Raw genomic sequence first — 72,089 nt, forward strand, 5'->3', positions numbered from 1 at the left:
ATGTGACTGTGTTGTCACTGTCAACAGATGTTTGAATTCTTTATCCGTCGGGTTCATGATCATCCATCGAGTTAATGATCATCCGTCGGGTTGTTAATCATCCATTGAGTGCATTGTTGTTTATGCGTCAGGCAGCAATCAGGCACTTGACTTCATTTCACTTATGCAGAATTACAAGACATCATCTATGTACAATTAATCAACCTATTCTGCATATCTAGTTAAAGTCAATCATGACTCAAATACTACTAGAGATTCTAAACAATGTTTATGCGGAAATGTGCTACAGACTTATTGTTACACAAGCTACTCACTCGACGAATGTTAAGTCATCATCCGTCGGGACTATAATGAGTCATCCGTGTCATCCGTCGGGACTAAAAGTCTTATCCGTCGAGTGCTACATTATTTTACTAAGTAAAATCTACCAAGGTGTTTTGTTCATGAAATCATCAAGTACACAACATATACACAATAACTTGTAGTCATGGAAATAATGGAATACACCAAATAATTTCTACAGAAGTAAAGAGTAATACTGAGAATGAAGGTAAGATACTTGCAAGAAGAAGTAACTGAAAACAACTACTTGGTATGAGCTAACGTAAATTTCAAGGATGTTCAGGCAATGTACAGTTAAGTTAGGATACAAGTATGAGGAATCTTGAACCAGTAACCTTAACTTATTTCCCTAAAACCATAATAAGTAGTTAATCAATTCTAAACAATTCTATAAATAAAATAATTAGGTTCTAAGAAGCAAACATCACCGTAACACCACAGTTACAGGTCCTGGAAGTAATTTATCAAGCAAGCGGTGAGGCAGATGGTCACTTACTGCAAACTTCCCAATATCATGTACATCCCCAACATAGATTACAAGTGGACTTGTGTATTGACGCCCTTTAATCTCATATATCCTATTTAATGCATGCAAAGAGCTGCAATATGCATCACAGTTATATCAAATATAAGACAAATAAATGTTATGGAAATCAAATTTTTAAAAGATGACTATGTGTGCCAAATAATATGCATACCAAGCATCACAAGCAAATCCATAGAGAGTGTCAGTAGGAACAGCTAAGACCTTGCCCACTCTAAGGGATGTAATTGCTTCTTTTGTAAATTTTTCCGTAGAGGGACGCACCAAACTCGACCCAAGTGGTCCTGCCATTGCTCCACATTTCCAAGCCATCATCTTCTTTCACTATCCACCCTTCCCTCAATCCTCAATCAGCTCACCACGTTTTCAGTAATGCAAACCTTGGCCCCCTATAATACATGCAGTACACATATACATTAGATTAGGAAATAATTAGGTTTAACATTTCATACTTGGTTTGCACCTATTAAAAAAATATCATCTATTCACCATCAACTTAAATGGGACTTTTTAGATTTTCTTTCGATCAAGTAAAAAAAAGTCATTTATTAACCATATGAATCCAACCAAAACTTTAAATTTTGACCTTAAACTCAAACATAGTTAGACAATGCAGTAAATATATGAATCAATTTATAAACTATGCAGAAATCAATTTTACATAAATAGACAAATAATAGTAACCGACACTAACAAAAATCTTGCCAGCAAGGTGTGATTTTGTATTTTTATTTTTTCTAATACGAAGTTTCTGACACTAAAAATAAAAATAATCAATAGCACTTAACATTATCGTAGTATTGAATACAAAATATCAGCCATTAAATTTTCTCAAAAGCACCAAACAAAAGCCTCCAATTTCTAACACTGCATGACAACATTTATACAATACACTCCTCACGCGCATCTAATCGACCACAAAGGTTGTGACTCTGCACTGCCGTAAATCAAGACCGTCTCTAAAATTTGGTACTACTTCAATAAATTTTTCAATAACAGTTAGATTCATTAACAACATCCAAAACCTTGAACCAACAAAAAAAATTCTCAGGGGCTTTCATCAAACACTTAACATCCGAAACTCAAAAACATTCTCATAATTCCTTACATATTCAACAAAATTTGAATAAATATACAATTTCATTATGTGGGCATCACTAATTTAGATTCCCATAATCAAATAAGCAAGAAATTCATGCAGAGAATAAATTCAAAAACAAGATCATTTACGAGTCTAATATTCAAGAAAAAGATAAATAAATGAAAATACAGTATATAGAATAATATTTCAGGTAATATAAAGGATGAAATTAGAAGAATACTTGAGGAGACCCAGTTGACACATGTTTCCTCCAAAACCGTGGAAGTGGCGGCTGATACAAGTGAACATTAACATGTGGCGGCTGATATAAGTGAACATTAACGTAGAGTGATTTTGTTAGATTTGTATGTATTTGTGAGTATTTTAATATAATAAACTACTAATACGAAATTAAAGATATTAACAATTAAAAATGTGTATTGGTAAAGTGTATCACAACGAGGAAACGTTTTTAGGGACGGAGGGAGTACTATTACCAAACTAATATTCCCACAATAATTAAATCACAGTTGTCAGTTTCTTCTTACACCCACCGTATTTTCTAAAAAAAAATTCAAAACTTGTAAAATCCCAACAAACCTTGAATTTTTTTTTTTTGATAATTTCTTAAACTAATCTATACTTACTATAATATATTTATACTAATCTATACAAATATAATAACCGGATCAGAATGTATTATAATTTGATTCCACCGTTATCCGCGTATTTTGATTATTAAAAATAAAATAAATAATATTATACACCCACTAAACTACTAAATTTATTAACTACCAGACAAAGTTTTCTTATTATTCTTATTACGCTAAACTACGATCACACTTCTTCCTAATTATTTTATTATTTTTATTATAAATTAATTATTATTAAATATTTATATAAATATATTAAAGTTATTATATGATTGGATGAATAAAATTTTAAACATATTTAAATATTAAGGTGAACCACTGTATTGCACGAGACTATAAAAAAGGTATAATTATTCGTCGTTTTGTTCAATCATTAAAAGAATATCAACTGTTATATTTTCGTTACAAGAATAAAAGTCGTTGAATTCATAGTAACATTCTCCTCTGAAAAATATTCATAGTAACGAATATTCTCTATTTAATATGTTTTATCAACACAAATTTGAATTCTCACAACAATAACATTAAAAATAATTAATATTAAGATTATCCACCAAAAGTTCAAGGTTTGAATCCTCACAATAACAATATTAAAAAATTTGAATTTGTACTATTGTTCTTAGTTCTAAACAATACATGCAATCAATTAAATGAACATTATAATTATTATTATTAACGACATTACATTATTAATATTATAAAAAATATTTTTATCAATATAAATTACTAATATCAGTCTATTATAAAAATTAACCAACATGAACATGATCTAATTTACTATTAAAAAACTATATAAAAATGATTTAATATTAAAAATTAAGTAATAAAAATATTTATTTATTTAATAGTAAAATATATATACTACATATCTCTCTATTTAGATTATATTATAATAGACAAAACCGGTATGGTCCTTTGTTGAATTTACTTAATTATCCTTATTCATTATTTCATAATTTTACTTAATTATCATTACTTAATTAGTTCATAAATCAATTACCTTGTTTACCTTATTCAACTAAAACATATATTTTTCCAAAAATAATTACGGACAATTTCTATTTAACATCCAAAAATATTGCAGGCAATTCTATTTAATAAAATTTTATAATTAGTAATAACTAATCAATTACCTTTTTTTTTCAAAAAACTTGCTATTCTTCCAAAAAATAACATGAGAATTTTATTTAATAAAATAAAATATTAAAATTACTAATAACTAACAAATTACCATTTTTATCTCAAACACATTAGTTTTTATATTTTCTAACTAAAATACCTTTATTTTAAAAAAAAACATCACGAACGTATCCATCTATTTATCTATACTAGATTATATATGATAGAGTAAATATTAAAAATTTGATAAGTACGATATTTGTTGTTTTAACAATATTAATATTACTTAGTTACTTTTATAACCTATTATTTTAAGCCTATTTTAATCATAATTAGTATATAATTTTATTATCTTTTCTTAACTTAAATGCATTACTAAACTAGACATAAAGTAAATTTGGTAGAAATTTATTGTAAATTGTGCAAGCAACAAATTGAAGAAAGAATACTCTTGAAGTCAATAATTTGCAGGAATTTCTCTAAGTTCGATATAAAGTCTAAAAGAGTTATGTCGTGAAGTTCATCAAAACTATATATTGAAGTTCAGTTCATTGTCATATTGCAAAATTCAAATTTGGTCTATGTCGTGAAGTCCAAATTTGTTCCAAATCGTAATGTCCAATTCTGTACTGGATCGTGAAGTCTAATTTTGTGTTATAACGTGAAATCAAGAAAGATGACATATCGTGAATTCCAGAGTTACAGTACATCGTGAATTTCAAAATTGTACAATATCAAGAACTTCAAAATGAACTGCATCATGAAGTCAAGCAAATTAGAGTTCATGACAAATTACCAGAAATGACACAGCATATTGTACATGAAAATTGTTCATGAACATGTTTCAAGATTATAGTCGAACTTGTAGAGAAACAAAACAAAATACACAACAAAAAGTGAGAAGTGTATAAAATAATAAAGTGGTTCTAAAAAAACTGTAACATATTGCCTTGCAAAATTGGATACCTTATTGTAAATGGGTGTGCACATTTTGTAGTACGTTGTCTTTAGTTGAGTGTGAAACAAAGAGCATAACTCAAACTAAAGAAATATAAAGTTTAACATAGAAATATTAATAATCCCACTCTGTATTATGAACAAACAATCGTTGCGATCCCAGATTCTAAAATTTTAGCCAACAGTTGTAAGACTTTAAGCTACAATCAAAAGACATAATACAAGTCTAAATATTTTCTTGAAGAAAAATGACTACACAAGATAAATTAATCATCAATTATACTATTATATAATCACTACATCGATAGGACTTCGTGTTCCTTGAATTTGTTTTGTAAGCAGCTCTATTTTTCCTCCTCGCCTTCGCCATTTGATCCCAATAATTATGAGGGTTACAAATTGCACACTTTTGCTCTCTTATTAAGAAGGCTTGGCAAGTATGAAAAATATACCTTTGAAGCAGAGGAGCACGCCGAGTGAGACAAAGTGCAAGCTTGGAAACATACACACGTCCATTATATCCAACATACTCTATGGCCTTAAGATGCTGATGAGAACGTATTCCAATTACCTGAGCAGCGCTTGAAGATAAATTTTTCCACGGTGCTCCCGTATATTTCTTACACCACATCAGTTGTAAACCAACAAAAACTCGTGTCAATATTGCCTGTCACGCCCAGGTAGATTTAAATATTAGTTCATCAGTAGATATAACTAACTACAGAGGTATGATTGGCTTACTCATATATTTGACTGCTAGTAGACCTGATATCATGTATGCTACTTGTCTTTGTGCAAGGTGACATCATCAATTAGTTGTGAAATGAATTTTTAAATATCTCAAAGGCACCATAAATCTTGAATTATGGTATCCTAGAGATTCAGATTTTAAACTAATTGGATATTCATATGTTGATTTTGCAGGATGCAAAATAGACAGGAAAAACACTTCTAGAAGTTGCCAATTTCTTGGTGGCAGATTGGTTTCTTGGTTTAGCAAGAAACAAAAGTCAATTTCCACATCAACTGCAGAAGCTGAGTATATTACTGCAGGAAGCTGTTGTGCTCAAATTTTATGGATGAAGAATCAGTTACTTAATTATGGGTTAGAGTATTCTGCTATTCCTATATATTATGATAATCAAAGTGTTATTGCAATGACGGGAAATCCAGTACAACATTCGATGACTAAACACATCAGCATAAGGTACCATTTCATAAGGGAACATGTGGAAGCGGGTACAGTGGAATTGGTCCTTGTTCCAATAGATCAACAATTAGCAGATATATTCACCAAGGGAACATGTGGAAGCAAGTACAGTGGAATTGGTCTTTGTTCCAACAAATCAGCAATTAGCAGATATATTCACCAAGCCTCTCTGTGAAGCTACCTTCACAAGATTGGTGAATAAATTGGGAATGATATCAGGACATTTCTCAAACTCTGATAATTAAGGGATAACTACTGATAGTTAGAGTATGATATCTTATTATTATGTATCAATACTTGTTAGATACTGATTATTATGTTAAATTCTAATGCCATGAAAACATGCAATTAAATTCTATTAATCACAGATAGTAACTGCATGTTAAACTCTAATTATGTGTATAAACTCTGATATTGGTCAAACTCGTTTTGATTGATAGATCCTGACAGTAGTTGTTAAATTCTGATATTGGTCAAACTTGTGTTGACTGATAAATCCTGATAATTATTGATTAAATACTGATAATATTCAAACTCTGATTGACTATTATATTCTGATGTTAATTTTTGAATTTGTTCAAATAATGTTTTAATCAGTATTTTGAGTCAAAGTTTTGAAGTTATTTGCAAGTGGGTAAGTAATTATTATTTGCTTGCTTACAGTAACTAATGACGTGCATATCGGTAAAAACGATTGAGTATCTGTCTTATATTGGGAATAGGAGATTAGAAAAAAGACTTTACTTTTGTATGTCTAGATACGCGTAATATCTTGCATGCGGTAGTAATTATTGCCATGTTATCCAAGCGTCTCTTCTGTTTCTTCTCCTTCTCCTATATAAACATGCTAGTCATCTCAAAAAGAACCCACTTTTTGCTAAACACAACTCTTCATCTTCAACTTCATATCTTGTCATCTTCATCAAACCTAAAACATGAATCTAGACCAATTTTTCACTTGCTCTTGTGGAGGGGTTTACTACCTTGCTCACGTCCAGGTTGAGGATCTTATTTACCAATGACCTGTTTGGACTTCGAGTTCAAATCAACCAACATATCTATCATCCTCAAGACATTCCGATGTCAGTTTATGATAGTCTTTCGTTTGAGCAACAGACAGATCTATAGTTTTTCCAACTGGAGACCATATTGGAAGAAGAACGCCGAGCTGATTTGGCAGAGCGACAACGTCTGGCTGCTCTAGAGTTGTAAGAGAATATTATTTCTCTTGCAGGTTCTATGTCTCGCATCTTCCATCGTCAGGCGGTGTAGAAGGAGCAGGCTGAAAAGAAGATGAAGACTGAATAGTTCTAGCTTTTAGGAGTTGGGATTATTTAATAAATTATATCTTATACTCATCTTCAATCATAAATAAGAATGTGTTGCTCAATTTCTATTAAAAGTGTTATGCATGTTAATTGTTGTTTTGCTCTTAAGTTTCATACAACTCGTGACTGTTCATATTCCAATTAGTACTACATGTTTAATTACAACAAATTTTCAATAGTGCATGTGTACAACTAATCTTTGTTTAAGTCACATATGTTCACTTCAGTACAGATTGAGCACAACATTACAGGAAGTAACTGATATCACAGAAGAAATTGATGAAAGGTTTATTTCTAATCTCATGAGAATTATGATCTTTGAGTGTTCTTCTCTATCAAAATGTATAAACATATCTATGTTTCAAAAGTCTGATACTATGGAACAGGACATATTCTTTGAAACTTTCTTTTTCTCTTAAGGGAAGTTGTCAACACTCAATCAAGATATCACAAATCTTATATCTCAAATTTGGAGGCCACTGAGAAAATCATTCAGAATTCTGATATAATCTGTTAGCCCCTTAACAATATGACAAGAATTATGGAGGGGGGGGGTTGAATGGAATTCTTGAAACTTTTTCTTGAAATAAAATGTTCTAACTCAAATATAAATATAAGTGTATTGATTAGCACATTGCGGAATAAAAACTTAAGTGAATCAAAATAAAAATAATTAAAAATAAGAGTCTTTAAAAACTTTCTGGTGGATTTGAATGATTCCACCAGAGATATATATTATATATCGAGAGAACCCTGTGTGCAGAAATGCTCACAGCTGCTTACAACAATTGAACTTCTAAGACTACAGAGAAATACTAAGAATCCTGCTTACAAATGTTTCTCTTCTTTCTTGCTTAGATCGATAGTGTCTTAGTTGTTACTACTTGGTATATATATCACCAAAATTACAAAGTAATAAGACAAGATAACAAAAAAAAACTATCTAGTCTATTACAATGCTACTTCATTACTCTATTCCAGCATCTTTGAATATCTTCATAATAACATGGAAATGGCAGTGCTTCTTTGTTCTCGAAAACCCAGTTGAATAGGCTACCACATTCCATTTGCATCCACTCGATGCATGTGAGTGTGTTATCACTGTCAACAGATATTTGAATTCTTTATCCGTCGGGTTCATGATCATCCGTCGAGTTATTGATCATCCGTCGGGTTGTCTATTTGATCATCCGTCGACTTCATTGTAGGTTATCCATCGGGTAGCAAACTGGCACTTGACTTCATTTCATTTATGCAGAATTACAAGACATCATATATGTACAATTAATCAACCTATTCTGCATATCTAGTTAAAGTCAACATGACTTGAATACTACTTACAGAATCTATACAATGGTGAATGCAGAAATGTGCTACAGACTTATTATTACATGAGCTACTCACTCGATGGATAATAAGTCATCATTCGTCGGGACTATAATGAGTCATCCGTCGGGACTATAAATCTTATTCGTCGAGTGCTACATTATTTCACTAAGTAAAATCTACTAAGGTGTTTTGTTCATGAAATTATCAAGTACACAATATATATACACAACATAATCAGTCATCTGAAAGCATCTACTCTATTGGTCAGATCTTTGCATACTGCTCAGAAAGCCACCACTTCTCAAATCAATCAAATCAAAGAATTTTTCTTGGCTGTAAAGTTTAATACTCATCGGGAGATACAAAAACATATTGGACCAATTCTTGAAAGACATACTCAGATTGAAGCCAATCAGGCTAGATTGGAAGCTAATCAAGCACAAATTTCTGGAAAACTTGATGAGGTTCAAAATTTAATGGAGCTGATTCTTTCTCTGCTGCTTGGTGATGTTGCCAAAAAGGAGGAGAAGATTGCTAAATCTAAATGCAAACAGCTGATTTTGAAAGATGTTGATGACACAAATCCTGATGGAGGAGATAAAGGGGGAAGGAAGGAGATTGTGAAAAGAAAATAAGAAGATCTAGTTGGAACTAGTGGTTCATCAAAAGCTACTAGAACTCAATCTAGACAAGTTGGAAGAGGTAGGAAAAGTGAGAGGAAAATTCAACATTCAAAGGAACTAACCGTGACTATAACAAATCAACAAGCTCTGAAAGTCACAATTGTTGATGATGACCAAGGCATTCTGGAGATAGCGGCTGGTGCATAAGCAAGTCAGTATCTTCAAATTTTGGAAGTAAAAGGCAGAAAGACAATTTTAATCTACAAGAACCCAAAGATTCAAACATTTGACTCTGAGGTTAGTAGAAGAATATTTGAGAAAGAAAATCCAGAAGTTGATCTTGAACAACTAAGGCAGATGGAGGAAGAGTTCAACAACTCTATGAAGACAATAAATACTGATGTTGTTATCTCTCAAGATCCTTATAAAGATGATTCTTCCAACAGACCAACAAAAGGAATAATCATAAGGGAGGTAAGTCAAGCAGATGCTGAAAGATCAATCATGTCTCAAGAAATCTTGACTACTGACAGGAGGTATAAGGGGAAAGAGAAGATAGGAGAAAATCCAAGCCATCTAAGCCTAAAGCTAAAGTTGTTGTTAAGAAGAAATTAGTATCTAAGGCATCTAAATCTCAATTACTGACAGATACAGTCTATACAGTTACTCAAGCTTTTGATACCGAAGAGAGAGAAGAAAAAGAAAAAGTTAGTCAAGCTCAGAAAAGAAGAAAGATTCATGGAGCTGATTGGGCTGATAAGCTGAAATTAACCTTTGACACTGCTCAAGTTAATAAAGAAGCAGATCTTGATGTTCAACCAGTTACAACCTCTGTACTACTCAAGTTGTTGATTCTCTAAACCCAATTCAAGCTAAAACAATAAATCCTGATTCTGACAACATAAACTCTGATGTGTCAAAACTTACTTTTGAAGAAAAGAGGAAGTTGTTATGGGGAAGCAAAAATCCTGTACCTAGAAGAGATTCCTCTGAAATATTAAAGAAAATTTATAGTGGAAGTTCTCACGCTAGAAGACATGTGATCACAAGTGGTCTAGGAAGGTTAAATGTTGATCCATCTGTTGGTGATGTTTTGATTCTAAGGAAGTATGCAATTCTGATAGAAATTGGAGATAATATGAAGTTTGAAGAATTAAAGAAGATCATATCAATACAAATTGTTATTGATCTTGTTGAGAGAATTGATTTATTTTCTGAAGTCTGGGAAAAGGTTGAGGCTAAAACAAGAACAGATAAAAGACAAACCATTGAAGGAGTTGGAATTTGTTGCAACAATTCTCAAGGTAAACAACTCGGTAACAACTAGATGGTCTACATTTTTGAAGAACTTAATACAGTTGAAGCATAAAGGATTAACTTACAAGTCAAATTACATTCCAAAGTACATTGATGAAACGGAATATGTTGTTGATATGCCCATTGGAGGAGCCAAGGTGATTATGTCTCTTGATTATTTGATTTTTGGAACTGGACGATCTATCACTTGGAAATTCAAAGCTACATGATCTCAGGGCAGCCATCAATCAAAATGATGAATCTACATATAAGCTAAAAGATATCAAACAGAGGATGCAATGGTATTTGGATGTAATGGAAGAAAATTTGTTGAAGAAGCTACTGAATGTGTTAGAGTTCTGGAATGAAGTCTGATAATCACTATCTGTAAGATTGTATATGGTTATTTGATTTCTGCATTTTTTGACATCATCAATTAGAATTTGTACATAATTCCATAATGCACAAGTTAGGTGAGATTGTTAGATATAATTGATGATATCAGAAGATATTCTACCGGGAGTTAATATTAGGATTTACTGAAGATGGCGTCATCGGTACTTGTCTATCAGTACTTGATGATCAATAGTTGATATCATCATATTTGATCACTTCAGTAGATATTCTACAAGGAAAAGGAATGCAGGATTCAAGGTGGTTAAGGACTTTATTCAGAAGAAATCATACATGGATATGTATTAGGTTTCCTTATTGTAATAGAATAGGATTCCTTATTGATTGTGTAATTGTGCACTACATAAGCACAGATTAGGTTTACTCTATATGAGTCTTGTTAACAGATTGATATATCTCTCGTGTAACCTAGCAGCTCTCAAGGATAATTGTTCATCCTTTGAGAGAGTACTTGTGTAACGGTTTTTATCAGATTAATATAAAAACTGATTTATTATGTTAAACCTTTGTCGAATTGATTGAATAAACTGTATTCACCCCCCCCCCCCACAGCTGATTACGGACCTTATTTTATATTCACAATGTAGTGTCATATTTTGTAACGTAATTATTTTAAAATGCACATTTCGTAGTTAATCTGGACTGATTCCCGTTGATCAGATTAAGTTTTAGATTATTAGTTTTTATGCACGTAAGTACTTAGTGTGTGATAAGTGTGCTAGTCTCTATAATTGTTAACTATATGTTTAAGGTATATGTGATTGTACATATGTGTTATAGTACATATTATGCGACCTTAGTTAATGTTGGTCTTATATTAATAATATAATGATACAATTAGTTGATACATACAAATATGTTAAGTGCTACATGGTATATGCTATATTATATTATATATATGCCGATAGGGTATAGTTGGGATGATATGTTTCAAATACAAACTAAATTAGTATATTTTTACTTATGATATGATTGATCGTTGAGGAAGGTAGCTCAAGCAAAGGGAAAGCAAAAATCGAATGGTGGTACTGTAGATTAAGTTATATTCAAGCTTATTTTGAGGCAAGTGTATAACACCCTTGTTTCATTTACATCTTTATTCTTGCAAGTCTTATAACCACTTGATCATGTAAATATTTTGATTTTGAAATCATACGACCCGATACTATATTACTATCATGCTTAGCCATAATTCTTGTATATTTAACTTGATACCAATAAATCAGTATTAGATGTACTTGTCTTTATACTTGTTCTCTCTTCTATCTAATATTACCAACAACCTTTATACTTAAACTTTGATACCTCAACCAAATTCTACAAAACAAAATCCTTCTAAAATATAACCTAAACCTTTAGAAATAAACTTTAGAAGTATTTTCTTCACTATGTATCTATAATTGCATAAAAGACTGGATATTTCACATGTTGTTGCTTCATCTTACCACCAACACTTGAAACAAACAAAATTATATTCATGTTTTGATTATAATCTTCATGTAAATGGAATTGGATGGAAATTGTTTTGGCCGAGGCGCCGGTCCATTTATATTATTTTATTAAAGGTCAAGGTGTGCCTAAGGATCCTTTTATATTTGAGAATCACATTGAATATGTGGTTCGGAGCTATGTCGTGGTCTGATCACCCAGCTTAGCTCATATCATCTTATCATGTTTCCAGTTCCAATCAACCTGATTCATGTTTACCATGTTGTATTGACTCTCTTTTACATATTTCTATATCATGCCTTAATTTTTGCTGCAATCTGATTTATATTGTTTATAGTTACACACTTGCTGGGCTTTTAACTCAATTATTACTTTTTTTTCTAATCGTACAATTAAGATCGAAGATGGTAAGGACCATCCAGACCGCGTAAGACATGTAGGTGTTCAGGTCGTGCATATCGCAGAATGTTGGAACAGGTAGGGAACTAATAGTTCCCTAATATTTAGAAATCTTTTGGGATAAAACTGGTAGATGTAAATAAATTCAGATAATATGAATTTGTATAACTTTAGTTGTTTAGATGTTATTCAAACTCTTTCCTGTGGATTCTGGGATTCTAGTTGTGGCTTTGTAGCTTTAATTATGTAATATAAGACTTTTCTAGCTTTACTTTCATTATTATTTCTAGTTAGTAACTTGGGTCCGTCAGAGGTTGGTATTAGAGCCACAGGTTTGAGTCAATGAAAAGCATAAGACAATCGGATATAAGATAAGAGTTAGTAAGTTAAAAGTTAGGATGAACTGTAGATGACTTCGTTTAATGGAATGTGAGAATTAGATAAGTTTTTCTAACCCCTTTTTATTCACGATATATTTATATATATACACTATTTAACAGGCATGATCTCCATCCGCTTTCGGATTTCCTGATACCGTGTCAATTTTCGTATATGAGGAGATGGTAAGGTTAGTTGACAGAGTGCAAGGAGAAAACCTTGCACTTTGCCAGAGGATTGATCAGTTGTACGGGGAGGATAGGGGCAATGAGCGCCGCCTACCTACTTTGATATCTAGGCTTGAGGAGATAATTAGGATGGCTGAGGACAGGTTGGAGTTGGTGGTCCCGCACCGAGAGCGCGAGAGTGAGATCGCCCTTAGGGCCATTACCGATAAGCTTCATCGTGTGATTACCCAACTTCGCATACTTATTTCCACCATGCAATAACTCAATCCTTCACTGGATAGAACCCTATTGTTCAAATATGTTGACCTATTAGAATCTAACCATGCTTGATCATTCCCTTGAAAAAAATGTTATAATTTGACTCGTATATTCCTTCTGCTAATATATCTATGAGCTTATAGTTGTGTTGCCTTGTACCAGGGATAAATAACCTAACATATCACCATGAAAATAATAAACTTTGATATTGTTAAATAAACCATGAATAATGATATGATCCCTATTATTTAGATTATGTTTACCCCTGTAATAACTTGTGTTACCCAAATATTGAACTATGAATAAACTTTTCTTGCTTGAATTCAGAATTATGCCTCTTTGACGAGTTCGCAACACCAATACTGAGGATCGTGAAGATTCAACACCTAATCTAGCTCAACTTATGCAACTTCTTCACCAACAATCAATTACTCTTGCTTAACAACAATAACTCCTTCAGCAACAACTTCAGCAACAACAACAACAACAACAACAACAACAACAACAACAACAACAACAACCTCCACCTCCACCAACCCCTACAACTTTTAAATCATTTCAAACTGTGAAACCACCCGAATTTTGAGAAACGCAAGACCCGGTAGAAGCTCATGCTTGGCTCAAGGAGATTGAAAAAGCCTTTTTCTTGGTAAACGTGGGTGAAGAGCAGAAGGTAGAATTTGCTTCATATTTTCTAAAGGGTGAGTTTAATTATTGGTGGGAATCAGTCTGAATCTTAGATACAACCGAAGTTATAACATGGGACAGGTTTAAGAAGTCATTTCTAGATAAATACTTCCAAAAATATATGCAGACACAAATGGAGTAAAATTCTTTGAGTTGAAGCAAGAGAATTTAACTGTTGACGAGTATGAAAAGAAATTCACAGAATTGGCAAGGTTCGTCGGTGATCGTGGATACCGATGAAAAGAGAGCAAAAAAGTTTTCAAGAGGATTTAAAACCATGGTTAAGGAGCAGAGTAGCAGCCTTTGAGTTGACCATGTATGTAGAGGTGGTCCAAAAGGATATGGTAATTGAGGGGGAAAGTGAGCAGAGTCTAAAGGAGAAGAATAAAAGAAAAGAAAGTTTAGTGTAGCAGAAGAAGGGTCGGGACAAGGAAGTCAGAATCTGAGGAATGTTCAGAGGCTAGGGTTTCAACCCCGTGGTGGGCCCGAAAACTTTAAGAAGAAGGAATCTGGAAATAAAGATTAAGGAAATCGACTCCAAGGGCCAAATGGATAGAAAACCCCACAATCATCAGTTTCGGAATGCAAAATCTTCATGAAGAGGCACATTGGAATTTTCAATAAGGCGAATGTCATTTGATTTAAGTGTAATACTAAAGGGCATTATGCGAATGAGTGTCAAAACGCAAAAGCTAATATCACCTGTTACAAGTGCGGACAAGCAGGGCATGTTTCTCGAGAATGCAAGGCTACAGGAAATAACAAGTTGATGCAGTTAACCGCAGCTCCTCACTCTGTAAACCAGGTTCCGGTTATGCCACTATCAATGTTTCAGTTGCCCCCGAGTCAACTCATGATATCTCCCACTCCAGTCTACTATCATACAACCTATCCAGCTCAAGCTAGGACCTTCAATATGAATTTAAAGGATGTTGTTCAAAGTTTAGATGTGGTGGCAGGTACGTTCTCTATCAATGCCATTAATGCAAATGTGTTAATTGATTCTGGTGCAACGAGATCTTTTATATCTAGGGATTTTGCTGATAAGTTGGGATGTGAAACTAAACCATTGCATGAATCTGTAACCATTATATTAGAATCTTTAACCATCATCTTAGCTAATCAAGATAGATTGTCAGTAAGTCATGTTTGTCCTCAGTGTGAAATAGGGATATCCAGACACCTTTTTCCTGTCACCCTTATACCCTTTCAACTTGTTGAATTTGATATTATACTAGGAATGGATTAGTTGACTGAGTATAATACGCAAATAGATTGTAAGGGTAAGAAAATAATTCTAAATTATCCTCTTGGAAAGAGAGTAGTGTTTAAAGGGCAGAAACAAGTTAAGATTTTTCTAACCATGATTCAATCAAAGAGATTGTTAAGGAAGGGATGTGAAGCGTATCTAGCTCATGTAATTGGTAGGAGTAAGGATTCACTGAATATAGAAGATATCCCAGTAGTTAATGAGTTTCCCAATGAACTTCCAGGATTACCACCAGACCGTCAGATAAAATTCACTAAAGATCTAGTTCCCGACGAAGAACCCGTGTCAAAATCCCCTTGTAGGATGGCGCCAACCGAAATGAAAGAGTTAGCTAAGCAATTGCAGGAATTACTTGACAAAAGAGTGATAAGACCGAGTGTATCTCCCTGGGATGCTACAGTACTGTCTGTAAAGAAGAATGATGGTAGTATGAGGCTCTGTATAGATTATCGAGAATTAAATAAATTGACAATCAAGAATCAAGACCCTTTATCGCGAATTGACAATTTATTTGACCAATTTAAAGGAGCCGCCTACTTCTCTAAGATTGAATTGCGATCGGGATATCACCAATTAAAAATCAAGGCGGAAGATGTACCAAAGACCGCATTCAGAACAAGATATGGGCATTATGAGTTTTTAGTAATGGCATTTGGATTGACAAACGCACCAGCCACTTTCATGGATTTGATGGATCGATTTTTTAAGAAGTATTTGGATAAGTTTGTTATAGTATTTATAGATGATATTTTGATATATTCGAAGACGGAAGCCGACCATGTAGAACATCTAAGAATGGATTTATAAGTGTTACGGAAGGAGTAGTTATATGCAAATTTTTCGAAATGCGAGTTTTGGATGAGAGATATTCAGTTCTTAGGGTACATTGTCAGTAATGAAGGGATTCGAGTGGATCCAGCAAAAGTAGAAGCAGTGATGAATTGGGAGAGGCCAAAGACACCAACTGAAGTGTGAAGTTTTATGGCATTGGCCGGATAATATCAAAAATTTGTTAAATATTTTTCTAAAATTGCGATGCCATTGACCAAGCTGACCCGGAAGAATGAGAAGTTTGAGTGGATTGAAAAATGTGAAAGAAGTTTTCAAGAATTGAAATAGAGGTTAGTTACAGCTCCAATTTTAGCTTTTCCTAATGACCAAGGAGAGTTTGTGATATATAGTAATGTTGGTCTTATATTAATAATATAATGATATAATTAGTCGATACATACAAACGTGTTAAGTGCTACATGGTATATGCTATATTATATTGTATATATGCCGATGGGGCAGAGTTAGGATGATATATTTCGAATAAAAACTAAATTAATATCTTTTTACTTATGATATGATTGATCGTTGAGGAAGGTAGCTCAAGCAAATGGAAAGCAAAAGTCGAATAGTGATGTAGTAGATTCAGTTATATTCAAGCTTATTTTGACGCAAGTGTATAACCCCCTTGTTTCATTTACATATTTATTCTTGCAAGTCTTCTAGCACTTGGTCATGTAAATATTTTGCTTTTGAAATCATGTGACCCGATACCATATTAATACCATGCTTAGCCATAATTCTTGTATATTTAACTTGATACCAATAACAAGTATTAAATGTACTTGTCTTTATACTTGTTCCCTTTACTATCATATATTACCAACAACCTTATACTTACACCTTGATACCTCAACCACATTCTACAAAACAAAATCCTAACTTCTAAAATATAACCTAAACCTTTAGAAATAAACTTCAAAAGTATTATATTCACCATGCATAAAGGACTGGATATTTCACATGTTGTTAATTCACCTTACCATTAACACTTGAAACAAAAAAAAATATTCATATTTTGATTATAATCTTCATGTAAATAGAATTGGATGGAAATTATTTTGGCCGAGGCGTCGGTCCATTTATCTTATTTTATTAAAGGCCAGGGTGTGCCTAAGGATCCTTTTTTTATATTTGAGAATCACATTGGATATGTGGTTCGGAGCTATGTCATGGGCTGATCACTCAGCTTAGCTCATAGCGACTTATCATGTTTCCAATTCCAATCAACATGATTCATGTTTACTATGTTATATTGACTCACTTTTACAGATTTATATATCATGCCTTAATTTTTGCTACCATCCGACTTATATTGTTTATAGTTTCGCATTTTCTAGGCTTTTAGCTCAATTATTACTTCTTTTCTAACCTTACAGTTAAGATCGAAGATGGTAAGGACTATCCAGACCATGCGTAAGACATGTGGGGGTTCAGGTCGTGCCTATCGCATCGCAGGATGTTGGAACAGGTAGGGAACTAGTAATGCTTAGGAATCTTTGGGATAAAACTGGTAGATGTAACTAAATTCAGATAATTTGAATTTGTATAACTTTAGTTCTTTAGATGTTGTTCAAACTCTTTCCTGTGGATTCCGGGATTCTCTCTGTAGCTTTAATTATGTTATATAAGACTTTTCCTACTTAACTTTCACTATTATTTCTAGTTAGTAACTTGGGTCCATCATAGTAACTCAACATTTTGATTTAATACATAGTGATGTGTGGGGTATGTCACCGATTGTTTCACATGCTAAGTATAAGTACTTTGTCACATTTATTGACAATTATAGTCGTTTTACTTGGATATATTTGCTTCATTCTAAATCTGAAGTGCTTTCATCCTTCAAGAACTTTCATGCATATATTCAAACTCAATTCGATACAAAAATCAAAAAAAAAATCGCTCAGATAATGGGGGTGAATATATGTCTTATTTGTTTTAAGAGTATTTACAATCCAATGGTATAATCTCTCAAAGGTCTTGTCCTTCAACTCCCCAACAAAATGGGATAGCTGAAAGAAAAAATTGTCATGTTCTCGATGTTTTACGTACCCTTTTGTTGGAATCATTTGTCCCTCTAGGTTCTGGTGTGAAGTTCTCTCCACTGGAGTGTACCTCATAAATTGATTACCATCACCATCATTAAATCACATTTCACCTTTCACTCGATTATTTGGTCGCACTCCAGACTATTCAAGTATTCGTAATTTTGGATGTGTATATTATGTTCACCTTCCTCCACATGAACGCACAAAACTCATAGCACAGTCAACAAAATGTGATTTCTTAGGATATGCTCTACACCAGAAAGGATTTTTCTGTTATGATCCTAATTTACGACGTACTCGAATTTCAAGAAATGTAATTTTTCTGGAGAAACAACTTTTTTTCTCTACGTACAATGATCATCATTCTCCGTTATCTTCAGTTGTACCTCTATTTACTAACTCTTCTGCAGATTCTTTATCCATTCCAGTGTCATTTGAATCTGAACATCCATCTCCTAAACCACTTTTGGTGTATCAACGACGCACTAAAGTCATGCCAAATCAGAATACTATATCCAACTTCAGATCCAATTCAATCTAATCCACCTCCTCAAACTGATTCCTTTGTTGCTGATCATATTTAGGCTTCTCCACCCCCTCAAAATGATTCCCTTGCTGCTGATCCTGTTCAAGTTGTTGCACCTGCCACTCGTAGACATAACGCTCGAGTGAGCCAGCCCCCAGATAGGTATGGTTTTACTGATCCTGTATCATTGACAGTTGTTGTATCAACCATTCTTATTCCCAAATCATATAAACAGGCAATGAAGCATGAATGTTGGAGGGAAGCTATTGAAACTGAGCTTCTTGCACTTGAAAAAACCAATGTTGTAGCGCGTCCCAAATCTGTGAAACCTTTGCGCAATAAGTTTGCGTTCTCAACAAAACTTCATCCAGATGGTTCCGTTGAGAGGTATAAGGTCGACTAGTAGTTCTTGGAAATAGACAAGAATACGACATAGATTATGAAGAGACGTTTGCACCGGTAGCTAAAATGACCACCGTGCGAACCATACTTACCCTTGGTGCGTCTCTATCATGGAAATTATCTCAAATGGATGTGAAGAACGTTTTCTTACACAGTGACCTCAAGGAAGAAGTTAATATAACACTTCCCAATGGTATGCCTATCTCACCTAATCATGTTTGCAAACTGAAGCGCTCTTTATATGGTTCAAAGCAGGCATCTAGAATCTGGTTTGAAAAGTTCAAATCCACTTTACTTAGTTTTTCATATACGCAAAGTAAATATGACTCTTCCCTTCATCTGAAAAAGACAAGTGCGGGTATAGTTATGCTTCTTGTCTACGTGGATGATATCTTTGTCACTGGTCCTGATATACAAGCCATAGATTGTCTTAAAAATCTGTTTCATTCCACTTTCCAAATGAAAGATTTTGGTCAGCTCCATTATTTCTTGGGATTAAAGGTACATTATCGACCACGATGTATCTTTTTAAATCAACACAAGTATGTTCAAGATTTGGTTGAATTAGCCAGACTCAGGGGATCTAATTATGTTGAAACCCTAATTGAAATTAATGTCAAATAAAGCAGAGAAGAAGGTGAGCTACTTTATGATCCTACTTTATAACGGAAGCTAGTTGGCAACCTTATATATCTTACCATCATTCGACCAGATATCTTTTACGTTGTACATATTATAAGTAAGTTCATGCAATGAATTCGGCACTTTCACCTATCAGCTGTCAAACGAATCATTCGGTACATCCTTGGAACTCCTAGTCGTGGCTTGTTCTTCCTCGCTGGTTCTCCACTCAAGCTTCAAGCGTACAGTGATACAGATTGGGCTAGATGGCCGATATTAAAGAGTTTATTATTGGTTGGTGTACGTTTCTTGGAGATGCTCTTATTTCATGTAAATGCAAAAAGTAGAATCGTGTATCGAAGTCGTTTACAAAGTAAAATATCGTGCCATGTCTGCCACTTGTTCTGAAATTATTTGGCTATATGGGCTCCTCATAGAACTTGGATTATCTCCCGCCCAACCAACTCCGTTACATGTTGATAACACTAGCGCTATTCATATTGCAGCCAACCCTATTACCATGAATGTACAAAACACATCGAGGTTGTCATTCTATTCGTGAGGCTTACAACCACCTCGTTATTACTCTCCCACATATCTCCACCAATCTACAGATTGCTGGTATTTTTACCAAATTGATGCCACATCAGCGCCACAACTTTCTTGTTGACAAATTGATGTTTGAAAATTTAGCAACCACATCAACTTTCAACTTGAGGGAGGGTGTCAAATGTATTAGTTGTATGTTAGTTGTATTAGTTGTTCCTAACTGAAGATATATTAGTTGTATTAACAGATTTGATTACCTTCCATATTTAGGGTACAGAACTTTTGTAAAGGCTGAAATCTGCAAATTAGCTGAATTTTAGGATAAAATTCAGCTCGTATTATTGTTATATAACGAGGACTCTCCAGCAATGGGAGAGACTTTTTCCCTACTCACAGTTAAGTCAGGATACAAGTACGATGATTCTCGAACCGGCAACCTTAAGTTATTTCCTTATTAGAACCATAATAGGTAGTTAATCAATTATTTAAATAAAAAAATTAGGTTGCTAAGAGGCAAACCTTGCCTTAACACCAAAGTTACAGGTCCTGGAAGTAAATAATCAAGTAAGCGATAAGCGGTGAGGCAGATGATCAGTTACTGCAAATTTCCCAATGTCCTGTACATCTCCAACACAGATTGCAAGTGGACTTGTATATTAACACCCTTTAATCTCATATATCCTATTTACTGCTCCCAAAGAGCTGCAACATGCCACACAGTTATATCAAACATGAGACAAATAAATGTTATGAATTTTTTTTTAGAGATAGCATATGTACAAATAATATGCATACCAAGCATCACGAGCAAATCCATAGAGAGTATCAGTAGGAACTTGCCCGCTCTAAGGGCTATCATTGCTTGTTTTGAAAGTTCTTCGGTAGCGGGACGCACCAAATTCGGGCCAAGTGTTCCTGCCATTGCTCCACATTTCCAAACCATCTTGTTCCTTCACTAATCCCCCTCCCTCAATCCTCAATCAACTCACCACGCTTTCAGAAATGCAAACCTTGGCCAACCTATAACACATGCAGTACATGTATACATTAGAATAGTCAATAATTTGGTTTAACTTTTCTTACTTGATTTTGCACCCATTCAAAAAAGAACATCTATTTACCATTAACTTTAATGGAACTTTTATATTTTCTTTCGATCCAGTGAAAAAGCAAACCGTCTAACCACCATATGAATCCAACCAAAATTTTTGACTTCCGATCTTAAATTTAAACATAGCTAGACAATGCATTAAATATATAAATCAATTTAGAAACTAGGCAAAATTCAATTATACATTAATAGACAAATTACTAATATATAACTAACCAAGACTAACACCCATTTTACCAGCAAATTGTGACTTTGCATCAAACCAATATAAGATTCTGACGTCTACTATAAAATTATCAAACAGCATATTAACATCATTGTACTTTTAAATACAAAATATAAGGCATTATATTATATAAAAAAACATAAAAAAAAACTATCTAATTCCTAACACTAGCTTGACAACATCTATACATTCCGTTCTTCACGCGATGCATCTAACAGGCGAAAAAGGCTGTAACTCTGAACTGATGTAAATTGAGACGCTATTCTCTAAAATTTGGTACAATTTCAGCAAATTTTCACCAACATCCTATTCCCATTAACTCCATCTAAATACCTTGAACCAACCAACTCCACATATCAACTTACAAAAAAATAATTCTCAGGGGGTTTCATCAAACACATAACATTCCAAACTCAAAAACTTCCTGATAATCCCTTACATATTCATCAGAACTTCAATAAATATACAATTTCATCATGTGGGCATCACTAATTTAGATAACCAAAATTATGTAAGCAAGTAATTGATGCAAACAATAACTTCAAACTAAGTGAATTGATGAGGCTGATATTCAAGAAAAGAGATAAATAAATATAAATATACAGTATATAGAATAATAGGCAGTAAAAGGTGTAATAAAGAATACCTGATTGTTGAGGAGACCCAGTTGACAGATGTTTTCTCCAAGACAGTGGCAGTGGCAGCTAATACAACGGAACATTAACTCGTGTCTTGCTTGTTATTACAGAACTACATTTTATAGAGTTATCCTAAAATAAATTTAATTACATTTTCCAGTTTCTTTTTACACATGGATGTAATAAAAAATAACTATGAACACAAGTGCATTTCACATAAACGTATTACACCCGCCTGACATGGTCAATTACAATAAAGCACAATACAGTATATTTAAAGTACACTCGAACTATCATTGTAGCTATGTACACGATACAAATTAACTGGAATTAGGATTTAGGAGCGAAAAAATATTGCCAGGATCCTCTTAAAGATGCCTTAAAAACTTGGTATGTCACAACTTACAACCTACATGTGTAACTGAATATCAATAGTCGCTATCTAACAATGCTGAAACCTCAAGCTTTAACACACGTATTTCCTAGTGGTTGAAATTAACCAGGGAAAGAGCACGTGACGGCTTCTATACAAGGAGGATCTAACAAGTTGGTGTATATCTGTCATAAACTTTGTATTGCTCAAGCGAGAACTTGGGTTCTGCTCTCATGGCATCATTTCCCTTTGTATCCTATTTCGTTCACACCAACATAGGTACGGAGGGATGGGTCCCTCTTCTGCAACAACCCAAGGATGCTCTGCAACATTTGCTAGTGAAATCCGCTGTTCTGGATCTGCAAAATTAATTATCAAGTGAAAAGAAATAAAATTATAAAACAATCTCATGTAAGAGAGAATTAGTGAAACTACTAGTTGTGGAAAAATTAATGCACAACAAATCAAGCCTTGATGATCAAGGTAACACAAAATGAGAATCACAATGGAAAGACGGACCTTTGCAAAGAAGCCCCTCTATCAAATTTTTGAGCAAAGGGTTCATATTGTCCGGGAGGAACAGTTCATTGGAAACAATCTGGATAGAAATAAAAAAGATGCCTTAGATTTGATTTGACTAGGCCACAAAATCTGAGTGCAGTAATAATGTAATTTTTTCATAATAGTCGCAAACACGTTACGGATATATCGACACTCACTTTGTCATATGTATCATGCAGATTATCTCCAAGAAATGGATAATTACCCAAAACCATACAGTACAAGGTTGCTCCAGCTGCCCAAGTGTCAGCAGCTTTCCCATGATAGGTTAAACCTGGAATATTAAAAAGGAAGAAGACAACATTATTTTGTAATAATTATGAAGCTCCTATACATCTTCATTTTTACTATTTGATCACTTTTTATTTTCACGCAAGGAGTACTTTCCAACCTAAGCAACACTCTGGAGCAGTAAAAACAGGAGTCCCAGGTGAGCGACGAAGCACATCATTATCACCCTGCATATAAACAAGCATTATTAGAAGAGGGTAACGAGGCCTATTAGTTCAGTTTAGCTATTCTAGCAAATATAACATTTCAACAACTGGAAATACAATAAAACTGAAAATTTTGCTACATTTATAATATATTCTAATACCAAAAGGAGAGCCCCTCTTTTTATTCTACTCTCTTTATGCATTCCTGCTTTTTTCATCTCAAAACATGATGCTGAAGTTTCCCGGTTCGCAAGGTATAGAATGACACTCAACAAAACATAACGTAATACCAAAGTAATATGCAGTTCAAAAGATTCAAAGTTTAGCATACGACTGCAATGAAACTTTGTAGATCCCCTGTTTAATTCCCAGGGTAGAGAAGTTTTTTCCAGAAACAATACCTATTTTGTTTTGAAGGTGTGCATATATTAAAACTCCAATTCTCTAAAAAAAGTTGTTGAACTCATCACAAACTCAATTAATTTAGAAATCCAGTCAATAATGTATTCTACACTTACTAGTTATTCGAAAAAAAGTAGAAAAAGTATGCCTATGCTTTTTAAGTAATCAACCATTCTAAGAGAAACATAACTTAGTATAATGTTATTAACTGGTAATACTAACATTTTGCACCTTCAAACAAATCATGCCTACCTGAAGTAGATAACATACTTGGTGATTATGCTTAGAAAATTATAGCGAAAAACAGAATATAGCTCGGTACCTCAAAAACCTGGCTGACACCGAAATCAATAATCTTTACGGTACCAGAGCTAGTAATCAATAGATTCTCAGGTTTAATATCCCCGTGCACAATACTCTGTAGTTCAAAGAGAAAAACCATATTTATTTAATGCTAAATGAGGCATTATGATAGATCAAAATAGTGGCAGTATGAATCTTCAGAAACCGACCAGGCATGGTGGGAACAAGATCAGCAGTTAACGGGTCACTTTTCAAAAATCAACATGCATACCAGAATTATCATATAACAAAATTTAATTTAATTTTTGGTGGCGTTATCTCAAGGTTTATATTTAAAAGGGGTATTTTTGTCGTCTATTTTTTGGATATATTCGAGGAGAGACACAGGCAGAACAACAGGCCTTGCACAGCCCCAACCTTGACAACTGATAAAAGTATATTTCCTTAAAGAAGCCGCGGGCAGAATATAAAAGGTAGTCTTGAAGGCATTTCTGGATTTATACTTTTGTTAAATGGAATATCGAATGTAAAAAATAGAACTTAAACCATGTACCTTTGCAAGTAAAGGTAATTTGAAATTATATACGATACGCATATAGAGATGTAGAGATTTCGAGGTATAAAATGCCCATATAGTTGATACACGTCTAACCATAGTTATGCTGATTAAACTACAACCCTTGGAATTGATGACAAATAGTACAGTACATATCCGTATGGTGCTAGAATCTAATACTTTAAAACTATTGTAGAAAAAAGAAGATAATTTTTAAACTAAACTTCATAGTATCCCGGTACATAAAATTTACTGTTAACTATTGTAATTAGTTGATTTTATATCTCAAATTACTACATGTCTAGAAAGTGATAAATCTTCGTAAAAATTATGCAAAAGAAAAGATGTGTATGTGCCACTAAGCAAACTGGTTAAGTAAAAATGTCATTCTGTGTTAAAATATAGGATACTTAATCTGCTGGTAATCAAACAGAAAAAATAAAAGATACAGTTAAACTACCCCGTCATACATGAGCATGAAGATACATCAAGCCAGAAACTACATCACGGAAATACTTCCGGGCAGCAATTTCTCCACAACTACCTGGTGGACTAGTACCCTCCCAGTCCCATTTGCCATCAATGTATTCGAGAACTGAACAAAAAACAAAAGAGAAGACTTCACTCAGGATGATGTGTTTGTGTGTGTGTGTGCAGTTGGGGAGAGGGGTGTGTGTGTGTGTGTGAGAGAGAGAGAGAGAGAGAGTACCCATGTAGAAGTGATCTGTCGTTGGATCATCAATTACCTCCACAAGATTTGCAATATTTGGATGCTCTACTATTTTCATGATTAGAACCTGAGAAGAAATTTTAATTCTCAGACATAAAATAAAATTTAAATCAAAAAAAATATTAACCGGATACCAAGTATATACAAGTAATCTGACCACAAATAAGCAAGAGTTAATAAGTTACATCACAAGGAAATGTTTGGAAACAGAGCAAGTAGTAAAAATAAACATACAACGAGGCAACTCAAGTCAACAAAATGGTCAATATAGCTTTGAGTAAAGAAAACATATGCATTTAGACAAATATCCCCAATAAAATAATATGATGCAAACGTGCCAGGGAGCAAGTGAGGTAGGTTGCAATACACCGAGATGACAAATAATGAGATATATAGCTACGGTTATACCTCGCGAAGAACATCTGTCATTGCCGTCTCTGATGGTGCTACTCGCAGCTTCAGCAAATGAGACTTGTGAAAAGCCTACAATTGTAAAGCAAAAACTAAAAACATGTATTTATTACCAAACAAATTCCCTTAAGCTATTAAGATTTCCTTTCCAGTGTGCAATAATGTTCCGAGTAGTTAGACAGAAACAGTAGCTGCTACAATTTATAAATCAAGTCTCAAACACTTTTTTATGAATGTTTCTAACCATGCAAATAGTTTCCGACTTAAAACTGCTATGTCCTTAATTTAGTTAATCAATCTTCAATACATAACCAAGATAAAACAAACACAAAATTCAAACTTTAATAGACAGTCAAAACCAAGCTCAAGAGAGATGAAAAGTAGAAAAATAAATGATTTACACATTTGGATAGCAAGAAATAGAAGGAAAAACAACATGTGCAATATAAGCAAGCTTTAGATCAAAAAATGGTAATCAAATTACAAATATTTATATATATATATTTGAAAATAGAATACCATATTCTAAAAAAAATGAACACTCTCTTTGGTGAAGAGAGCTACCTTAATTGCATAGTGCTTCCCATCGATGCTGTTGCGATACAGAACCTGTTACATATACGACAATTGTGAAATATTCTCTTTTACACGGAGATGAAAACATCTCAGCAATGAGCTTACCACTTTGCCATAGCCACCAGCAGCAATCTTGCGTACATATACATACTCATTAACCATCTTGTTCCCATCATCATCCTACCGATTAATCAGAAAATGTAAAGAAATGATAGTCATCATTACTGCTTTAAAATCATATATGGGCATCCAGTAGAGGTATTGATCTTATATTGGAAGAGGTATGTCATTACTATCTGGCATTGCAAACCTTAAAACTATCTCGTAGGAGAAACAATGCAAAACACATGTTAATGCCTAATATGTACAATGAGTCGCACTCGCACAGAAATAGCTTCAGCCTTTAAGTTTTAAGCTAAAAAATGATGTGAAGAGCAGAGAAGAACCTAATGAAAGGCTGCAAAAGCTTTGTTTATCCATACTTTGCAGGATGAGAGGACACCAATTATTCGACTCTGGTGATTTGGTTTTAGAATATTACACATTACAAGCTCAAGGAGATGATCCAAATTAAATCACAAGCTCAAACTAACAAAAAACAGAGACTCTAGCTGCAGTTTTACAGCAGTCAAGTGGTTTAGTGTAAAGCCCTTGGGCTTGAATGCTTCATGGTTTTGGGGCACCATGGAGCCAAGTAAAAACCAAGACCAAATGTCACCAAGTCTGGCAGTGACACAGACCATACATAACCTTCACAAAAAATTTAACATTGAACACTTCAGCAAAAACATTGATTCTACTGTAAAATCATATTTGGCGATTCTAAATTTGATTATGAAAGAGTTAATATGATTTTAATGTTGAATACTACCTGTACATAACCTTTACAAAAAAAAGACTTAACCAAGTGTTTAGCAAAAAATTTGATCCTAGTGTAGAATAATTTTGGACTATTTCTTCACTATAGGAGTAAATTCCTAAAACGTAACCACCAAGTAATATCGTTATAACAAAGGAAACAAATCCTTTTATTATTCTACTCCTATAATTGAGAATATTCATAATAATTCATTCATCTAATATATAATTCAAATGATCGAATTTATTCTTATCTAATAACATAAAATAAGTACGAATTAATATTAATTCATCATTCCGCATTAAAAAATACGGCTTAAAATATGTCCCTGTGGATATTCTTAACATTGTTGACAAATCAAACATAGAATTACTGAATAGCAACATGGAAGATGTGGGGTCCGGAATTAAGATGTATGACCCAACATATAGCAGGGAGAGTATATACAATACTTAGTTCTGCAACATGAAACTTTTAACTACTTATATTTAAAGAAGCATATAGCAGGCAAAGTATATACAATACTTAGTTCTGCAACATGAAACTTTTAACTATCTATTTTTAAAGATGTCAGCTTGATAGCTATGCGACTCTCATAAGTTTGATGTATAATCTCGGTTATTATTTTCAAATTTATGGCCAATAGTAATACAACTCCCCGCAAGAGGATATTGAATATAAGACAACATGTAAAATGCAAGCTATCTATAAATTTATGGAAAACAAAGTAGCCTCTTATTTTAAAAACAGCCTATCATAATCCGAATACATGTACATAATTTATTTCAAGTTAGACATTTTACCTCTGAACGGATCAAGCTGTAAGTGTCCTTGACAGGAAACTCCCTGCAATGTAATCCCTTATGAATTCTGTAATGTAAAATCTCTTCAGCTCGTTTTACCATACTGTAAAAATCATCATCATTCCCGATATCTGTTACATCGCCATTGGGAGTATAATCACCTTCGTCTTCCTCAACCTCCTCTTCTACATCTTCATCCAACAGCAACTGCTGTGAAGCTTGATCGTGGTAGCAATTACTGGGCCTCAGTACTGTCTTAGACTTTCTTCTAAATGAGAACCCAAAGCAATTGCAACAACCCATTTGGAAGTATACCCCTGATCCCACATAAAACCTCGGCTCTTGAAATATAAACATATAAACTACAATTCTAAAGGCTTGATTCCCAAACCTAAAAAAAGGAAACAGAGAAATTAACCTTGTTCCTCTACAGTTATCAAATTATATCACAAAACAAAGAAAAGTAGCTACAATGGGCAAAATTACAAAACTTTACAACAATTACCAACTTTCCACAAATTCCATCCATGAAAAACACTTTTAAAAATTACATCACAAAACTAAAAAATGCAATACAATTCAACTAGTATTAAAATTTCACAATATTTGGCCATAAAACCAATTTAAGAGCAAACGAGAAATCAAAATCATACCCACTTAACTACGAAGGAATTACGAGCTTCACCCTGCAATCAACTTTACACCTCCAAAGGATGCCACTCAGACACGAAAAAGAAACAATCAATCAAACTACTGCCATTACAATTCAACACCACCATCTCGAAAACTCCAGCTCAATTCCAAATTAAGACAAAACACGCCACTCTTTAACTCAAAAGACAGCAACAACCTTTGACCTAACCCAACATAAACAAAACACATTAACAATACAAAATTACAACAGGCATAAAATAAAAGGACAGATCATCAACATTTAACAATCATTAAAAAGTTGTTATGTAAGTTTGTAAATACATCCAACACAGCTGACATATGACAGCAAGTATACATACATGACATGTGTATATGCACAGCTAACGAATTGTAATAAAAAAAAAACATCACGAGATACACGCACCTGGACATGTACATACAATTCAAAAGCCTGTATTGTATGATCATCAAACGACAATTGGAATTATGATTGAATTAATATAAATATTAATAAATAATAATGAATTATAAATGTAAAAGGAACCCTAATTCGATTGAAATAGTATTACACAGGAACAGTATATACTTTTCCGATATTCTGAAATTTCCGAACTTTTATTATTTTACTAGCTTTATCACCTTCTTCATTAATATTTATATATTATTTAAAATTATAATAAAAAAATATCATTACCTTATTAGTATATTAATAATTAATAAATATAAATATTTGTTGTTGACTGCATTCAAAACTGAATCTTCAATACAGTATAAATAATAATATAAATATTTGATGATGGTGGGATTCGAACATGTGAGTTTTAGTACTGTATAAATAATAAATAATAATATAAATATTTGTTATTACAGGGGTTCGACCTCTCAACCTGAGAGTTTGGATATTGTATATTCTATCAATATTTGAATCTAACGATCATGATGACGTGATTAAAAAGATCTGATGGTCATAAATGGATATAACCAAACCAACCAAAAAAATGCATAACAAATTATACCTCATTTCGGTTATTAGTATAATATAATATAGATTAGAGCATCTTCAGAATAATTTAAAATAGAGACTATTTAAAAGTTTACCGAATCTTTAAAATTATTTACTATGTTGAATTTACTATAATTATGGGCTATATTTTAAAATAGTATGTTATTATTATTTTAAGTTTTATAAATAAAATATATTATTTTAATATGATAACAGATTATATGTAATTTAGGGACGGTTTGGGATCAATAATTTTTGAAAACTTTTGACTTATAAGAGCAATTATACTAGTGATGCTTGTTTGGGAAACCATTCACAAAATGGTTATTGCCCAATTTATTGTTACAAATTTGAATGTTGAGGAGACGTACTTGAGCTTGCAAATCGTAATGTGTGTTTAACTGCTATTTTTTTCAAATTATTATATTTTAAATAAATTTATATTTATATTTTTGATTTAAAATTATATTATTAAATAATTATCTCTACTTCCATTATATAAGAGATTTGATTTTTTTCAAGTATTTTCAAAAGATTTGAAAATATAATAAAATTGATAATTTCCAATTTCTTATATATTATATTTATATATATATATATATAATTTCAAGAAAAGAAAAAAGAAAATTTAATTATTTTCTACCCGCAGGGTTGGCTCAGTTGGTTAAAGAGGGGATAACTATCCTTTTGATCATAGGTTCGAATCGAAGGATAATTTATAATTATGTCTCGTGAGCCCGAGTCTATTGCTTAAATGTGCTTTACCTTGATTCACGTGCAGGATATTGCGTGCACCCATAGGGTTTACTCAGTGCGCACCCGAAATTTAGCGGATGCGGGTTACCTACGATAAAAATAATAATAACTATTATTATTTTCAATATCAATATATTCTAAAAAATAAAAAAATATATAACTTATAATTTATGATTTACCAAACACATTATCAGCTTATTAGTAATTTATACGGAAAGTTATCCAAACACATAAATAACTTATAAGTTACGATGTTCATATAACGTATACGACACTTTAATTATAAGTTACTTGTTTTAAAGAACCCTGTTAGATATTGAGTACAACACAGAGGGGGTAAATGTGTTTTCTTGATTTTTAGCCTTTTAAAAAATTTATTTAGATAGGTGGTGAACAAAGCAGTTTAATTGTAAAGGTACTATGTTAGCAGAATTAACATAACATGCACAACAAACACAGTATTTCAAAACTCACATAATTTTGTATTAAAATCAAGTTATCTCTTGCTACAATTCATGGGTTCTTAAGACTATACGAACTCATCTTCTTTTTTGAGATAGTACAAGAAAATTTAGATTTGTTTGTTACTTCTAAAAACAAAGGACCGGTGTTTAATTTATAGATTAGTAAACACTGGTTTACACAGCATGCAATAAAATGTACTAAACCCTTTTCTAAGCTATCTCTAAATCTTTATATTTCTGGCTTAGTAAATCTTTTCACAATCTTGCAAGTCTGTGAATATCCTTTGTCAGTTAATCTTGGCCCTTCATCCTGCACTCTTCAAGTTGCTTTTGTAGACTTTTCAATCTAAGTGATTAGATCATTTGTTGATTGATAATCTTGAATCTTTAACTTGTCTACATTCCGTACTTGAGGTTCATATCGAGATCTCCAGTTTATTCTATACTGACATCTCGATAAGAATAATGGCTTATTGAGATCTCTGAGTTCTCTATAAGGGTCTTTGACTTGTCGAGGTCTCCGAGTTCTCTATAAGTGAACTTAAATTATCGAGGTCTCCAAATCTATGCATGTAGAAATGACTTCTCGATATTTCTGAGATCTCTATATGTATTTTGACTTGTCGATATTTATGAGATATCTAATGAGAAATTGACTTGTCGATATCTTCAATCTTCGTATCTTCATTTTGACTTGTCGATATCTTCAATCTTCGTATCTTCATTTTGACTTGTCGATATCTCAGAGTTTTCTATATGCAAAAATGACTTGTCGATATCTCTGAGATCTCTATATACATTTTGACTTATGCAATTTGAGTTTTATATAAAAAAATGACTTCTCTATAAATGAGATGACTTGTCTGTAAGTAAAGTGACTTCTCTATAGACAAACCGACTTCTCGATATGACTTATCGATATTCCTTGATCCGTGATTTCTTGATATTTGACTTAAAACATTTTCAATCTATAATATTATTCTTCTCCAAGCTATTACATTTTTTAGGCATGACCAGGCTTAAACTTCTTCCAAAGTTTTATTCCTTAACTTGATGGTTGTTCATAGAATAATATTATAGTCTAGTCCTATTTAACAATATTACAGACTTAAAGAATATAATTACTGATTATATAATAATTACAAGTCAACTTAATCTTAGGATTGTCAATGTGACTTAGTCTTGTTATGTTGAGGTATGCCTTGCACAACAGATGCACCACATATATATTGTGACAATATCAGTGCTACTTATATAGCCTTAAATCCAATGTTTGATTAGACGTGACATATGTGATTTGATTACAATGTTTCTTGTTGATTCAAATGCCCTCTGAATATCATGAAGATAATGTTTTTTGAGGTTGCGGGGCTTCAAGTAAGTGATGTACGCATAGCCACATTCGCATTCGTATTATGTGTGTACAAAACCTTCACACCACTTGAATACGTATACGCTTAGTCGTTATGGATCCTGCGCAAGCAATGGATGCGTGTAGTCGAGAGAGAAATATACACATGACAATACTTGCACCAGGTTGATGCGTGTGCAGACCAGGTTGATGCGTGTGTGATATACACATTTTCCATATGCGATATTTTCCATATACGAATGGTTGTGTTTTATTTTAGGCACTGCTTCCGTTCGTAGTTAGTTTGGACAATATTTGATAAAAAATGGTTATATTGGGTTTTCACCCTATCATGAACTCAAAAAAGAGTATTACATTATTTTTTAATACAAACAGAGAAATCTGAATGTATAAATTAAATTTATAGAATTAAGTTATGTGGAGTCCATCATTTTATTGGATATTGGAGTTCGGAAATCCATATATGTCCTATAAATAAAATATTGCAAAACATATTATCTTGTTAAGCATATTTTACAAATATTTTAACAGATGTCTTGCAAGTCCCATATATTTTATAAGTCAAATATTTCAAAATAGATTATATTTTGTAATGTGAACATTAATGTTCTGAAAAATAAGTGTGTTCGATAAAAACAATATATTTTACATATTTCACTTGTAAAATATATGAGATTTGTAAGATTATCATTTTTAACGACAAGATTATCATTAAAATAATGATATTTGCAGATAATGATCCCTAAAATAATATATTTTACAATATTTTACGTTGTATATTACTTGCAGAACATATATGGAATTCGGGATTACAATGAAATAGTGAACTTTGTTATAGCCAATATTTGACAATGGATCATTTCGGGTCAAGAACGGATCAATTGAAATAAAATTGGAGCAAAAGATGAATGATTAGATTTTAGGCCGCAATGCATGAGGGGGGTACGCATATGACGAGCTCTCATCGGGTGGAATACATGATATGGATTATGGAAGTGTTGAATTACAATGGAAGATAAAATGTGTGCATTCCATAAGGTGAGAACGCATCATAGCCTAGAGAGATTCATGATTTTGGATTCATTTGGATAGTTGAGCTTGTCCGTAGGGGTGAAAATGAGTCGAATACCTTCGAACTATGATGCGGTTATATTCAATTCAGATTATTATTAATAGTGGTCAAGTTCGGCTCATGTTCAAATTTTATAAAATTTTAGAGCTCATGCTCAGTTCTTGTTCGAGTTCATAAACTCGCTTTTAACTCGATTTTGCTCGTCAAATATACGATATACTCGAATTTTCAAATCGAACCCGAATATAACACAATTAAAAAAATATAGAACTTAACCTATACTAAATTTGATCTTTAAATAATTACAAAATAATTGAACATCCATTATTTACATAAAATATTTAATATTCTTACAAACTATAAATTCAAGTAAAAGATCACAAATCATCATTATAAATATGAAAAGTTACAGCACGCCAAGGATGAGGTGAAAACTTGTTGTTATCAGAATATGTAATATGAACTTCCATCACGCTCTCCATCTCAACATCTGCATGTTCCAAAAATAAAATAATGGAATTTATAAATAGTGACACGCTTTAGTTTATTTATCTTGCATAACATAGCTCGAAAACACATGTATTTGCAGACTAGACTAGTGAGATAGATAGACTCCATGTCTTCCTGTACAATGATCATCATTCTACATTAAATAAGCCACTCAAACATTAACACTTAGCAATTTAGAATTTTAATAGAAATTAAAGATAAAATCAAATAAATATAAAATACTTATCTTTTTCCAAATTTGTTAACAAGCCGGAAGAATAGTAAAAGACGTCCATTGCTAGAATATGCAATCTTGAAGCACTAAAATAGAACAAAAAAATATAGTGCAATATAATTTAAATAAATCACCATACATACTAAATTTATAAATCAAAATATAATATCCATGGACCAATATTAAATTCATAATAAACCCAAAGTATCCAAACAACTAGCCTCAAAACCAACTTAACAGAAACAAGAGTTCTTCTATGTAAAAGAAATATTATTTAAATATAGCTAATCCAATAAGAGTTCTTCTCTGTAAAAGAAACATTATTTAAATATAGCTAGCCCAAATTGTAGCAAGCTGAAGCTTCTTGTCTTATTGTTCTTGGTCCTAAAAAAATACACATATCTTAGTTAGTAAAAGATTAGAGGAAAAATAAAAACTTATGAGTACCTATAATAAAATACTAACCATGACATAAAGAGCATAGAGTTATTCCAATGCATCAGCTGGATCTCCTTCCTCATCATATTCCTGCAACCAATAAATTAATAAGATGTAGTGTACTTATAAAACTTATAAATTGATTAATCAATAGGGGCTTACCAAAGCACCACAAGAATTAAAAGTACTTGATAATTTATACTCTGCTCTTAACCAATCAGATGTACAAATTAAGGCTTGTACAGTATCAGGTTTTAGAGAACTTCTATATTGATCCAGTACTCGACCACCTGCACTGAAAGTGTACTCAGATGCCACAGTACTAACAGGAATAGACAAGATGTCTTTTGCCAGTTGAGACAATACTCTCCATTTTATGGCATTTGATTTCCACCACTGTAAAGCATCAAATGTTTCCCCGGGCTTGCATATATACCTTCCTTCTTCAAGATAGACATCCAACTCAGATTTTTGGGGTGATATTTGGTCAAATCCTTGAGCCCAATCATCAAACTCAGCCCTGCTTTTGGTAACATTTGTACCACTGCTCACAACTTTGCTACTTGATGCCTCATTATTGGAACCATTACTGCCACCAAACTTTTGACCAACAAGATTTTTCACATAATGCTCATACAACTCATATAAACATCTCTTCACCATCTCAACATTTCTATTAGCCTCATACTCAGTTAAGTAAATTTTGGGAAAACAAAATATAGCCAACTGCAACTTATACCTCAGATCAAGTACATAAGCAATTGACATTATCAGATTGCACTCTCCCCAATACTTTTCGAACTTATCTTTCATTTTCAGAGTCATTTCTCTCATATAACGTGAATCATTAACAGAAGTTAACAACAACAATTCTTTTATTTTCCAAATTTCAGGAAGAAACACATTTGAAGTAGGGTACTCATACCCCGAAAAAACAGTTGTAGCCTCATCAAAAACCTCTAGAAATTGCATAACCTTGGTAGCTTTCTCCCAGTCCTCATAAGAAGGAAGACATTGGTAATAAGGATCTCTTTCCTTATACCTTGGAAATACATCTTTATAAGCTATAGCAGCTTTTAACATCACATACGTACTATTCCATCGGGTTGAGACATCTAACATTAATTTCTTTGAAGTGTTTAATTGCAAGTGTTTAGCAATGTCATAAAACTTGTGAAGTCGACCCGAAGAACTCTTTAAATATTTCACACTGTCCCTCACATTAGAAATAAAGCTACCAATCACCGAAAGACCATCTTGTACCATTAAATTAAGCACATGTGCACAACACCTCACATGAAAATTTTTGCCACCAATATACAAGTTTCCTTTAAGTGTAAAAGCATCTTTCAAGTGCCTATTAGCAGTATCATTAGATGACGCATTGTCCAATGTAATTGTTGTAATCTTATTCTCAATACCCCAATCATTCAAGCAAGCAAAAATGGTGTCACTGATCATGAGACCACTATGAGGTGGGGGCATATGGCAAAAGTTCAAAACTCTTTTTTTGTAACTTCCAATCAGAATCAAGAAAATGAGCAGTGAGGGACATATATCCTATAGTTTGATTTGATGTCCACAAATCAGAGGTAAGGCTAATTTTATGAATATTTGTCAAATAGGCCTTTAATTTTTTTTCTCAGTGACGTACAATTTCATGCAATCAGATCTCACGGTTACCCTAGAAAGAGGTTCAAACAGAGGGCTCAAACTTTTCAATAGCATTCTAAAAAATTGATGTTCAACCATCCTAAATGGGTACTCATGCACAATAACCATCTTTGAAAATATTTGCCTAACCTTCTCTTTTTCAAACTTAAATGAACTCAAAGAATTCATTTTTCCATCAGTTTCATCAACAGGATAAGAGAGTACCTGTTGAGATTTTCCAAAAACTTTAGCCAAACGAGTTGTGCAGGTAGTCATATGCCTGTTGAGATGAGTTGTTGACCCGCTAGGTTGCACAACAAGCTTGACACCACAGTGATTGCAAGAAAGTTTTTTGTCACCATTTTTCAGATCCACCTCAGTGAACTCCAACCAGACCTTCGATATTTTCTTCTTCCTCTTCCTTACTTTCTTATCACTATCAGAAGTTTTATCGCCTTCAGCACCTTCAATAGTTTCTTGGGCTTGCACATCAACTTGACCTTCATTAGGGAGTGGGAGTTGCGACTCATCAACATCTATTGCACCACCAGTTCCTAGATATAAAAAAAATTAAGAAAAAAATTGATTAAACAAAGCAACAATATAGTCTATTCATACATATATACTAATAATGTTTATATCCTGAGACGAAAAATAATACCTATTGTGAGATTTCCAGACTCCATTCTTTAAGGTTTGAATTTTTTGGCAGAAGTTATATTGTTTAGGTTTGGGTGTGTCACTAAACCAATGTTAAGATGTCTATTTATACTTGAAAATTGACAAAAGAGAAAATTTTCATCAACAAATTAAGTGTGATTTTGTACACAAGTCATGCCTTGATAAATGGGATTATGAATGATTTAGTGTGATAATTGATTTTCCATATGAAACATTAACATATATATGTAAATTCATCCATCATTAATTTTTTAATATAATAACATAAAGTTGTACATGAATGAAGATGGAATCCCATCTAAATACACCGAACTACTCGTTAATAATGTGATCGAATATGTATATCGAATACTCATAATATAACCGAGTTGATCGAGACTTTATTTGATCGAGTAATTTGATAGTAAAGATCGGATCGTAAAAATATTTGAACAAATAAATTAACTCAAATTTGGATCAAATTTATACGAATACGAGTCTCGATTATATTTATTCGAACCGATCATGAATCGAGCCCGAGTTGCTCGCGGTCATTTTCAGCCCTACTTGTCCTCATCTCAAGACAAGGCAAATAAGGGTAGCCTCAGGACAAGGCAAACATGGAGAAAGCAATAGAGATTTTTTTACCAACATTTTTGTTGTAGGTACTCTTTGAAAAAATATTTCCTTGAGTCGGACAAGGAGGGGGATGTCCATGAAAAGATTGACGGTCTCGAGGGGTATGCCTGATGATTGAAGGCCTCCTCCTGTATTCAACGGACGTCCTCGTTGGGGATGCAGGGTTAACATTGATGTGTGCTTGGGGAGTTCTTTTTTTGTATTGAACGAGTATTCTCGTTGAAGAACTTTGGAGTTATCTTGCACTTTGCACCCAAAATCTTGAGATCACGTCTCCTGTTATTTGGTGGGTTACCTCATTCGGGGGATAGAGACGCGTCCGGCACTTAGAGTGAACCGTGGCTATACATGCGTTTGTAAATCAAAAGAGATAGCTGTAGCGGAGTGTTATCCTTGCGCATGAAGATGCACTATTCGTAAAGTAATCGATTACAAACGAGTCTTGGGCCTTCGCGGTTGGGCCTCATAATTAGACTTTTTCAAAACTAGCGGAAGATGGATTCTGGAAGGATTTCTACTTGGCCTTGGAATAAGAAATTTAAGCCCATTATATTTTTTGTTCCCCAAGAACCACACTAGTTTGATCTCTATATAGAGGGTACGTAAGTAGATTGAAAGGAGTTTGAAGTTGAGAGCTAAAAAGGGTACTACTAACCCTCATCAATCTCATCTCAGCCACTAATTAACATAAATACCACACCACACACCGCTTACTTTTCTGGCGAATAACCACCATTATAGATCTTGTTTCCGGCGTAAAACCTCAAAATTTGTTATTATCGGATTCATTCGTCAACAGACTCTATATAAATTTACTCTAAATATATATAATTTGCTTAAAAATAAAATTTAACCTTAATAAACTAAAATTCTTCGAAGGATAATACTTTATTTTTGGGTGGTGCTAAATGCAGTAAAAATTTATTTCGTGCACTAACTGCAAATTACTCTTTAAGATCTCATATGTGTTAAACGCATAGCCTCGTGAATCTAATATGCACATAATTCAACCCGCTGCTTTTATTACTCTACTAGTACTAGTATTTTGAACATTTTAAATTTAGCTCACAAATTACTCAATATACATTTTTTTCATTTAAACGTAATTTTTATTTATCCTTTCAATATTTTTTTTATATTTTAAAATTATACTAAAATATCTATTTATTTTTTCAATATTCTTTTTATTACGTATATGATTACATATATTTCGGACAAATATCGAAATTTTCTACCAATCTAATATATCAAACACTACTTATTATGCACTCCATCCGTCCCATACGAAATATACATTGAGAACGAAGATACGCTCATTTATAACATATTTGCATAAATTATTTTAATTTATTTTTTCTTCTCAATAAAAATTTGATATTTGAAGTTTAATACACAAAAAGAAAATTTTAAAATGAGTTATGAAAATGTGTTTTTTATTCACCTTAAAATGCGTGTCAAATATTGAAAAAACCTGTATACAATTAAACATGACGAAGTGAATATTTGATATTCAAGATTTTATTAAGATTGTTAAAATTTTGCTTTTATAAAAAATAATGTTTTTTTTCAACTAAAAGTTTATAAAAAATATTTTGAATCAATTTAAAAACTTCCAAAATAGATATCAAAATTTTAAAATAATAAAATTTTAATTTGACGACTCCTACTATCTAAGCATAACAATTATAAACGGATTGGAACAAATTTAGAAAACAAAAAAAAAAGAATCATAGAAACCGTGTACATATTTATTTATCCCAGATTTACATTGAAAAAGAAGCAAATGTATAACATTAAACATGCATGGTTATTTTTGTTGCACAAAAAATGAGGAATGCTATTATAATAGTTACCTATTACTACGTTAAGCAATTATTTACCGCATTTAACAAATATGTTTATTTTTTATTATAATTAATTAATTATTTATTCAAAAGTACACATATATATATATATATTATATTGGAATCAAAACTTTTTATATTATTGATTTATAGATATTCATATACAGATTCTGGTTCCCTGAGTTTCTTGTATTTTACAATTTGTTATAGAAATACAAATGGGCCGTTAGAAGAGACAAAACAAAGCTGATTATATGATGCAAAAGTGAACACGATTCTATTTAGGCTGCTCCAATTCTTTTAAACCCCCCTTTATTCTTAATATTTGTTTGTTGCCTCTTGTCCAAACACAAACACAAAAATGGCTGTGGGTGTTCTTGCTTTACAGGGATCTTTTAACGAACACATAGCAGGTATGCATTTACACATACATATATACACACCCTTTTACTATTCATGTGAATTGCTACATGTTTGTTTATATGTATGTAAAGCTTGTAATGATGTGTGTGTGTAATAACAGCACTTAGAAGAATTGGAGTAAGAGGAGTAGAAATAAGAAAAGCAGAACAGTTACAAAATGTCACTTCTCTTATTATTCCTGGCGGAGAAAGTACCACCATGGCCAAGCTTGCTGAGTTGAATAATTTGGTGTGTTTTCTCCCTCCCCTTTTATTCGTGACAACCCGGGTTTAATCTCTGAGTCTTAATATACAATTTAGGTTTACTCTAAATTGAAATTTATGATAAACCCCAGTCCCAAAGGCAACTAACTTGGTTAATCCACCACCACTCCCCGAAGAAACATGATTTGTTGGTGCACTTGATAGCAGTGATAGTAGTAGTTAAGTTTATGTTCTGAACAAATTGGCCCACGTGTTTCGATTAATTGTTGCACACTTGCACACATGCACACTATCAATCAGGATTTGTACCGTCTGTCATAATATACTATTTAGGTTGTAAGGCTTCAAATTACTCCTATCCTCCTGCTTGAAACTTCTAGCGCTTCAATTTTGAAATTTCTACACCGCATATTAGTCTACAAATATTACATCCTTTAATATTTTTGTTCTTCGCTTGTGCAAGTCTTCTTATTAAACTTATTTGAGCTGCTTAACTTTATTTAGCTGGAACCAATTAAAAAAAGAGGATGTAGACTGTTGCTTTTAGTTAATTGGAGAAATCGTTGATGTTGGAGACTCCGTTGGAATGACGGATGTAAGATGTTGCTTTGTGGGAGAAGTTACCCTGCAAGTTAGTAGCAATATGCCTGTCCGCTCAATTTTTTGACTGATGCATTTTTTTCTTCATTTTATCCGACTGAAGCTTGTACTTTTGTGAGACTTTCTTCAATGCAAATTAGACTTGTTAATATGTTAACAGGATTATATATTTAAAAGCTTATTAATATGCCTATTATTTCTTCTTGGATAATACGTTTACGGATACAGTAGCTTTAAAAATTCACCTGATGCTTGTGTCCATGTACTTTTGATTCCTAAGCAGTAAGATCGTCAGAAGAATATTGGAGATTAGCATATCACACATGTGGACAGCCAGGACCTTTCTTTTTGTGCCGTTGACTTTAGCTGTTTTTTCTTGTTCTAGGCTTCTTTGTGTCCTGACTTTATCGTAAGCATATATTGTTTACCTTATCACCTGCCATAATGTAGAAGAAACTTGCAGATTTATATCGCTGCAAAATCCGGACAGCTGGAACCCCCCCACTAAAATAGCTATAACCCTTTGTAGAAAACTCCTTTTTACGAACCATTTTTTGCATTAAAAACTGTACTTGAAGATCTTTCAAACGGCATATGATTCACTGCTCAGGTATTTCTAGATGAAAGCAGTTTGTTTTGCAAAGTTAGTCACTCTGCAGTTTCCAGATTTTCATTCCCTATGTCATGTTTGCGTTCGTTGATTTTTTTCTTTTTGCTCTTTCTTCAGCCTTCTCTTGTTCATTGTTCCCTGATACCAGCTGCAAATCTGCAATATTTCCTCCAGTCTTTAATTTTCAAATTGAATTCATTGAGCGAGGTATTTAGTCGCGATATTGAGATTTTCTGTGATCAGGTCCTGGGCTCAAGAACCATCCCGTGGTCGTAGCTTTTCGCAGTCAGTTTCTTTTATTTGGACCTAAGTTCTTAATTAATTTAGGGTCAGTAGCTTTTCATGCTCACCTATAAAATTTTCATAATTTTTGTTTTGAAGATAACCAGTTCTTTAGTCAGATGCATAGCCTCTGAATCACAATTCATCTCATCGATTCTCCAAAATTGCTTTCATAATTTTCTTTGATCCTTTTTTCTTGCTTTGGTTTTAACCATCTTAGAATTATCAAGACTTGATCTCCCTTTTTCGCTGCTGCTGCTCATTCTTCAGTTATGTGTATCTTGATTTTTTTAGGCTCCACACTTTTCCTGCTAGGTCTTTTGCCTTTGATTTTCACTGATGCAACCTAACTTTGATGCAATTAGCTTCATATGTTTATAGCTAACTCAAAATTTGCTCTGTACGGAGACCCTAGCTTTGTTTTTCTTTCTTCCTTCCCTTCAGGCCGCCAAGTTTAAATTCTAGAACTTTCCAGGAGTTTTAACACACTTTTGTTACTTCTTCTCTGCTTTTAATTACACCCCGAATTGTGTGGCCTTGATGATTGACCAGTTTCCACTTTATATTATGAGAAGTTCTTCTAGGAATTTGACTAGTAGTTGGTTATGAGGATTAAAACTCATTGTTATTTTCTGTCACGAAACTCATTCCAAAATCAGAAAATTATAAGACGTTAGACGCCGAATTTTGAAGCAAGTCCTTTGAAGCTAATGTTGTTCTGCTACTTTGAGACCGAGGGTTCGAATCCCTCTCTTTCCGTTTTTGTTGATGACTTCATATTTGTTTTCTCTTTCAAATTTCTCCAATCCTTTTTAATGTTTCCTGGTTAACCATGTGGTTTCCATAAACCTTAATACATGAAGCTCTGGATTCACAGAGAATCATCGGACTTAGCCTGCTTTAAATATCAGCAACTCGAAAATGATTGGGGTGTTAATGATGGGTCTTTGAATGCTGGTTTGGTGTTTGACTCGAGATTAAATCGTTGATGTTCTTCTTTCACATGATTATTTAACGATTATTTGTTAAAGCTGCTTGAGACATCATCCATCAAACCCATAAAGCAAAAACCCAATGACCTTCCCTGTAAATTTTATGGTTCGACTCCCTTATCTTTCAGCCTTCAATAATGTCCTATAAGAGAGTTGATGCAAGGGTCCGTTGTCTTAAGAGGAGCAACAAGACGCTCAGTGTCCAAGTGCACGACCTTTAATTTCATGATCAAACTGAATGGCAAATGGCATCTAATTTCATGATCAAGCTAAATGGTTTACGGCCTTTATTTCATGATCAAGCTGAGTGGTGAATGTTTCCGATGGGTCAGGTACATAATTGGCTGAGTTACAATTTTCATCAGCCTTTTCATTGTTCCTCCTCATGGTTCCGTTTTCCCTTCATGCTTATAGATATAAAAAGCAACACGACAAAATTCTGCGGAGGGTTGTTGGTAGCTAGGAAGATGCTTGAAATTTTATGAACATGCAACATGTATAAAAATTTGCATTAGCAATAAGTTTCAAGTCACATGCTTAATATTGAATTTATAATGATAAAGAAAGATATAAAAGTATATTGTATCACAAGATTAAACAAATGTATATCACTTGGTAATAGCATGACTTCGCTTTTCTCTCTGTTCTGATTTTGATAAAGCCACATATACAAGGTAAATTATTTGACCCGTTGCAGCCACTAATTTTATCAAGATTTGTTTTTGGTTTTATTCTTCCTCCACGGACATTCTTTCAATTTCCGTAAAAAATCCTTCCCTCGCATTTCTGGTCAGGCATTAAAAATTATAAATTTTCTCTTTGCGATTCCCATATACGGGGTGAAATGGTGAAGCCAATTTTCGTCAAGACTAAGTTTCAAGATTTATAATCGGGGATTCATATAGAGCTCTAAAACTAGGAATTTGATATCCATGATGATGAAGGGGAAGAGTTAGGGTTTATTTTATTCGGGACCACCTTTAGGAGCAAGTCACCTATATATGTTAAGTTTCCTCGTTTATTATGTTTCCAATGGCATTGGGTTTCTTGCAAGGTAAGAATTAATAACCCATTGGGTCTCTTTTGATTCTTTACTACTGGTCGAATACCCATCTAGGGATCATATTTATATTATGTATCAACAATTCAACACATAGGAATCAAGCGAATGACTTCTACTATAAAATGTTTTAACTCGGTTGATTTTACTTGTTGAATGCTATTTGTAGTTTCCTGCTTTGCGTGAGTTTGTCAAAATGGGGAAGCCAGTTTGGGGTACTTGTGCAGGTCTTATCTTTTTGGCAGACAGAGCAACCGGTTTGTATTTTTTTTCTAATTAGCATAGTTATATATAATTTATAGCCTTGCACTGAGATTGACAAATTGTGGTGCAATCTTTCAGGGCAGAAAATTGGAGGACAGGAACTGATTGGGGGCCTTGATTGTACGGTTCATAGAAACTTCTTTGGTAGTCAGGTACATATTTTTCTAGTTGGAAGGAAGAAAATAATATGAATGTACAGAAGCCAAAGCTTAATTTCTTGAAGGCAAAGTTTAATTTCTTGAATGCCCATTTCACAAAGTTATGTTTTCACTGTGGTAAAGTTTTCTATTTGGAGCATCAGATATTCACAAAAACATTACGCATGTCGCATGTAGTTGCACACAGTAATTTTGAAAGTGTTCGAAGGTAAAAAGCACATTTTAAATTTGCCTTTTCTCTAATGCTCCGGTTTATCCATTATTCCAATGTTGGCAAGTTTAATTTTGATGTCTTTGTTTCACTAGGTAACGTTTTCTTGCTCCAAGTAACATAACAAATATATTAAGACTTTTGATGCTGACAACCGGTTTCAGATTTATCAGCCCGTTACAGCCCTTAATTTTCTATATTATGTGTTCGTTTGTTTTTCTAGAAACCAGTTAAGCCATTTTAAAAATAAATTTTGATTGTTTAGTAAAATAGTAGATTATGGTCTCGTTTGGTATTGCTGTTGTAGCGTTTGGTATTGCTGTTGTAGGTTTTTGCTGAAAAGCTGTCAGATAGGTGTTTGATAAATTCTAAAAGCTGTTGTCTGGAAAAACGCTTTTGGTCTAAAAGCTACTGTTAGCAAAAGCATGTCCCCCCATACTTTTGGAAAAAGCTGAGCTATCAGTTTCACCATAAAACCTTCTCAAAAATATTATTTTTATATATTATATCTCAAAATATGCATAAATTAAAAAATTACCAAACAGTCATCTAATTTTCCTGACAGCACTTTTCCACCAACACTTTTTCTCACAGCACAACAGTTTTCAACAGCACTCCCAAACGGAGCCTATGTAACCTTTCAATTAGTGCTAAGACAACGAAAGCAACAATATAATGCCGAATTCTTTATTTGAAATAAGCCAATAAGACTGGGATTAGAGTAGTTTCTTACATTACATGGTTGAACATCAAAAAGAATTATGTTTAGCTTCTCAAAGATACTTGAAGATATCTAGCAAAAAAGAAGATAATTGAAGATATTAGTCTGAGAATAAAAAGATCAGGTTATATGCCTACATTAGCCATGATATTAAAGCTAACATTATTCTCATGGAATACTTTGGCTTCTGACCTGAATCGATGCCTAGGTTTCAAAAATGAATTGATTTTGTACAGATTCAAAGCTTTGAAGCAGATCTTTTAGTTCCAGAAATTGTGTTAAAGGAAGGTGGTTCCCCTAGTTTTCGTGGTGTTTTTATTCGTGCTCCTGCGATCCTTGAAGTAGGACCAGAAGTTGAAGTATTGGCCGACGTCCCCTACCCTTCGAACATGAATATTATCCAAGAGGTTGGTGTTTTGCTTTAAATATTTAAGAATTGATTAGATATTCAATTGATTCATATACTATTTTGCATGAATTAATACTAATATTTAAGCATTGAGGAATCGTTTTCCTCTATATGGACATCAATATATACATTTACACACACGCGTGTTCATGTCATTATGGTTACATATCTAGGCTACATTGGTGCTATGTACAATATCCGTAAGGTATTGCTTCTATGTTAATGTCCACGGGTTTCTCTTATATGCACTTAATAATATTATTCCTTCTATACCAATTTTGAAGATTATGAGTGATTAGCAAGCTATATTTTTAGTATCAATTTCATTGTGTATATAATGAATTAAGTCAATAGATACATAGCTTTTGACCCGCAGGTAGCACCCTCTTACTTAATTTTCGACTCTGTGCCCGTTTACTAATTTTTACTATTCTTTTTGTCCATACCTCACCTGCTCAAGCTCACTGAATGTAGGCCGAGTCATATTTTGCTGAATAATTAGTTTAGTTTAAGTGCTCCAGAATATAGTTTAAGCTAATTAGGAACAGTCGGGACTTTCAAATTGTGAACAAGGTTTGGGCAAACAAAATTTCACAACTTTTCAGGAATTCCAGAAACTGGGAAAATAAATTACTTCTTAACGGAAAGGATGTTTGATAATGCGATACAAGTTATCTTGTATTGAATCAGACTTTTAACTTCTTATCTTAGTTGACAAAGTTAAGCATGTTTTAAAATGGAATTTCGAAGTATTCTTTACTCAAGTTTGACCAATTAATATAAAAAATTAAATTTTATTTTAATAGTAAGATTTTGTACGATTTTCGCATATTTTTTATCTATATATATATATTTTTTTTGTTTCTCTAGATAATATATATTATATTATCTAATTATTATCTAGAGAATAACTAGATAATGAATATATTTGTTTTGACCAATAGATGTCTTTCACATCCAACTATAACAACGAGTAAAGGGAGATCATATATGCTTAAAGATCATACTTGAACTGCTAAAATACACGTAACATGATTCTCATCAAGTCTTCACCCCATAATGTTCCAGAGTATTTGGATACTTGTTCCGCCAAATGTTACTATTGCAAAATCATGTAAATGATATCATTTGTATTAACTATTTGCTTAAAGAAAAAGGACGGACTCCTCACTAAAGCAACCATAGATGGTCTACTAGAGTTGCAGAATATGGTCTACTCGAGTTGCAGAACATGATATTATTGCAATATGAATTAGCCATACAATTCCTTTGTTGAAATAGATTACGAAAATACTTGTCAACTGAGAACATAAATGGTTATTTTGTGCTTTCACAACACTGTTTGCAATTATCTTTTAAAGTTCCAGTTGAGATTCGTTTAATCTATCAGTGCAGTTGCTCTATTGTGAACTATGGAAAAGAAAGCATGTGAAACAAGATTCCACGCTAATATTAGTTCCAGAAGGATAATAGAGTATTTCTGTTGTAGTGAGAGTGTTACTGTTACAAAATGAGTACTTCTATTGTGAACTGTGGAAAAGAAAGCATGTGAGACAAGGTTCCATGCTGCTATCAGTTCCAGAAGGATAATAGAGTATTTCTGTTTTAGTGAAAGTGTTGCTTTTACAAAATGAGTGAATTTAATCAGTACATGTCATTCAGTATGGAGAAGAAGTTATCTTCTTCTTTTACCATCCCCCTGTGTTATTTTTAAGTCTAGGTAGCAAGTACACAGACTATGAAGAGTACTCATTTACAGGAAAACAATCTTAGGAAGGGAATGTTCTGAACTTCTGTAGCTTACCATATATATTATGTTCTTCTAAGGGTTCCAAGGACAAGTAAGCTTTCCCTTTATGTCTATAATCCACGTAATTCTTGTGGGAGCTGTTGTACGTTTAAGCTGTGCGAACAGACTAGACTGATTCATCTGCCAACTCACTTAATTACTCAAAACTGGTTTATTGCATTGTCCACAAAGGTTCTTGCATAATGCCCGTAATGCCTAAGCTAAGATGTTGTCTAAGTCTTATGTAGGAATCTCAGTTTTCTAAATAACTAAGACACAGAAGACAAGTTAGAGATAAGTGCAGTAAATTTTTTAAAAAGTGGACACTATTTTTGTGATGAGGTAAATTCGATACTTTGTGATTTACAGTGTAATTTTCAATTGATACGTATTCTTATAAAGATACAATAATGTTGCAAGTATTCCAACACAATATGACGAGGGTGGAGTGTCTGGAGAAATACATAGAATTTCTTTTTCTGTGCTATAATGATGTTATGAACATATGGCTTTAAATCCTTCTTGACCTTTGTGTTAACACTTCACAGATACTTCAAAAGATGAACCAAAATGCTCTATAGACATCTGTATAGCTAAAAGTTTTATGTATATTGCACTTTAGGAATTATCCGAAGCCAACTTAATTAGTTGCAGGGATTGCTTTCCTTAAGAAGAATTCTTATTTAATTTAGGGTTGTAGTTTTCAGTGAATATATCAATATGAATATCTGACCTTATGGTTTAATTTTCATGCAGCAGGAGGATGTTGAGAGTCCAAAGAAAGCAATTGTGGCTGTTAAACAAAGGAACATACTAGCAACGGCTTTCCATCCTGAGCTGACTGCTGACACTCGATGGTAAATATCTGATAAGTAACAAGTCGTATGATTTACTTATTAGATGTAACAACACACTTTTTGTGCAGGCATAGTTACTTCTTAAAAATGACACCTGAGGTTGATAATGAGGCCTCAAGTAGCATTATCATCCCGTATGGAGGTCAGCGAAGCTATGAACAACCCAAAATTGATCTTCCTGTTTACCAGTAGTAGCAAAAAAATAACATGAATAGGGGTACTGAATGACATGCAAAAGGTTTTTACGTCAAAATCAATGTCTTCTCTTTTATCTCTTCAAACTTTTACATTGAGATTGCCCTTCAAATCCTGAGAGTGTTTGTCGTCTCTTCGAAGTCTAGTCTGTATCTGGCTTAAAACATTAGGTTAATTGGGCAGATGTACATAATTTTGGAACTTAATCTATGCCTTTTCCCATGATCAGCTTAATTTTATTATTCATTGTCAAATGACAACCAGAAGCTGTTTTATACTTTATATAAGATATATTACAACCTGAATTTGTGCTTAGCTGTAACTTGATGCAAATTGTGTATGGTTACAATTTCTATTTGGAAATAATATTACCTTTTACAATTGTATATTTTCATATTCCTTCATCTTCTTCATGGAAGTTCTAGTTTCTTTTCCATTCTGTATGCAGTGTACTAAAATGGTACACTCGTCATTATAGGGCTATAAATGACGCAAATGAAACTTTTACTAGACATATATTTAAAGGAGATGAAAACCTCAGAGGTAAATATATAATTTCTATGAAATTAAAAAAAGAAAAATTGAGGAGATATTGGTGAATCCGACAAGCAACAAGCACCAATAGTTTCTCACACATTTCTTTGCGGATGATAGTCACATCTTTTGTAAAGTGAGTACATTGGAGGGCTTGGTACGTTGTTAGACTCCTACGCAGCTACGAGCAAGCTTGTGGCCAGAAAATCAACTTTGAGAAATCTTCTGCGTTCGTTGGCTCAAAAACATCCCCAAGAGACGGAACGGAAGTTTCTGGTATTTTGGGCTTCATTGAAGCTGCAGGGATAGGCCTTAGACTCCCAGATATTATTGGGCGAAATAAATCCATGACATTCGGCTTCTTAAAGGTTCATCTACAAAAAGAGAATGGCTCAGTGGGTTGTCTATTATCAAGGCGGAGACAGTGATAAAAGACGGATGCGCAGGCTCTTCCGAATTATGCAGTGGGAGTGATTTTATTACTGGAGGAGTTACGCCAGGACGTTGAGCGGGCAATGGCTAAATTTTGGTGGAAAGCATCGCGCAATACCAGAAAAAGCATGAACTGGATGAGCCGAAGAGACTTGGAGAATTTAATTTGGAAATGCTGGGAAACAGGGGTGGAGGCTTGTGACACGACCTGAGTTGCTCGTGGGAAAATCTTTCAAAACTCATGTGCATTCAAATCAAACATGTATCCTCGTTGTTTAAAATTGATGCTAGAGAATGAGACCTGGATGTACTCAATGATTTGTTTAATGAACGTGATGTTGATCTGCAGTTAACTAGCGTCAATCTTCGTGCAAATGCTGCTAACGACAATTAATACCGGAAAGAAGATCGTTATGGTATATACTTGGTTAAGAGTGCATATTCTGTGCTGGAAGTACTTGAGACAATAATAAAAAACTGTAGCCGAGGCAAAATACTGAAATAACCATTTGAAAACTTCAGATTCCACCTTAAAAAATGACATTAAACTTCAGTTAATGTCTCTGTCACAAGGATCTATGTCAACAATTGCTTATTTCACTACGTTTCGCTCTCTGGTTGATGAAATGGATGATCTCTCTCCTGTGCCTCGATGTATATGTCTCTCTGCATCTTGTCAATGTGCCTCTTCTTGGATGGTTTTTCCTGTTTGTACATCATCGAGCACTTCTCTTTTTTCACTAGTTCATTTTGATCTTTGGGGTCCTTACAAAATCTATACTCATGGCAAATGTAGTATGTTTCTAACAATTGTTGAGAATTTTTCTAAGAGTACTTGGGTGTTTTTGATTGTGGATAAAACTCAAGTGGTGTTGTTACTAAAACAGTTTATCGCTTATGTTCAAAATCAATTTCATCCTGCAATTAAAGTTATTTGTTCGGATAACGGTACTGAATTTACTAACAATGAACTTCGTAATCATCTTCTATCATTGGACATTATTCAACAGACATCTTCTCCTTATACCCCTCAGCAAAATGAGGTTGTTGAGAGGAAACATCAGCATCTTCTTAGTGTGGCCAAATATCTAAACTTACATGCTCATCTTCCTGATTCATTTTGGGGTGATTGCATCCTCACTGCTGCTCACTTAGTCAACGTCACACCCTCTCAGTTATTACGGTTCAGGTCTCCTCATCAGTTGTTCTTTCATACGCCTCCCAAATATGATGATCTAAGAGTGTTTGGGTGTCTCTGTTATATGACGAAGATTTATCCTCCCAAAGACAAATTTGTTGCTAAATCAATTCCTTGTCTATTTCTCGGGTATCCTTTTGGCCAAAAGGGATATCGTCTGATGGATTTGCGTACTAGTAGGACTTTCTCTCTTCTTCCTCATTACAAAATATGTAAGCATATATTCTGAGAACTCAGCTGCAACAAAAACATATTATGGTTGATAATTATTGTCCAAGATGTCTTGTGGAAATATAAACAATTGTTCGTTATTTTTTCAGATGCCCTTTTGGTCGTAGCTGTTGGGACAAAATAAACAGGGCAATTCAGATGGCATACACGCAGAGTTTTGGAGAATTTTTTAGGACCTGCTACAAGTTTGCATCAAAGAAAATCAGAGTAAAGCCGTATTGGTTATCTAGATGATTGGAAGAGCAAATGCTCTAGTATTATATGGAAAAAAACACATTCAGAAGTAGTGAGGTCATCCAAAATGGAAGTTCAGCAATGGAAAAATGCTCAGCATTCAGAAGTTTTGAATTTTACTGCAATGGATGATGCAACAATCTGGTCATATCCTCCTTATTCCATTATTAAAATTAACGCGGACGGGGCCCTTTATTGCATCACTAGTAACCACAATGGTGTAATGATACATGCCAAATCAATTTGAAATGGCGCGCATGTGTTGTGCTTCCAAAGTTAGTTGAAGTCTCTGCTATAAAAGATGCACTTAGTTAGGTGGAAAATAGGCAATGACCACGAGTCATAATCGAGACATATTGCTTGGTAGCTATACATACACAAGTTTACTCGTATTCGATTCTGACTTCGGCCTATTGATCCCGAATTGTCATAGAAATCAAGAAAGGCCAAAGAATGTATCTGTCTTTTTTGTAATACAACCTGCAAATTATATTGTGTCCCTCACTATCTAGCTGAAGCCCCCAGTTTTATTTCTGACCGCATATGAGAGATAAATAGTGTACCTCCTGAGACTTTAGTTGCAGCTACATATTTGATGATTTAAGAGTCAAATCTTTTTCCGGGAAATTCATATCTGATCTGTTAGGATTACGGATTATCGATTGGAAGTATGACCTGTTTAATGAACTAAAAATTAGTTTTTTAAAGGATATTGAAGAGATAATGAGTAATGAAGCCAAAGATGCACTACCAAAAACTCTATCAATTCCCTTCATAGGAAACAGAATGCATTTGAGGCCTTATTGGCTGATGAAATTCATGGATGACAAGGGAGTTAGAAGATTCTTCAGACTGGATGACCAATTGAGTATCTCTAGCAATGAGACTCTATTGGAAATGCAAGAAAAGTTGGATCTATCTGAATATGATGAACTTCAATTTCACAGACAACTCCAGAATCAAATAGAAGAAAATAATAGGAAGCTTGGGAAGAAATCCAGCAATCAAGGAAATATAATCATCTGCTCAGACTAGAGGAGCACCTTGAAAATGATTGTGAGAAATCTTTGTACACTTTGCTTTGTTCAATTTTCAATAAATATTGTAGAACTTATCAGTTTTATCTACTACTTTTTAATCTGTATTTTTAGGGTATTTTGTTATCATCAAGTTTCTCTTAATTTATAGCTACAATTCCAGTAGACATAAATTGGGGGAGATTGTTAGGAATATGTTGTGAACTTGATGATAAGTTAAACAAAATACCTTAGTAGATTTAACTTAGTGAAATTTTGTAGCTCCCGACGGATGATCTAATATAGTCCCGACGGATGAGCTTTATAGTCCCGACGTATGACAATTTGACATCCATCGAGAGTGTAGCTTATATAACAATAAGATTGTAGCACATTTCTGCAAGCAACAATGTGTAGATTCTGTAGGAGTATATAAGTCATGTTGACTACTAGTTGATATACAGAATAGGGTGACTAATTATAAATATAAGATATCTTGTAATTCTGTATAAATGAAATGGAGTCAAGTGACAGAAAAGGCTCCCGACAGATGGTTCACAAAGGCTCCCGACGGATGGTCAGCAAAAGCTCCCGACGGATGAACAATAATGTCCTGACGAATGATCTAATTCAAATAGCTGTTGACAGTGACAACACAGTCACATGCGTTGGGTGTTTGCAAATAGAATGTGGCAGCCTAATTGTAGGTGTTAGAGAACAAATACCATTTCCATGCAATTGTGAAGACAGTCAAAGATATTGGAAAGAGTAATGAAGTAGCATGATTTTAGACTAGATAAATTTTGTTTTATTGTCTTGTCTTATTGTCATGTAACTTGGTGATATATAAACCAAGTGTAGCAAGTAGAACAATTAACTAAGGAAGCTTATTTTCAGAGAAACATATCAAGCTGTATTCTGTAAGCATTTCTCTATAGTTTTATTTGTTCAAACTTGTAAAGCAGCTGTGAGCTATTCAAAGCTTCACAGGGTTCTCAATTGATATATATATATATATATATATATATATATATATATATATATCTGGTGGATACTTTCAAATCCACCAGAAAGTTTTAAAAACTTGTGTTTTATTACTTAGTATTTTGATTCCTACTACTCTTTTATTCCACACCATTGCTAATCAAACACTGTTATATGTATTAAGTTAGAACATTCTTTAAATTTGAAAAAGTAGCCGGAATTACATTCAACCCCCCCTTTTGTAATTCTTGTTGTATTATTAGGGAGTAACAATTGGTATCAGAGCAAGCTCTTGAAGTACAAAGAATGTAAAGATCACAACAAACAACAAGATGAACAAAAAGGATGTTGGAGTTAAAATTCCATTTCTGGACAAAGATAATTATCACCACTGGAAGGTGAAGATGCACCTACATCTTCTTTCACAAGATAAGGCCTATGTGGACTGCATAGAGAGAGGTCCTCATATACCAATGAGAGCTACAACTGGAAATGAACCATCTGTTCCAAAATCTAGGCATGAATGGTCAGATCTTGATATTGAGAAGTCAGGAAGGATAAGAAGGCCATGAACATATTATTCAATGGTGTTGATGGTGATATGTTTGATAACATCATTAACTGTAAAACAACCAAAGAGGTTTGGGACACAATACAAATTATTTGTGATGGTACTGAGCAAGTGAGAGAAAACAAGATGCAGCTCCTGATTCAGCAATATGAGCATTTCCACTATGAAGATAGTGAGTCACTCACTGATATATTTAGTAGATTTCAAAAACTATTAAATGATCTAAAGCTGCATGGAAGAGTCTATCAAATAAAAGACTCTAACCTCAAGTTCCTTAGATCTCTCTCAAAAGAGTGGAAGCCAATGACAGTCTTATTGAGAAATTCACAGGATTACAAGGAGTTCACCTTGGAGAGACTGTATGGAATCCTAGAAACCTATGAGCTTGAAATAGAGCAAGATTAAAGGATGGAGAAAGGAAGGAAGAAAGGAGGGTCCATAGCTCTGGTTGCTGAGTTAGAGAAAGAGAAAGAGATGAAGGTAGAAGCTGTTGAGTCTACTTCAAAGGTCTGTGAAAGCAAGGGTAAAGGGCTGGTAGCTGAAAATGAAGATCAGTTGAGCCAAGATGACATGGATGATATTGATGAACATCTAGCATTCTAATTCAGGAGGTTTGCCAAGCTCAAATTCAAGAAGAATTTTGGAGCAGCTAAGCCAAACAGAAACATGGTTGATAAGTCAAAATTCAAGTGTTTCTAATGTGGCTTGGTGGGTCATTTTGCCAGTGAATGTAGAAAGTCTGATTCCAGCAAAAAGAAGTTTGAGCCTGTTGATTATAAACAAAAATACTTTGAGTTGCTCAAACAAAAGGAAAGGGCTTTCATCACACATGAGAATGTTTGGGATGCAGATGGATTGGATGAAGATGAAGAAACAAGCCATGTAAATTTAGCCCTAATGGCCAAATCTGATGAAACAGAAACAAATTCTTCAAGCAATCAGGTAATCACCACTAACCTAGCACATTTATCTAAAGCTGAGTGTAATGATGCAATAAATGACATGTCTACAGAATTATATCACCTGCGTATTATACTTAAGTCCCTCACTAAGGAAAATGCTAAAATTAAAGAAAACATTTTAGTTTTAAGTGAGAGGAATAATGTGCTAGAGTCTCAGTTTATTGAATTTGAGAAATTGAGAATTGAGTGTAAGATTGCTAAGGATGAATTAACTGAGTCCTTGTAAAAAGAAGAAATTTTAAAGAAGCAGCTTGAACGAGAACATGAAGTGATCAAGGCATGGAAATCATCTAGAGATGTTCATGCTCAAATCACCAAAGTTCAAGATATTGAGTCCTTTTGTGATGCAACCTGAAAGAGGAGTAAAGATAAGCTTGAGTCCAAGATGATGAAAATCATCCGTCGAATAATCAAGAGGATTATCCATCGAGAGACAATGAGCCACATCCGTCGGTTGTAAGTAAACCAGTTAGCAAAGCTAAGCTAGCTAAGTTAAATGATAAATATGGATCAGTTTCTAAAATCTTTATTCCAGGAGAATCGAATCAAGTTAGAAAAGAAAAGAAAGTTAACGTTGGGCATCTGTCTATCTAGTAATTGAATGACAGATTAGAAAAGATTGAGGTTAAAACATAAGTTAAAAAGAAAAACAATAGAATTGGGAAAGTAGGCATTAACAAACATAACAACTACACACCTGATAAATATGCACCAAGGAAAATCTGTGTTAAGTGTGGTAGTGTTAATCATTTGTCTGTTAATTGCAAACTTGCTATGCCTACTCCCATGTCTGCACCCTCCTCTTTTCCCAACATGACTGCCATGCCTATGAATGCTATGTCTACTCAGAATATGAATGCACAATTTGCTAATATGCCATTTGCACCTAATCCTTACTATGCTGCATTTAGTATGCCTCAAATGCCATTTAGCATGCCTTACTGGAATAACATGTTTGCAAATAGCATGCCTTTTCATGTAAACCAAAATATGCATGATAATTCTGTTTTAATGACTGGTTTCAAAGGTTCAACTCAAATGACTAAGGATGAATCTAAAATTCCCAAGTCAAATGAGATCAAACCCAAGAAACCAAAAAAGAAAGCTAACAAGGCAGGACCCAAGAAAACTTGGGTACCAAAATCAACTTGATTTGATTTTGATGTGTGCAGGGAAACAGAAAGAATTTTTGGTATTTGGATAGTGGTTGCTCAAGGCACATGACTGGAGATTCTACCCTGCTCACTAAGTTCAAGGAAAGAGCTGACCCAAGTATTACTTTTGGAGATGACAGCAAGGGTTATACTGTGGGATATGGCTTGATTTCAAAAGATAATGTCATCATTGATGAGGTTGCCCTAGTGGATGGTCTCAAGCATAATTTGTTGAGTATCAGCCAGCTTTGTGATAAGGGCAACTCAGTTACTTTCAATTCATAAGCCTGTATTGTGACAAACAAAAATAGCAACAAAGTGGTTCTCACTGGAGTGAGAAAAGTAAATATGTACTTAGCTGACTTCAACTCATCAAATGCAGAATCAGTAACTTATCTTCTCAGTAAAGCAAGTCAAGATGAAAGTTGGCTATGGCACAAGAAACTGTCCCATCTAAACTTCAAGACCATGAATGAGCTTGTCAAGAAAGAACTGGTTAAAGGTATTCCTCAAGTGGAGTTTTCTAAGGATGGATTGTGTGATGCTTGCCAGAAAGGAAAACAGATTAAAGCATCATTCAGAAAGAATCTTGATTTAAAAATTGAAGAACCTTTACAATTATTGCACATGGATTTGTTTGGACCAGTCAATGTGTTGTCCATCTCAAGAAAAAGATTTTGCTTAGTAATTGTGGATGATTTCTCAAAGTTCTCTTGGACATATTTTCTAAAGTCCAAAGATGAAGCTAGTAAAATCATCATCAATCACATACGGCAAGTCAACAATCATCCTGACTTTAAAGTAAGAAGAATCAGGAGTGACAATGGAACTGAGTTCAAAAATTCTGTGATGAGATCATTTTGTGAATAGAATGGGATTATGCATGAATTTTCTGCAGCAAGAACTCCACAAAAAAATGGAGTAGTGGAAAGGAAGAACATATCTCTTATTGAAGCTGCAAGGACAATGCTTGAAGAATCAAAGTTACCAATATATTTTTGGGCTGAAGCTGTGAATACTGCTTGCTACACTCAGAATATCTCTTTGGTTAATCAAGCAAAGTGCATGACACCCTACAAATTATTCAAAAATAGGAAGGCAACTCTAAATTTTTTTCATGTCTTTGGCTGCAAATGTTATATCTTAAGGAATCAAACTGATCAACATGGAAAGTTTGATGCTAAAGCAGATGAAGGAATCTTTGTTGGATATGCTGATGGAAAAGTATATAGAGTCTACAATCTAAGAACCAACATTGTTATGGAATCCATACATGCTGTATTTGATGATAAAAAGATTGAAGGACTGCAAGATGGAGATTTCCATGAAAGCCTCAAGTTTGATAATGTGGAGATGGTTAGTGATGACAGTGATGATGAAAGTGATCAAGAGACATTGGCTAAGGATAATGCAGAAAAATCTACAACTAATGAAGTACATAATTCAACATCTGTCGAGTTACAAAATGCTTCATCCGTCAGTAGACAATCTACCTCATCCGTCGGGAGACAATCAGCTTCATCCGTCGAGATACAAAGTGCATCATCCGTCGGAATAATGAGAGAAGCTGAAAGTCAGAATAGATCACCTACATAAAGTACCCCTTTCTCAAATCAAAGATTCACAAACTCAGGGGGAGTTTCTTACAATCAAAACTCATTCACACATCAAGACAACAATGAGGCCTCTTCATCTAGAGCTAATTTACCTCAACAAAGAAAATGGACTAGAGATCACCCTTTTGAGCTCATCATTGGTGATGCATCTTCTAGAGTTCAAACAAGGAAAGCAACTCAAGAAGAATGTCTATATAACAACTTTCTTTGTAAGGAAGAGCCAAAGAAGGTAGAAGAAGCTTTGTTGGATCCTGATTGGGTTTTAGCTCTACAGGAGGAGCTAAACCAATTTAAAAGGAACAAGGTATGTGAAAGGCATATGTCATAGCCTATTTGTTTATTCGAGGATTTAACTCAACTCAAATAAGAATGTAACAAGTAAATAGTGGTTCTATCGTCATAGAGATCTCTCAAAGTAACATATGTCAAAGGATTAAGTAACATTGTTCATCTACAGTCTTGAGGACTTAATTCACTGGAAGAAGCTCAAGAAATTGATCAAGCCTCAGTGATATAAATCAAGATTGTGGATTTAATCAAGTGACAGAGATCTCGTCAGGGTATCAATTAATTACAAGGATTTAATCTGAAGAAAATCAAGAGTATCAAAGTCAAGGCATGAAGAAACGTCACGGAAGTTAGTCACTCATGAACCAGACAGTACATCGAGTGTCAACATTGAAGTGGTGGAATTGATTCATATTTGACAGTGATTTACAGAAGATTTTCAGAAGAATGGTTGCTGCTCAAGATTAGTATTAATTCTCTATTAATTAATTAAGTCATATAAATTAATTAAGAGAATAAATTAAATCCGCAAAGATTAATTTATTGATTAATTAAATTAATTGATTAATTAATTCAGAATTATTATTTGATTAAAATCTGTTTTAATCCAGCAAGACTATCTTTTGTATTAGCAAGACAATCGGTATGACAATCAATAGTCATACCGAAAGTCATGCTAGTACATTTAGATTGTCTTGCCGAAAGTCTTACCAGTTAAAAGGATTGTCATGCTGAGCCAAATGGATTGTCTTGCCGAAAGTATTACTGATTCACTTGAAGTGATTTGTTTACAAAACCAACAAAAGCAGATCATTTTAAAAAGAGCATTGAATATAAAATTTCAGCAGAACACAGAACAAAAGAAACCTGCAGAGAACTTATTGCAAATTCACAGATCATTTATTTCTAGTATTTATTGTTAAATCTAATCCACTAGAAATCCTTTTCTTGTTCTTGTGTAACTATCTAGCGGATCGAAATCCCTAGAACTTAATCTCAAATCGCTTTTAGCATTTGATCTTTTTATTGCAAAAATAGAAAAAGTTCATGTCAAATTTATTCTAGATTTGTAATAATTGATTTGAGATTAATCCCTTGTAAACGATACCGTTGTTGTAACACCTTTCAAGTTTAATAATAGTTTTATTTAACTTGAATTTTGTTTCACTTTTTTATTCCGCATTTTATTCGATTAAACGGTATTGTTTGTATTCAACCCCCCTTCTACAAACATATTGAGACCTAACAATTGGTATCAGAGCCTTCTGATTAACGAACAAATCAAGATCCTAGACTTTTGTGATTCTTTCACTCCTTGAATTTTTATTTACTCAAAAAATTCATAATGACTACACAAAAAGTTGGAACCGTTAAAATTCCACTATTCGATAAAGAAAATTATGTTATGTGGAAGAAGAAGATGCTATTGTTTTTACAAGTTGCAAATTCCAAATATCTGGAAGTGTTAAAGAAGGGTCCAAAAATTCCGATGGTTATTGAACCAGAGGTAATAGAAAATGATGTGGTGATTACCAAAGCAAGAACTTATGTGAAAGATCCTGAGGATTTTTCTCCTGCTGAAAAAGAAGAAGCCTCCCTGGATGCTAGCTTTCAATTAATTTTAGTAGATTCCCTTGATCCCTTGATGAATAGACATGTGATGAACTATAAAGATTCCAAACACATCTGGGAAACTATTGAGGTTATTAATGAAGGCACAGAGGAAGTTAGGGAGAACAAGTTAGAAATCCTAACCTTTGAGTATGAATACTTTAAATCCAATCCAGGAGAAGGAATCACTGAAGTGTTTGAGAGGTACAATGCATTGATCAACAACCTGAACATTAATGGTAAATACTACTCCATCAGGGAGGTCAACAAAAAGTTCCTTTTAACACTGCCAACTCATCTCGAACATAGAATCACTGCCATAAGAGAAGCAAAAGATCTGAGTGAGATTTCTTTGGAAAGGCTCTATGGTGTGTTAAAGACTTATGAGTTAGAGCAGATTCAGCAGAATGAAGTTTACGGGAAAGGAAGAGTGGTCAGCACGTCTACTGCTCTGGTAGCTGATGAACAACAACAACAACCACAATATCAACAACAATCTCAACAGTCAGAAAGAATGGTACAGTCTTCCAAGGTTGAAGAAAATGTGATAGTAGCAGAATTTGATCCTCCTACTACAAATCAATCAGGAGATGATTTTTATTCCTTGGAAGAACTGGAGCAATTGGAGGATGAGTCAATGGCCCTGATTGTCAAGAGATTCTCCAATGTCAGATTCAAGAGGAATCCCAAGTTCAAGTACAAGTCCAACTACAACAGGTTCCAGAAAGGTGGATCTTCATCCTCTAACACCAGCAGTGGTGGGTACAAAACAGGGATGGTTGATCGAAGCACCATTCGATGCTTCAACTGCAATGAGTTGGGACACTTTGCCATATAATGCAGGAAGACAAAACAAGTTAGGAAGAACTCTTACGATTCTAATCAGAAGAGTAAATCTGAAAGGGCTTACCTGGAAAAGGGAAGAAGCTGGGATGATACTGACAGTGAAGATGAAGAAGTTGGGAATCTTGCTCTCATGGCTAGTGATACAAACACCTCATCGTCAAGAAAAGAGGTAAAATTTACTGATGCTGAATTAGTTTATCATCTAGGAGGTTCCTTAGATTGTGCTCATCGTGATAATGAAATGTTAAATCAACAGATCAAAGACCTTGAGAAAGAGGTCAATGAATTAAGACTTGTGCACATTAATCAAGATAAATTAAAAGAACAAGTATCTTTTCTAGAGAATAGAGTTGACTGTTATAGACAACTCGAAACTATTCTCAAAGACAAGATCACCGGTCTTGAGGCTAAGGTTAAAGCTTACTTTAATTCTTGTTCGAAGTCCAAAGAGTTTTACAATAAGCAAGCTGTTAATCAAACATCTGGAATAGGTTATGATTATAATGTTGCTATTGGAAAATTAGGCATAAACTCCCCTCCTCATGTCTGTGCTAAAGGCAGGGAAGTACCACATGTGCTTAAGGGTGTTGATGAACCCCTCTATAAAGAATCAATTGCTGAACCATTTGATGAGACCTCATTTATTATTCAAGAAGAAATCCATGCTGAAGATCATGCTAATGAGAAAGCTGTTTCCAAGTCAAGTGTGTCAAAGGTTCCAGTCAAAGTTGTGAAAGCAACTGAGACTAACTCAGACACACATGAGTTGGATAACACAAATGCCATGTCTACCATGCATAAGTTGCCTATTGTTCATTCCTCTCATAAAGCATGTGGTGTTCCTGATTGTATGTCTTGTGCTTTTAATTTGATGTATGCTTATTTTAATGGTAAGCATATTTCTAATGATAAGACTTCTCCTCGTCAGCATGTGAATAATAGGAAGCATGATAGGTCTAAGACTGCTAGTCCTCCTAAAGCTAGAAAGGAGACATTTGTGCCTAAGCCTAAACAGAAATTTGTTAAGGCTGTTCACAAGGTCAAATGTCCAGTCATTGAGAAAATTGAGAACATTAAAATTAAGAATGTTGATTTGCCTGATAAAGGCCAATTTTACAAGTATGCCGGACCCAGCCAAGCTTGGGTTCCGAAGAAGGTCTAATCCATTTGTATTGCAGGGCATTAAACAGGTACAACCGGTAGTGTGGATTCTTGACAGCGGATCGTCAAGACATATGACCGGAGATAGAGCTCTGCTATCAAATGTGGTTGAGAAAGCTGGCCCAGTGGTTACCTTTGGAGATAACAACAAAGGTTTAACTGAGGGATATGGCTGTTTGCTAGCTGGAAATGTTATCATTGAAAATGTGTATGTTGTGCAAGGACTTGAATACAATCTGCTTAGCATTAGTCAGTTCTGTGACAACGGCTATAATGTTTTATTCGACAAGCTGAAGTGTCAGATTCTGCACAAGAAAAATGAAAAACCCTCCTTGATGGGAATCCAGAAAGGAAATCTGTTCGTAGCTGACATGAACTCTGGAAGCAATCCTGAAGTGAACTGTTTCTATGCAAAGGCATCATCAGATGAGAGTTGGCTATGGCACAAGAGACTTTCTCATCTCAATTTCAAAACAATGAATTCTCTTATCAAAAGAGAATTGGTCAGAGGTCTGCCTCAACTGGAATTCTCCCCAGAAGGACTATGTGAGGCTTGCCAGAAAGGAAAGTCAAAGAAAGCAAGTCACAGAGGCACTGACACATCCTCCATAACTGGTATTCTGCAATTATTGCACATGGATTTATTTGGACCAGTTAATGTCCTTTCGATGTCAAAGAAGTGTTACTGTCTTGTGATAGTTGATGACTATTCCAAGTATACATGGGTTTTATTCCTTCACTCTAAGGATGAAACACCACAAGTTGTGATTGATCATATCAAGTTGATCGAGTTAGATTCTAATGTCCCTGTTAGAGCAATAAGGTCAGATAATGGAACATAATTCAAGAATTTACTTCTCAATGGATTTTGTACAGACAAAGGGATTACCAGACAATTTTCAACTCCTAGAACCCCTCAGCAAAATGGAGTGGTAAAAAGGAAGAATCGTACATTGATTTGAGCTGCAAGAACGATGTTAAGTGAATCAGGTCTTCCAATGTACTTTTGGGCTGAAGCTGTCAATACTGCATGTTATACTCAGAATCGAACTCTAATCAACAAAGACTTCATGAAAACTCCTTATGAGATTTTGAATGAACAGAAACCTTCTATCAAATACTTTCATGTATTTGGTGCCAGATGTTTCGTGCTCAAGGATGGAGATGATCGTCGTGGTAAATTCGAGGCAAAGGCATATGAGGGTATTTTTGTTGGATATGGAAGAAGATCATACAGGGTGTATATCATTGATCAACACAAAGTAACTGAAAGTGTCAATGTTACATTTGATGACACTAAACTCCCTAGTATCCAAACTGAAGATCCTTCTGAGAAACTGAAGTTTGATGATATGTCAGATTCAGAATCAGAACATGATCAAGAACCTGAGGTTGTTGCTGGTGAAGAACCTGTTAGTCATGATGATACTCAAGGTAATGGTGATGGAAACTTTGGCAACAATGGAGATACCACTGCTACTGACGGAGAATCTTCAAGTTAACATGGCAACAACTCAGGGGGAGATGCTGAAGGATCAACTAGCAGGACACAACATCCCAATGAATTTCAAGGCGAATCATCAAGATCAAATCTTCCAAGACAGACTATCTGGAATAAAGCTCATCCTTTTGAGTTGATTATTGGTGATCCAGATGTTAGAGTCAAAACTAGACGTGCTTCTCAAAATGAGTGTCTGTTCTCAGGATTTCTTTCTGAGATGGAACCTAAGAAGATTGAGGAAGCACTGACTGATCCAGATTGGGTGATTGCTATGCAAGATGAACTCAATCAATTTGAACATCAACAAGTTTGGAAACTGGTACCTAGACCTACACACAAGAAAGCTGTTGGTACTCGGTGGGTATTCAGGAATAAACTAGGTGAAGATGGCGTGGTTACAAGAAACAAAGCAAGACTAGTAGCTAAAGGGTATTCTCAAGCTGAAGGCATTGATTATGATGAAACCTATGCTCCAGTGGCTAGACTAGAGGCCATCAGGATATTTTTGGCATTTGCAGCATTCTCTAACTTTAAAGTTTATCAAATGGATGTCAAGAGTGCCTTTCTGAATGGAAAGCTAGATGAAGAAGTATATGTAGAGCAACCTCCTGGTTTTGAAGATCCAGATCATTTGGATTTTGTCTACTTTCTTTTCAAGGCTATCTATGGACTCAAACAGTCTCTGAGAAAATGGTATGACACTCTCTCTGAATTTCTTATTAAAAATAGCTTTATTAGAGGTGTCATAGACAAAACTCTCTTTTCTAAAAAGCATAAGAATGATACTATATTAGTCCATGTCTATATGGATGATATAATATTTGGGTCTACTAATGATAATCTCTGTAAGAGATTTGCTAAATTAATGCACAGCAAATTTGAAATGAGCATGATGGGAGAGCTGAAGTTCTTTCTTGGATTACAAGTAAATCAAAGGTTAGATGGAACTTTTATTTATCAATCCAAGTATCTCAAAGAACTCCTCAAAAAGTACAATCTAGAGGATTCTGCATCAGCAAGGACTCCGTCAACTACAGCTGTCAAGCTTGGACCATGTGAAAACTCCATTAAGGTAGATGTCACAAGCTACAGAGGTATGATTGACTCGTTACTCTATCTTACTGCAAGTAGACCAGATATTATGTATGCTACATGCTTATGTGCAAGGTTCCAAGCGGATCCTAGAGATATTCATCTCGTTGCTGTTAAACGAATCTTAAGATATCTTAAGGGAACACCAAATCTAGGTATTTGGTACCCTAAAGAATCTGGTTTTAACCTTGTTGGATATACAGATTCAGATTACGCAGGAAGTATTGTTGATAGGAAAAGCACCTCAGGGAGTTGTCAATTCCTAGGTAGCAGACTAGTCTCATGGTACAACAAAAAACAACAAACAGTTTCAAATTCAACGGCCGAGGCTGAATATATTGCTGCTGGAAGCTGCTGTGCTCAGATCTTGTGGATTAGGAATCAGCTACGGGACTATGGCTCTGTATTGAACAAAATACCTATTCTATGTGACAATACAAGTGCAATAGCCATCACCAACAAACCTGTGCAGCATACAAGGACCAAGCACATTGATATCAGATATCATTTTATTAGAGAGCACGTCATGAATGGTACTATTGAACTATTTTTTGTTCCAACAGAAGAACAAATAGCAGATATTTTCACTAAACCTCTTGATGAATCCACATTTACCAAATTAGTTGGTAAATTGGGTATGTTGAATAGCTTTAGTGATTAATCTTGTGAATATCTGAAATCTGTTCTTGAGTGAATTTACAAATGAATTTTTCATAAATGAAAAATTCATTTGCAAATTTATTTTATCATTTTCCAAAATCTCTTGCTTATTTCTATGTATTTTTTATTATCTTATCTTATTTATTTACTCAACTTGTTAATTTTAATGTCTCAGAATATTTTATTCTCTAAAAATATTTTTCTATGAATTTTATTTGCTAAAATTCAAAAGAAATCTATTTTTGGACTGAAAATATAATTATCTTTGAAATATTTTAATTGTGTAAATATTTTCTGCCATATCTATATTAGTATTTATTGTAGTTTTCTGTAATTTTTTTTTATTTTTTATATGTTCTGTTTTTATTAAAAACTGTTTATATTTGGTTTATAAAATATATATATATATATATATATATATATTTGTTTGTTTGTGTTAAGTTTATACTTGAATGACAATCGGCAAGACAATTTAAATTGTCTTGCTGAAAGTCATTTCAGTGTATTTATATAAATACTTAATTTATTTTATACTAGAATGATAATCGGCAAGACAATCGAAATTGTCTTGCTGAAAGTCATTCCAGTACATATAATTGTTTATTTTTAATTCAGTTTAATTTTATAACTGGAAAGACAATCGGTATGTCTATTGATTGTCATGCCAGTAATAAAATTAATATCAAATATTTTTTGTTTTATTTTTTACCGGTATGACAATCAGTATGACTATCAGATTGTCATACCAGTTATATTATTACTATGTTTTTTTTGTTTTGTTTGTTTTGTTTTCTCAATTTGCCTGGTATGACTATCGGTATGACAATCGGTAAGACTATCCCGAATTGTCATACCAGTTATCTATTTTACGTCTCTTTGTCTTGTTAAATCTATCAGTTCTTTTGTTTTTCAAAATTCCAACAGTTTCTTTCTTTTTCTCTCTTATTTCTCTCTCTCTCTCTCTCTCTCTCTCTCTCATTTCGAACAGATTAAAACCCATCTCCATTGTCTTCCTTGCTCGAGTATTTACTCAGCAAACAAAAACTTCACTTCTGTTATATACATACACGTATATACATACAGAAGTGCTGCACATTTTTTTTTATTTTAATTCGATTTTCCCCTAAAATCAGTTTTTTTTTGTGTATTTCAATTAGGTTTTGTGTCTTGTGATTTTGCATATCTGCTTTCGTGAGTTAAGAACTTTAACGAGATACATTACTTTCTAAATTTTTCGGATATAATTGATTTAATTCGAATTATTAAATTTTTTTTAATTCGAATTCTCTTAATTTAATTCTTAAAATTCTGAAAGTGTGTATTTTATTATTTTTTAAATGGCTCTCAATTTCCAAATTGTCGCACATAATCTTGTTGGTTATTTTAATCTAGATAAATGTGATGTGGAAAAATTTAAGCCATGGATTAGATTTTTAAATGACCATTCGATTGTTAGCTATGCTATTAAATCAAATGTGATTTTAAATGTTGATATGCTCAGACTGATTTGCACAACATCTACTGTGGCCGATGATTTTAAATCTTTTTCATTCACCGTGGCAAACACATAGTATGTTATTGATGAAACAGTCGTCAATCGAGCGTTAAATTTTCCATTGGACAATTTCTGTAATTTGCCCTCTGAAAATGATATTTCAAACTTTTTCCATGCTATTCACTATCAGGGGGTGATTAATTTAACCAAGTTATCTAAATCCAATTTGGTTTCTAAATGAGATATTTTCTTCGATACACTTTCTAAAGTGTTTGTCAACTGCACTAAATCCAACTTTCACAACATCACTTCCACTCTGCAGTATATTGGTCTTGCGGTTGTTTTCAATCAAAGGATCAATTTTGGCAAACTACTTTTACCCATTCTTCTGAGACATCTCACTACTGCTTTACGTGATCATTCTACAAATCGTAGGGTCTCGTGCTACTACGCTCATTTTTTCATGCTCATAGCAGAACATCTTCTCTCACCTGAGCATAAAGCTCTTTTTGCTAACTCTTCAGTAACCGAACCCCCTCCAGTAAGCAAAAAGATTTACACACGCCAAGATACAACCTTCAAATTCATGCAAGTTCCAGTACTTGTATCTGCTTTCATGGCCACTTATATTCCTTTACCTATCTTCAATCTTCTCGGTCATGAACAACAAGTTTAACCTCCAGTGGTTCAAACCACCCAGGCTCAAACATCAGATGCTCTTCCTCTACAGGTAATAATTCCTCAAACTCAACCTATTCCTGCTTCTGTTGAAAGACCCCCAGTGGTTGATAGGACTGACCATGAAGTTGTAGAACTACAGCTTCAATTCCAGGTCATAGAGCCAAACACAGAGTCACAACCTATCTCAACCTCTCCCCCACTGTCTAAAATGTTGCCTAGAAGGTTAGTAGGAAGTAGTATGTTAGTGGATGTGAATGAACCTCAGCTCTGCCTCCACCCAAGAAAAGAAGAACATTTACTGAGGCATCTGAAAGCCCATCCTTGTCCTCCCAACAGGACATGGACTTTGAAATGACCACTGAACAGTTTCTAGAAACATTCTCTCAACAGGATGAATCTATTGAAATTCGCCATAGGGCCATGGCATCCTGTACTGAGTCAAGCACAATTCCATTAATCACAATGGAAGCATACAGACCAGTAGATGATACTTTAGTCGGTTACAGTGCCTGCCATAGTTACGGCAGAAGAGCAGTCACATGCTTCTGAGGGAAAATCTGACTCTCAGCCACCTTTTATAGAGTCATTTTATCCCCTCCCAGATCCAACACCTCTGGCTCCCTCACGGGATTCTCCACTCGCAGATTTATCTGGAGAAAGTGGAGGGCAACTCGGTCAATCTATCCCTGAAGCAATTCAGACATCTATTTCACATGAAAAGATAGCTTTGACTGAGGATCGGGACTCGCGAATTCCCATTGCACCACCACTGACCTCTCTTGAAGAGGCTAGGGTGATTTTAATTGCAGGTACAGAAGATCAGCATCAGGAAGACTCCTCACGAGCAATTATATTGAGAGATACACAAGCACATGAGTTGAGTGAATTAAACAGGAGAGATATTCAGGTGAGCGCACACACAGACACAAACACTGAAAATCTGTTAGCTCAAATTGCTGATCTCAAGGAACAACTTGCAAAAAGTCAGGCTGAAGCTCAATCATTCAAAGCACAAGTGGTTGAACGGTCTTCTTCTTCCACCTCTGTCAATAATCAGCTGGCTCTCATCAGGACTGAAATATCAGATTTGAAGACATCTGTTGTACCCAAGCTTAACTCAATCCAGGCATCTCCAACGTTATCAGCTGACGACATTTCAAACTTCTGCTCTCTACATACAAGAATGACTTCTCTTGAAGACTTGGTTGAAATGAATCATTCACTAGATTCTTCCAGATTTCTGAAGATAGAGATGGGCATGGAACATCTGAATGAAGGGATGAAGCACATGTACTACATGATCAAAAATTCTCACTGCCCTAATGAAGAACAAAGGACTTTCTTTGAAGGGCCGTCTGGTGGAGGCTCAGGCTCTGGAGGTGATGGAGGATCTAAGGGAAAGTCTGTAGAGGATTCCTCAACTAAGGGGGAGAAGAAAGGGAGAAGTGAAAAGGGAAAAGAAAAAGATTCGTCTGCTGGAGGCACAGGGAAGCCTGATGATATCTACTATAGTGGAGAACATGATGACTTTGATATTTGTGACGTTCCCACTAAACCAGTCTTGGAAGATAAAGATGGTTTCTTTGAAGCCGAGGAGGAAAGTGATTTTGGAGATTGGGAAGAGGAAGCTCCAGTGGATCCTCTGTTTGAGAAAGAGTTTCAGCAACAACAGTCAGTATTGAAAAGAAAAGAAGCTGAACTCAAAAAGGTATCCCAGATCATTGACATGAGGAAAGACATCCAAAGAACAGAAGCTCTTCAAAAGCAACGTCTTCATGACATTAAAGCTCAAGAAAGGAGAAGAGATGTCAGACTGAAGATTGGTGAAAAATGGGATGAAGCTAGGAGAGTACTTGATATGTCTCAGCTGAGCACAAACAATGATAGGCAGTTTCTACATCTTCTGGACAAGCTGGAGATCTCTAATCCAAACAATGACATGCACATGAATGCTATAAAGACTGAAGTCTCAAGGATCACAGCTGTCTTTGACAGATCCCTAAATGAGATGAGCATATTTGTATACTGTCAGAGCGAAGGATCTTTCAAGGTGTCACTTCATCTGTTTGAGAATCGTTCTTTTTCAGAGATTTGGGTTCTTCTCAACAAAGTCAAAAGAAGCTCAGAATTGAATGAAGTTCTTCGAGAAAGGCTCAAAGAGTTTGCCAGCAGGGCTAGTCCTCAAGTGGTCAACAATCCTCATCAGGTAAGATTCTTTAAGTCTGAGTGTCTTCAAATCTGCCAGCTCGATTCACAATCTCTTAAAGACTACTCAGCTAAGCATCTGGTCTGGATGGAACATCACCTAAGAACTGCTGGATATTCATCCATGTTGAAAACTCAAGCAGCTGATTTGATTCAAGCTTATTGTGAAAAGAATATCAAAAGGTACAATCAGTTAAAGAATAAGCTAAAGTCAGTTGGAGTTCAACCAGTTAGACCAGACAGCTTCACTTCAGAAAAGGATCGTGTCTTTGACAAGGAGTTGCTTCAAGATTTGGAAGAAGGGGAATTCGGAAGGGAAGACAACTGAATTCAATTAGCTCAAAACTCAATATAATATGATTAGAGCTTTATGAATCAAGATAGACTAATGTAGTTATATGTTCAGGCTAGAGGAACATCTATCTTGTATTCACTTGTAAATTTCTTTTGGAATCTGGAAAATGTTAAATATAATCCAGAACTTTTCTGCTATTTACTTTGTATTACTGTTTATATCTTTTTCTTATTTGTTAGTTGAGTTATTATCTAGGTATTTGTTGTTATTGTCTAACAAAAAAATAGGGGTAGATTGAAAGGCATATGTCATAGCCTATTTGTTTATTCGAGGATTTAACTCAACTCAAATAAGAATGTAACAAGTAAATAGTGGTTCTATCGTCATAGAGATCTCTCAAAGTAACATATGTCAAAGGATTAAGTAACATTGTTCAACTACAGTCTTGAGGACTTAATTCACTGGAAGAAGCTTAAGAAATTGATCAAGCCTCAGTGATATAAATCAAGATTGTGGATTTAATCAAGTGATAGAGATCTCGTCAGGGTATCAATTAATTACAAGGATTTAGTTTGAAGAAAATCAAGAGTATCAAAGTCAAGGCATGAAGAAACGTCACGGAAGTTAGTCACTCATAAACCAGACAGTACATCGAGTGTCAACATTGAAGTGGTGGAATTGATTCATATTTGACAGTGATTTACAAAAGATTTTCAGAAGAATGGTTGCTGCTTAAGATTAGTATTAATTCTCTATTAATTAATTAAGAGAATAAATTAAATCTGCAAAGATTAATTTATTGATTAATTAAATTAATTGATTAATTAATTCAGAATTATTATTTGATTAAAATCTGTTTTAATCCAGCAAGTCTATCTTTTGTATTAGCAAGACAATCGGTATGACAATCAATAGTCATACCGAAAGTCATGCTAGTACATTTAGATTGTCTTGCCGAAAGTCTTACCAGTTAAAAGGATTGTCATGCTGAGCCAAATGGATTGTCTTGCCGAAAGTCTTACTGATTCAATTGAAGTGATTTGTTTACAAAACCAACAGAAGCAGATCATTTTAAAAAGAGCATTGAATATAAAATTTCAGCAGAACACAGAACAAAAGAAACCTGCAGAGAACTTATTGTAAATTCACAGATCATTTATTTCTAGTATTTATTGTTAAATCTAATCCACTAGAAATCCTTTTCTTGTTCTTGTGTAACTATCTAGCTGATCGAAATCCCTAGAACTTAATCTCAAATCGCTTTTAGCATTTGATCTTTTTATTGTAAAAATAGAAAAAGTTCATGTCGAATTTATTCTAGATTTGTAATAATTGATTTGAGATTAATCTCTTGTAAACGATACCGTTGTTGTAACACCTTTCAAGTTTAATAATAGTTTTATTTAACTTGAATTTTGTTTCACTTTTTTATTCCGCATTTTATTCGATTAAACGGTATTGTTTGTATTCAACCCCCCTTCTACAAACATATTGAGACCTAACAGTATGGAAGCTGATACCCAAATCTAAAGGAAAAAATCCAATTGACACCAAGTGGGTATTCAGAAACAAGATGGATGAAAATGGCATAGTGGTCAGGAACAAAGCTAGATTGGTTGCTAAAGACTACTATCAACAAGAAGGAATAGATTTTGATGAAACTTTTGCTCCTGTTACAAGACTTGAAGCCATCAGAATTTTCTTAGCCTATGCAGCCCATGCCAATTTCAAGGTCTATCAAATAGATGTCAAAAGTGCCTTTCTGAATGGAGATTCGGAGGAGGAGGTCTATGTCAGTCAGCCTCCTGGTTTTGAAGACCCAAATTTTCCAGAATTTGTCTACTATCTTTTGAAAGCACTTTATGGATTGAAGCAAACACCTAGAGCCTGGTATGACACCTTATCAAAGTTTCTTTTGGAAAATCACTTCACAAGAGGTACTCTTGATAAAACTTTATTCTTTAGAAATGTTAATGGCTCTAGTATACTTGTTCAATTTATGTAGTTGATATTATATTTGGCTCTACAGATGAAAAACTTTGCAAAAAGTTTGCCAAATTAATGCAAAGTAAGTATGAAATGAGCATGATGGGAGAACTAACTTACTTTCTTGGTTTACAAGTAAAGCAAGTTAGTGATGGAATATTCATTAGTCAAACCAAATATATTTATGATCTTTTAAAGAAGTTTGAACTAATGGATTGCACATGAGTAAAAACTCCCATGGCCACTGCTACTAAACTTGAACTAAACACTACTGAAAAGTCTGTGGATATTTCAAGTTATAGAGGCATGGTTGGCTCACTTCTGTACTTAACAGCTAGTAGTCCAGATATAATGTTTGCTACCTATCTTTGTGTTAGATTTCAGGTTGATCCCAGAGAATCTCATCTAGTAGCTATTAAGAGAATTTTCAGATATCTCAAGGGGACACCAAAACTTGGCATTTAGTACCCTAGAGATTCTGGTTTTGATCTAGCTGGTTATTCAAATGCAAATTATGCAGGTTGTAAAATTGATAGAAAAAGTACAACCGGAACTTGTCAATTTTTAGGGAACAAACTTGTGTCCTGGTTCAGTAAAAAGCAAAATTTAGTTTCTACTTCTACAACTGAAGCTGAATATATTGCTGCTGGTAGTTGCTGTGCACAGATTTTGTGGATGAAAAATCAATTGTTGGACTATGGTCTACAAGTGGACATAATTCCTATTTTCTGTGATAACACAAGTGCAATTGCCATCACCGAAAATCCAGTACAACATTCAAGAACAAAGCAT

The 72,089-nt window shown here is 34.0% G+C and overlaps 3 protein-coding genes across 5 annotated transcripts; 1 reads left to right on the forward strand and 2 right to left on the reverse strand.

The window, feature by feature from the left end:
* Nucleotides 1–22,919: 22,919 nt before the first annotated feature.
* Nucleotides 22,920–29,732, reverse strand: LOC141700954 (serine/threonine-protein kinase GRIK2-like). Of its 2 annotated transcripts, none has more exons than XM_074504615.1 (13): nucleotides 29,570–29,732; nucleotides 29,145–29,348; nucleotides 28,492–28,882; nucleotides 26,935–27,009; nucleotides 26,818–26,862; nucleotides 26,251–26,325; nucleotides 25,822–25,909; nucleotides 25,583–25,707; nucleotides 24,576–24,671; nucleotides 23,806–23,872; nucleotides 23,573–23,688; nucleotides 23,373–23,451; nucleotides 22,920–23,212 (listed from the first exon to the last, which is right to left on the reverse strand). In XM_074504615.1, exons 3-13 carry the CDS (start codon nucleotides 28,846–28,848, stop codon nucleotides 23,085–23,087), a joined length of 1,251 nt encoding a protein of 416 aa, XP_074360716.1. In that variant the 5' UTR covers nucleotides 28,849–28,882; nucleotides 29,145–29,348; nucleotides 29,570–29,732; the 3' UTR covers nucleotides 22,920–23,084. The 2 variants fall into 2 exon arrangements, with proteins under 2 accessions (XP_074360716.1, XP_074360717.1); XM_074504616.1 differs by lacking the exon at nucleotides 29,570–29,732 and adding an exon at nucleotides 29,505–29,521.
* Nucleotides 29,733–35,022: 5,290 nt separating this feature from the next.
* Nucleotides 35,023–36,459, reverse strand: LOC141700952 (zinc finger BED domain-containing protein RICESLEEPER 2-like). Its single transcript, XM_074504612.1, has 2 exons — nucleotides 35,137–36,459; nucleotides 35,023–35,064 (listed from the first exon to the last, which is right to left on the reverse strand). Exons 1-2 carry the CDS (start codon nucleotides 36,457–36,459, stop codon nucleotides 35,023–35,025), a joined length of 1,365 nt encoding a protein of 454 aa, XP_074360713.1.
* A 3,504-nt stretch (nucleotides 36,460–39,963) lies between these two features.
* Nucleotides 39,964–48,772, forward strand: LOC141700953 (putative pyridoxal 5'-phosphate synthase subunit PDX2). Of its 2 annotated transcripts, none has more exons than XM_074504614.1 (7): nucleotides 39,964–40,183; nucleotides 40,294–40,421; nucleotides 44,110–44,197; nucleotides 44,283–44,356; nucleotides 45,531–45,701; nucleotides 48,252–48,349; nucleotides 48,418–48,772. In XM_074504614.1, exons 1-7 carry the CDS (start codon nucleotides 40,132–40,134, stop codon nucleotides 48,539–48,541), a joined length of 735 nt encoding a protein of 244 aa, XP_074360715.1. In that variant the 5' UTR covers nucleotides 39,964–40,131; the 3' UTR covers nucleotides 48,542–48,772. The 2 variants fall into 2 exon arrangements, with proteins under 2 accessions (XP_074360715.1, XP_074360714.1); XM_074504613.1 differs by having other exon boundaries at nucleotides 39,966–40,183; nucleotides 48,249–48,349.
* The last annotated feature ends 23,317 nt before the right edge of the window (nucleotides 48,773–72,089 follow it).

The sequence above is a fragment of the Apium graveolens genome, unplaced genomic scaffold (genome assembly GCF_009905375.1).
Source record: "Apium graveolens cultivar Ventura unplaced genomic scaffold, ASM990537v1 ctg3117, whole genome shotgun sequence".
Lineage (NCBI taxonomy): Eukaryota > Viridiplantae > Streptophyta > Magnoliopsida > Apiales > Apiaceae > Apium > Apium graveolens.

What these genes read in the sequence shown, in the direction of transcription:
- LOC141700954 (XM_074504615.1), bottom strand. Translation starts at nt 28,848, where the DNA reads ATGTTTATATTTCAAGAGCCGAGGTTTTATGTGGGATCAGGGGTATAC. An exon ending in CTGGTGGCTATGGCAAAGTG is followed by an intron (nt 26,863 to 26,934) that starts GTAAGCTCATTG and finishes TATATGTAACAG; the next exon opens with GTTCTGTATCGCAACAGCAT. An exon ending in AGAGGGGCTTCTTTGCAAAG is followed by an intron (nt 23,213 to 23,372) that starts GTCCGTCTTTCC and finishes TTAATTTTGCAG; the next exon opens with ATCCAGAACAGCGGATTTCA.
- LOC141700952 (XM_074504612.1), bottom strand. Translation starts at nt 36,459, where the DNA reads ATGCCCCCACCTCATAGTGGTCTCATGATCAGTGACACCATTTTTGCT. An exon ending in TTAATTCTTGTGGTGCTTTG is followed by an intron (nt 35,065 to 35,136) that starts GTAAGCCCCTAT and finishes TATTGGTTGCAG; the next exon opens with GAATATGATGAGGAAGGAGA.
- LOC141700953 (XM_074504613.1), top strand. Translation starts at nt 40,132, where the DNA reads ATGGCTGTGGGTGTTCTTGCTTTACAGGGATCTTTTAACGAACACATA. An exon ending in TTTGGCAGACAGAGCAACCG is followed by an intron (nt 44,198 to 44,282) that starts GTTTGTATTTTT and finishes GCAATCTTTCAG; the next exon opens with GGCAGAAAATTGGAGGACAG. An exon ending in GAAACTTCTTTGGTAGTCAG is followed by an intron (nt 44,357 to 45,530) that starts GTACATATTTTT and finishes GATTTTGTACAG; the next exon opens with ATTCAAAGCTTTGAAGCAGA.